General features: G+C 38.4%; 3 protein-coding genes and 1 long non-coding RNA gene across 7 annotated transcripts; 3 read left to right on the top strand and 1 right to left on the bottom strand.

The window, feature by feature from the left end:
* The first annotated feature begins 630 nt into the window (after window positions 1-630).
* On the top strand, window positions 631-32,372 carry LOC144655581 (von Willebrand factor D and EGF domain-containing protein-like). Its single transcript, XM_078515857.1, has 28 exons — window positions 631-817; window positions 3,172-3,225; window positions 3,933-4,186; window positions 4,706-4,798; window positions 7,653-7,976; window positions 8,359-8,432; window positions 8,732-8,795; window positions 9,505-9,720; window positions 10,071-10,270; window positions 10,721-11,171; window positions 11,547-11,806; window positions 12,304-12,418; window positions 12,787-13,044; window positions 13,438-13,552; window positions 13,908-14,321; window positions 21,648-21,758; window positions 21,851-21,961; window positions 22,485-22,679; window positions 23,186-23,299; window positions 23,938-24,051; window positions 24,711-24,824; window positions 25,111-25,224; window positions 28,072-28,185; window positions 28,641-28,754; window positions 29,320-29,420; window positions 29,713-29,771; window positions 31,453-31,610; window positions 32,209-32,372. The coding sequence occupies exons 1-27, from the start codon at window positions 640-642 to the stop codon at window positions 31,478-31,480; spliced, it is 4,359 nt and encodes a 1,452-aa protein (XP_078371983.1). The 5' UTR covers window positions 631-639; the 3' UTR covers window positions 31,481-31,610; window positions 32,209-32,372.
* Window positions 32,373-32,473: 101 nt separating this feature from the next.
* Window positions 32,474-37,496, top strand: LOC144655602 (uncharacterized). Of its 2 annotated transcripts, none has more exons than XR_013571153.1 (3): window positions 32,474-32,762; window positions 34,229-34,938; window positions 37,125-37,496. It is a non-coding gene; the product is annotated as an uncharacterized LOC144655602 (long non-coding RNA). The 2 variants fall into 2 exon arrangements; XR_013571154.1 differs by having other exon boundaries at window positions 32,474-32,751; window positions 34,217-34,938.
* Window positions 37,497-40,913: 3,417 nt separating this feature from the next.
* Window positions 40,914-45,060, top strand: LOC144655574 (fibroblast growth factor 1-like). Of its 3 annotated transcripts, none has more exons than XM_078515826.1 (4): window positions 40,914-41,121; window positions 41,561-41,760; window positions 43,641-43,744; window positions 44,562-45,060. In XM_078515826.1, exons 2-4 carry the CDS (start codon window positions 41,613-41,615, stop codon window positions 45,024-45,026), a joined length of 717 nt encoding a protein of 238 aa, XP_078371952.1. In that variant the 5' UTR covers window positions 40,914-41,121; window positions 41,561-41,612; the 3' UTR covers window positions 45,027-45,060. The 3 variants fall into 3 exon arrangements, with proteins under 3 accessions (XP_078371952.1, XP_078371953.1, XP_078371951.1); XM_078515827.1 differs by lacking the exon at window positions 40,914-41,121 and adding an exon at window positions 41,173-41,470; XM_078515825.1 differs by lacking the exon at window positions 40,914-41,121 and having other exon boundaries at window positions 41,176-41,760.
* A 1,252-nt stretch (window positions 45,061-46,312) lies between these two features.
* LOC144655575 (uncharacterized) lies at window positions 46,313-59,719 on the bottom strand. Its single transcript, XM_078515828.1, has 15 exons — window positions 59,551-59,719; window positions 57,432-57,534; window positions 56,873-57,060; window positions 55,829-55,996; window positions 55,338-55,476; window positions 54,206-54,378; window positions 52,318-52,557; window positions 51,595-51,771; window positions 50,903-51,100; window positions 50,444-50,620; window positions 49,833-50,009; window positions 49,272-49,470; window positions 49,109-49,169; window positions 47,777-47,945; window positions 46,313-46,785 (listed from the first exon to the last, which is right to left on the bottom strand). Exons 1-15 carry the CDS (start codon window positions 59,621-59,623, stop codon window positions 46,673-46,675), a joined length of 2,355 nt encoding a protein of 784 aa, XP_078371954.1. The 5' UTR covers window positions 59,624-59,719; the 3' UTR covers window positions 46,313-46,672.
* Between the last annotated feature and the right edge of the window lie 850 nt (window positions 59,720-60,569).

The raw sequence follows: 60,569 nt of genomic DNA on the forward strand, positions 1-60,569 counted from the left end.
ACGGCTGACAAAAAAAAAAAATGAAGGTGCGAAGTAAAGTAAGTAAGTCATAAGTACTCATAGTAAGTACTCATAGTGGTGTTGTTTCAAACTGTTCCATCAGACGGTTCGGACCCTTGCGTTGCGTATGACAAACTAAATAATCCGTTTCGAAGCACAAGCTATGTGGCCACAGAGGGAGTCGATCCAATGATTTGCGACTCAAGTCTCAAAACTGGATGGTACCGCTTTGTAAACGATGTCGGTGGAAAAATGCCTGAGACTAAAATAACCAAGTATCACTGCGGAACATACCGTAGAATTCCGGTTATAAGCCCTGGGCTTATACAACTTCGTAAGGGTTTTTGGGTGGGCTTATAAGCGGAGGGGCTTATATCCGGGAGGGCTTATAAGCGGAATAAAAAAAACGTTTCGAAACGAGCCTCGGGAGTGTTGATCGAAATACGTTTTTAAGTTAAAAACGCACAAAAAGCAACATTTAGCCCTGTTCAGTACTGTCATCCGGTAGAGGGGGGCTTATATCCGGGGGGGCTTATAATCGGATGTATTTTTTTGTTTCCAGGTTGATGGGCCTATAACCTGGGGGGCTTATAAGCGGGGGGGCTTATAACCGGAATTTTACGGTATGCACCAATTTGGATGAGACCTCCCCATCCTTCAACAGCAGACGGCATTGTCGATAGAACCGCGTGCATCAATTACGACGAACAGAACAATGGCTGTCTAGCCCTTGCTATTAAAGGGAAAAACTGCAATGATTCATTTTATGTCTATCGTCTTGTTCAAACTCTTGGTTGCCCAATGGCTTATTGTGCAGGTACGTATGGATTGTTTCAATTGAAACGTAATTTAATTGTCAGCTTCGACTGTAAATTCGTGCAAACTATTCGTGTATATTAGTTGTTTTGAAAAGTGCCTCTCAAGCCAAGGACGTATATTGAAATATATATTTAAGTTATTTTAGAGATCGTATTACTGTGTTTAAAACATCAGTAGATTTTGACGTCGTTTGCGTATGTTTTGGATGTACTGAGGTCGGTACGTTAGTACGTTGCATTCCTTGGATCATGTGGATGTGTCACATGCATTTCAACCATATCACGCAGCTAAGTGTTTTTAGTGGAGTCACAAAGAAAGTAAAGATGAAAATTAGACATTAATATTAACGCAATATATTTGAGAGTTTCGAGGTCGCATAATGGGGTTGTATTCGCTTTGCTGGGTTTCCGTGCGTATGATGGGTTAGGGGTAAGGGTTAGGGTTAGGAGTTTCATAAGTAACATACTTTGCTATTGACCACGAATTTAGTCCAGTAGGAACGTTTATCCTTAAAAGTGGACATTGACGGTCTCAAGTTTGACAGTTTTATCGTACTTAATTTTACTTGGGCCCTTGTACATGTAGTAACTCACGTATTGTTATAGAACCAAATGAATGTACTACCACTGCCACGATAACCGCGTGTATTTGTTTGTTTTGGTAATGCGCCCAAATGTTAAAATCATGATCCGTGCCATCTGGGTCACAAAAGATGTTTCGGTATCCAGTTACATACGTGCCATATTAACTAACTCGCTGATTACATTTTGTGTCAATGCATGGCACAATTTAAAGCAAAAGAAAGGCAAAATATGGAAATGAAGCGTTTTAAAAGGATTGCTTGACGTTTGCGAGACCAAAGCACCTTATTTTTGTCACGCAATGTTCTCTTTTAATCAGATAAAGCACAGGTCCTTGACGCAAAAAAAAAATAAAATAAATTAAAATACAAACAGCGGCAACAAACATAACACATGGACCACGCATGGTGTGAAAAAGTAAACGTCAAGGTCTCAAAAAAATACGTCAAGGAAATTTTAGTTTCTTTCTTTTTATTTTCAAACCATGCGTAGTCAGTGTGTTTTATTTGTTCCCGCTGTTTGTATTTTATCTCTTGTCAAATTGAAATGGCCAAGGAACAAGAGTGTTTACAGATCCTTGTTGTCCAAAGGAAAGATAACGCTATCCACTAGGCTTTGGTTGTTCAAAGGGTGGAAAACACTATCAGTTTACTATCCACCGCCGGATAAAACGCTATTCAGTGGATAAGTGCTGACGAAACATATTACGCTATCCTGGCACCTGATAGTGATTTATCCGGTGGGAACCATTATACAGTGGAACCCCGATATAACGATCTTCGATATAACGATATTTCCGATATAACGATGAGAATTTAGTGCACCGAACGTAAAATCGTTCCCGATATAACGATATTATCAGTAGTCAGTACCAATTTAAGCAAAACATTGAATTTAACACAATAACCTTACAGTAATCGAGTAATCTCTAATGTTTCTGCCAACAGCTTTGTACAATTATATACGAAAATGATACTGTGTTCTAAGCCCCTTTATCAACTTTATCCTCTTTATCCTCCTTGTCATTCAATAGTTTTCTAAGTTTCAGTATCTTTGATTAAGTTAACCCCGATATAACGATATTTTCGGTTATTTTACGACCATATCGCTATATCGGGAGTTTCGATATAACGATACCTCGATATAACGATATACTTTTACTGCTCCCTTGACATATCGTTATATCGGGGTTCCACTGTACCACCTTCGAACAACTGGGGCCTGATAAATTACTATCCAATGGATAGCGCATTCTGTTTTGTCAACAACTATCCACTGTATAGTGTTTTAACCCGTGGGTAACGTTATCCACCCTTTCAACAACCGGTTCTAGATCGATAAGTTGAACATTTCACATTTCAACAAATTTTACCATGAAATCGAAATCCTTCCAAATTCGATTCCAAATGGCAAAATTACATTTAAAATTACGGTCCTTTAAGAGCTCATACTCATCCTCGTAATGCTGTTGAAGTTGAATTTTTTCTATATTTTACGAGTTTGAAGTTTCCTCGGTGTATAAACTTTGCCTTATTTGTTGTCCTGTTTAAAATAAAATGGGATGTCTTTGTCGGGGAATACGAAATCTGCATTCTGTTTCATTTTCTTGGAAACAATTCTTATTAGAACGTCTAATGACCTGAAATGCGCAGTTAGAATATTAAAGTTGAAGGCATATTTAGCTCAAACAAGGAACGCATCTATCATACTTTTAGTTTTAGCTCTTTTGCAGGCAATAAAATTCATGCTATTTACTTTTTTCCGTGAGCAGGGACGAAACGGCCATGCCCGAGAGGACAGTCTGGTCTGTATCCAAACTGCACAGGTACGTAACAAAACTATGTTGTAGCCGGAACAGATATTAACCGAGTAATATAGCTGTCATATACAAATGCAAGTTGTCTTAATTACAGGTCATTATTTGGGGATATGAAGGGTATAAATGCAAAGCAATACAGAACAGCGCTGCAGTTAAAAAGACAAGGTAGAAATCAGAGCAGTTAACTCTTAAATAACTAAGAGTGCTGGAAATAACCCCTGAACTTCCTTCTGAGCGTTAGCCATGCAAATCAATTTCGACTAAGGATGCAATAGTTTGCGTGTTACCCAGACGGGGTTAAGTCTCCCTTGTTCACTGTTTTCTTCTTCTTGTGCAAGAGGGAGATTTAGCACCATATAAGAGTGAGGTTGATGACACAGAATCTAACAGATGCAATCAAAATTTAAAAAACCTTAGTCTAGCAAAAACAAAACAAAACGGTCGTATACAACAAGGTGTACATAACACTGTTATATATAAGAAAGTGAAACATAGCAGCCGGAGACTCCCAAATAGCCTGTAGTACAAAAATAAATAAAGAAACACGATTTTTTTTCTTATCTAGCGATTGGAGAATACCAAAACAAGTTACAAACGATCCGTAAAAGAGTTTAAATCGTTTACCCGAACCCATCCCAAAACTCAAAACAACTTCTTAACATGGTAATTTTTAACCTTGGACGGCTCATTTTATTCTACTTTTGTTTCCAAAGTTCTCATCAAAAAGGATTTCCCGTACGCTATGGTACCAGTTCCAAGCGTCAACTACGTAAATGACAGCGAACCGCAAGTCACCCTGAAGTGCTCCTTTGATTTTCCAACTTGGGACAACGTATCCTTTGAGATTCAATGGTTTGTGAACGGCAAAGGCGTGACGCCTACGATCATCTGTGACAACCCTAATGAAAGTACCTGTAACCGACGGCACTCTCTTCTAGGAGCACGTGACTACAAGCCTGGTGACACGGTAATTGGATGACTTCTGTCAGAATTTTTACTATTTTAGTTTCATATACTTTGCACATTTCACGATCACTGTTATTCAAGAACCAGCCAAAACAAAACCATCAAGGAGAGTCAGCTTTTGTGCTCAAATATCAACGTATTCAAACAATAGGTACCAACGCATGCATGGTAATCTAACTGTGTGCATTTTTATGACTTGTTACATGAGAAATGGGTTGAAATTCGTTTTCTTTTTTTAACTTGGCTGGTCAATTGAAGATGACTTAACCCTGGATAAAAGATACAAACACATCCACTCTTAAACACGACATATAGCATAGATGGAAACCATGAATAATTTAAAGAAAGTATATGAGGTTACCATGTAGCACTTTTCCTGTATTCCGCTGTGATAACAGAAAGCCCGCTTTAGAATTTAATATACGGATTCACAACAGACCGCGAAAAGTTAAAATTACTACGTTCTTAAACAGGCTTTCAGTCTTTTACTTTTATTTTTATTTTTTTTTTATTATCACAGGTAAGGTGCGACATACGAGCGAAATATAACACTCATCCCGACAACAAATGGACAAACACAGTAGCAAGCCCTTTGTTTTTCGCGGGAATTGAGGTAAGTGGAAGGCAACCGAAAATCAACACCGGTATGTGGCTAATTGAACAGGTCAAACCAATCTGGTGTGCACCTAATAAGGAAAACAACCAGTGTGCACCTGCATCTTTTGGGGGCCCACTGGTGTGGGAGACCAGCTAAACTAAACAGCAAGAGTAAACGTTAATGTGTTTGAAATATGGAACATTTAAAAAAGGCAACCGATGTGTGTTAGTGTCATGATTAATTGCATTTTTTAAGGATAACACTTGTCAATATTCTCAGAAAATCCGTTTCTTTGTTAACATTGTTAAGTAAAAATATTTTTTCCGGCGATTGATTTAACTTTCTGCCATCAACCGAAAAAAAAAACGTAGACATATTTTGCACCGGTTTTCCCTGAAATTGACGTTTCACTCGTTTATTCATTGAGGTCGCCCTACAACATAGGTTATTTTTATATAGATTCTACTCTTATACAATTTTTAACGTTGTCGTGCTTTTTTAAAGTAAATAATAGCATTAGTTGTCCCCTAAAGTTGAAGCTAAAATTTGGTAACAAAAGGAAACCTTATCATGCCTAATAGTTTTTTTTTTATTATTATTATTTTTCCGTGTCTTAATTTGCAAAAAATACTTAGTTGGCCTTGATAATCGGCGATGTGGATTGTTTGCTTGTTTTTTCCCAGAAGAATTGATAGGTAAGTTTTTTTTTTTTTTTCATATCATGTTTTTGCGTCCGATTGTTGTAAGTCATTTGTCTATTTTAGTTTCTTTTCAGTTTTTGTTTAGTTACCGGGGCATGCATTACTTTAACAACCAATTTTATAATTCATTCTTAAACATCAATGGCACGTAAACTAAAAATTATTTCACTAAATGTGCGAGGTTTACGTAATCAGAACAAAAGGAGAGCAATCTTTTGTTATTTAAAACAACAAAAAGCTACGATCTTTTGTTTACAGGAGACTTTTTCACAACCTGATGATGAGAAAGTATGGTCTGCGGAATGGGGCGGCAAAATTTTTTTTTGTCATGGAACTGCACACTCCAAAGGCGTCTGTATTTTATTGAATCCGAATTCAACTTTTAACTTCGATGTTGTTCAAACGGATATTCAAGGAAGAATTATGATTTCAAGACTTAAAGTCTTGGAGGAAACGTTTTTCATCGTAAATATTTACGCACCCACTGATTATCGAGATCAAAATGAATTCCTTAAAAATTTAAGTGAATCTCTCGTGAGAAAAACGGACACCTCCCGGCTAATTATTGCTGGTGATTGGAACTGTACACTTAATAAGGCAGACAAAAGTGGGGGTTTACCCTGGAAAAAAACGAATTACAGAGACGCTGTTGTAAATCTTATGGACGAATTAAACCTTCTCGACATATATCGAAAAATGCATCCAAAGATAAAGTCATTCACTTATGAATCCAAAACTAATAACTTGAAATCGAGAATAGATTTTATCCTTGTCTCTCGCCCAATCTCCGTGGATGCTCAAACGGCTGAGATTCGAACTTCAGTAGCTCCAGACCATAAAGCTACCTTCTTGAGTGTTACCATCAGAGATGAGTTTAAGAGAGGTCCTGGAACGTGGAAATTTAATAATTCCCTTCTTAAAAATGATGAATTTAAGGAACGGATTGCATTCTTTTATCCACAAATACATGTAAAATATTCCGACGTCACCGATAAGCAACTATTGTGGGAATTGATTAAAATGGAAATACGTATGAAAACAATAAATTTTTCTAAACAAAAAAAATCTGAACTCAGAAAAAGAGAAATAACACTTCAAAACGAGCTACAAGAACTTGATTATAAAATTTGTAATACTGATTTCGAAGTCTTAGACCGGAAAGTTTTAACGGAATATGAAACTGCAAAAGAAGAATTAAAAAATATATATGAACAGAGAGGGAAAGAGGCTATGTTTAGATCAAAGGCGAAATGGCTTGAACAGGGGGAAAAACCGACTAAATATTTTTTTAACCTGGAGAAGACGAATTATGAAAAAAAGCTCATACGCGAAGTAAAATTAGAAAATGGCGAGGTGACATCAAATTCAAAACAGGTCGAGAAAGAACTGGAGAGTTTCTATAGCGACATGTATGCATCGAGAATGAGCCATAACAGAGAGCCACAAGGTACCGGAAGACAGAGTTTTGAGTCGTTTGTTGAAGATATTGAAATTCCACAACTTAACGCCGAGGAACAAGATTCGCTAGAGCACGATTTTACCTACGAGGAGTTAAAAGAGGTTGTAATTTCTTTCTCGGACAATAAAACACCAGGTGAAGATGGGTTTACTAAAGAATTTTATGTGGCCTTTTATGATCTTATCTGGAGAGATCTGTTGAACTCTTTCAATGCAGCTTTTGAAAGTGGGTCCCTTTCCATTTCCCAAAGGAGGGGAATAATAACCTTAATACCCAAAACTGACGAAGCCCTTTCTGAACTTTCTAACTGGCGTCCCATATCTCTTCTCAATCTAGATTATAAAATTCTGTCAAAAGCTCTCGCAAAGAGAATAGAGAAGTGTTTACCAAAACTAATTAACTCCGATCAAACCGGTTTTGTCAAGGGAAGGTATATAGGTCAAAACATAAGACTTTTAAGCGATTTAATGGAGCATTTAGATGCGAAAAGGACCGCTGGTCTGCTCCTCTTTATAGACTTTGAAAAAGCTTTTGATAGCCTTGAATGGGATTTTGTTGCTAAAACTTTGAAAGTGTTTAATTTTGGCCCAAATGTTATTAGCTTGTAACTTACTTGTACTGATAACGTACTATATCTCTTTTGCTGCAGGAGTAAAATTTATCACTTAAAACGTTTTGACACTTATTGCTTGTATATTTTATAACTTAGATTCAACCTGCTTCTTTAAGTATCACGGAGTGTGATGTGGGGAACACTCTAAACAAAATAAAACTGCGACCAACACTTCCTATTCGGGGCGGCCAAATCGATATTAAATTCGGAACCAAGGATAGATTTACTGACCTTCTAATGAACGACTGCAAAATACCTATAAAGCCTGGTGACGAGCACAAATGGAAAGATATATCAGTTCAAGCAGTGTGCGACAACACAAACCAAGCGTTTGCTCCATCGGCGTTCACATTTACAGTAACATCAACATACAGTGGATTAGACCGTTTCTGGGGCCTTTACGAACTTCCACCCGTTGTGGTAAGTTGCGTTGTAATTTCGCATAGCCTTTGGTTAGACTTAGCATGAAAATGGTTGGTTTAAGAAACTGCGCTTTTTTCCCACCATGAATGCAGCTTAATTCTATTCTGTCAAATTAATACAGTGATCTCATCTTATTATTGTAAAAAATTACGATGTCCATATTTGGTCTAGAAATCATTGTTATTAATCGGTCACGTCTACATAACATGCGTATGTACTGAGACATTATGCAGTTATTGTTGCTGTAGTAGGTACTAGCCACCTCAACAGGACTCCTCTCATAGTTAACTTACAAAGTGCTGCACCAAAACAGTCACTCTACTGACCTGCAATTTATTTATTTTCATTCATTCATTCGTCAATTTGTTCATCATTACAGATCACCAAGGTAGAGAATTCCGTTGATATGTGCATCGCTACTGGAGATCCGCACTATACCACTTTCGATGGAAAGTATGTACCATCTAAAGGAATTCAATTTGTTTTGTCTTTTGTTGTTGTTCTTGTTCTTGTTGTTGTTGTTGTTCCGTTTTCGCTTGTTGTTGTTGCTGCTGCTACTGCTACTGCTGCTGTTTTCATGTTGAGGAAAGAGTAGCTTTTACATCCGTGAAAATAAAAAATGTTCTTTACACAAGGCTATATATGTCACAAAATAATTATAATCCTCTTCGTGTCTTAAGGATAGTATGAATAACTTGACTAAATGCTAAGCTTACAATTACTAAATTGTCAATTATTGTTCTTTTCCTTAGATATTACGACTTTTACAGACCAGGAGATTTTGTACTTTACCGCAACACAAAGCGCCACTTCGAGGTGAGAACGATGGTATATCGTACAATCTAAACTATTGGACTACGCTAGCTTGAGGAGTACCTGCCCACATTTCTTTAAAATTTCTGTACTTATCTGTCCCTTTTAAAACTGCATTTTGGCTTTCTTGGTTTTTCGATTGCGATGGGGCCTGTAAAGATGCAAGTGATGTTGTCTTTGCCTCCACACCCGAATCATACTGAAATTTCTTGAACTGTAACGTACTTAAAGTAATTCTTGTCTTCCTGAAGATGTTCTAGAGTATCTTAACTTGTACTTGCGCGTGGATCTCTCAGCTTCCTTGTCAAGGAATTTATTATATAGTTGTTTGTTATTGATGTTATTGTTGTGTTTGCTATTGTTGTTGTTCTTTTTCTTCTTCTTCCTCTTGTGGGTCTGCCTCAATTTAATTCAAAAGTGAACGCTTTTGAATCCCCTTTTAACAGCTGCTGCAACAATTCAAAAGCAGTTTTTTGTTTGTTTGTTTTTCACCAACACATTACTGCTGACTTGTACTGAGGAAAGGAAAAACATATTTTTTATTTGGAATCTATTTGCAAAACCAACCCAAAACAAAACAATGCCAGCATGCCATCTTTCCATGCAATAAGTATCAACTTCATTAATTTGTCTTGTAGCATATTGGATAACATCATACATTGAATAGCATTATCTATTTATCTTCATCTATTTCTCTCGATTTTTGATAAAGATTCATACACGACTGTGGCATTGTGGGCGAACTGTTACGTGCAACTGTGGTGTGGCTATCAGGGAGCTGCGTGACGTCATTGTTCTAAGCTCTTGTACTGAAGATCTACAATACAATTACGGAAGTCCGATGAAAGTTTTGATAACCAGTCCTGGTCGCCTGACGAGAGGCACGAGGATTCTGGTTCGACAACTTGGAGGGTACAGTGAATACGTGGTAAGGAAAGGTTAATTGATATATCTGAAGTAATACTTCATATTAAATTATATTAGGTCCATAAATAGTGAAAACTTTGCTCATTTTTCTCTTGTAAAAACATGTGCCTTCAGTATTCTCTACAAATTGATTTGGAACGCAATAGAAGTTGTATCATTTCCAAATTTGAAAGCAGAATTTACGAAGATATGAGGAATTTTGAATGCTGCGTTCAAATTTTTATTAAGTTTCTTTGTAAAATTGGCAAATGCTATTCTTTGTCACCAAAACAAGAACGAAAAATAATATTAATTCCAATAAATTTATAAGAGACACAAAAATACAATGAATTTATGATGTGTTTTTTTAAGGTTCGACTTGCTTCTGGGACAGTGGTCAGAATAAAACGATACTCCTGGGGAAATAACGTTGAAATGGAAGCCCCAAAATTCGACAAAGGTCAAACGGAGGGTATGTGTGGAAACTTCGACGGAGTAAAGGATAACGACTTTGAACTTGGTGGAGATAAGCAGCCTCATGGAAACGCTGACTTGTTCGGGGAAAGCTGGAGGTAAGACGTGTAATAAGCTCTACAAGAAGCAGTCAAACGGTAGGGATAGGGCTTCACCTTATTATAGGGAATTGACGCTTCATATGTTTATTCACACTTTCAAAATCGTTCAAAGTAAAGAAAATAAGAAGAATAATAAGCTTTAAAATAAGCAGTTAACCCGAACGAAGGCGTGATGTTTCATTTCTAAATGTAAAAACATTTTAATTACTTTTGTACCTAACCCTGATACTTGACACTTTTGGGTGGGAGAAATGAGACAATTCACCATTGGAAATTCACAGTTTATCATAATAATTTATTTTATTTCCTACAGGCCTGTTTTGCTTTTTTTGGTATTGTCTGTTTTGGTTTTAATTTCTTCGACTTTCACTTCAGATCTTTTTTAACACTTTCAATTGTGTTTAAAGTTGCATTCATGACTTGGTAATTGTGATATCTTTTTCATAGAGTTGATGCGTCAAAAAGTCTGTTCAGGACAGTACCGGCCTGCACTGATAAGTCTTGTGAAGACACCGAGTTGGAACTTAATATGGATCGTTGTAAATGTAACAAGCATGGCGGGGCAATGCAAGTAAAATGCAACCTCGAAATAATGAATTTTAATGGCATGCCAGGTGCAACATTCAAAGACCGGACTACAGACGCTCAGAATGCTAATAGGAACAAAAGAGAGATTATATACAGCGATGACATCATCTACCTATACGACAATGAAAAAACAGAACACAACATGTATTCCAAACGCGGTAAACGTGCCGTGCAGACCCAAATGTCCTTAGAAAACGCAACTGAATATTGCCGAAAGAGTATCCTGGACACTGCTGCAGCCAAAGTTTGTCTTGAGGTTACCGGAGTTAATGCAACAAGTGCCATTCAAGCTTGTGCCGAAGATTTAAAAGTAAGTACAACCCTGCATTGAAAGACTACAAAAAATCACTTAAGTAACACCCAAAGACGTCTCATCAAGTTAGCTATTGCCATTATGGTACCTCTAGCTAGGTTCATACTCGGTCAATGTTTCTATCAACTGGCCATGGTCAGTCAGTCAGTAAGCAAGTAAGTAAGTAAACGATTTATTAATAGCGTTTCCATTATAGTGGCTCTTTATTTGTTACTATCTACTATAAATTGTCTAATTGAAACAATCTAATTAAAATATAATAAACTACTGCATGCATAAAACTATTACTGATTAAAATTAACTTACAAAAATGCGTAACAATTTCTTTTTTTCTCAAAATGAAATTTATGCTTACACTTTTCATCCTTTTAGTTGACGGGTGACCTGAACTGGGTAGAATCAGCATTTGAAAGTCTTAAATCAAGCTGCGAATTCCAGGCCGTGAAAAATTTCTCTGCTTATGACAAAGACGAGGAGGGGAATTTGGTTCCTCCCGCGAAGATTGCTCAGAACTTGTGCCCGGGTGATTGCAACGGTAACGGTAACTGCACCAATGGGACTTGTGTTTGCAATGAGGAGTATATCTCAGCTGACTGTTCAATGAGATTTGATGAAGTTCCTCGACTATTTAGGTACGAAATCCTTGTTTGCTTATCAACTGTTTATTCTGCAGTATCAATCGTTCAGTGCTTGGCCTCTGGTAAAGGTCCGTAACCATTTTTCTGCTAAAAATTGTTCCAAACAAAGGTGAGGCTAAAGGTGTTTCATTCTTAATTCTGAACAGAGGTCAGCATATTTCTCCACTTCACGCTTGATATATACGTCACTGATTTTACTTTTTGAAAAGTTAAGCATTAAATTTATGCATCAATTTTGACTTTTTCGTTATTTTTTGACACTTCTTTTCCCTCTTTCTCTCTTCCTCAAAGTTAAACACCCTTTGAATTGTCCCTTTGACTCTTCCGTCGTCTTCAAGACGGCACTGTGCTCCTTAAAGTGCTACTATGATGAATTTCGTGTCTTTCCTATCTAAGCGGTTTTCATCACCACCAACAACTGCTATGGTTCCTTCTTAGTACTGTGAAACTTACCCATCAACAATTTTTATCAATTTTAAATTCTGTTTTAGGATATTAGACAAAGGACTTTGCGACATCCGAGTCAGACCCTGCATGAGAACTATTGTCTTTGGAGAATACTTTCTGGATTCAGAGAATTTGACATGCCATATAAATGAGTTTTCAGTAAGTAGAATTATTGTATTTATTTTTTAGTTTTCTTGATTTGCTGTATATATAGATCCGACTCTGCAAAGAGGGTGTGGACGAGGTTAAACTCAAGCTGAGAATGAGTCCAAATTTTAACTATAAGCTGAGACTGATATAGCTGAGAAATAGTTGTCATTTAAAATGGTTATTGAGCAATCGCCAAAGACTAAATTGATAACTGAGATTTCAGAACCCTTATTCAGTGATATGCTATGACCATAGTGGTCTGCACATCAAAAATTATCTCACCGATGAATCCGGCATTTCCAATCTTACCCCTGACTTGGGATGGTTGTGTATGGTAAAATAACCTATTATCCATTTTTTCTTTGTTTTTCTAACAGGTTGTACCAGGAGAGTGGGTTCCCTCCAACGAAACAAAACATTTAAATGCTACTCAAACCGACCTATTTGCCATCGAGTGTCATCTTCCGACGCCCCCGCTGAATCTGGGTAATTATGACGTGGAAGGCACTCCAGCAGCCGGATACGTGATAGCTGTATCCAATAACAAGGTTCATCACAGCCAAGAATCCCTTAAGTTAATCACATTTGATTCCGTGTGCCAAGAATGCAACATTTCGCATGGCTGTTCCCTCAAGGTAAAATGGTTGCCTTGGTGATTATTTGTAAAACGTGCCGATACTTTTGAAAAATACGTCCTCACCAATGCAACTTTCACGGGTACTAGCGTCTCAACTAAAAGCTCGAAAAATGACAGGGCCATATTTCTTGAGAACACATTTTTACCATTTTATGGAGCAAATGAACTTATACAGTTATAATTTCACAAAAAACGTCGCGGAATTTTAAGTGTTCAACGTTCACGACCAACAATAATTTGTTTAATTGACAAATCATTACTACTTAAAAACACAATAAGTAATAAAGCTTTTTTAAAAGAAGTAAATGGTTATCTCAGTTTTTGTAGCACATCTTCGCCTATCCTTTGCTACAAGCCGCTAATATTCGTTCTTTTTGTCATGCAATGATAGAGAGATGCATGTTTGATCAGAGGCCACTGTTTCGCTGAGGAAGCACCGAACCCCAAAGACTGGTGTCAGCAGTGCAACACATCAGTTGACCAGATAACCTGGACCGAGCGAATGAGTGAGTACTTGCTGCAATCTTAGATCAACTTCTTTACTAGTATTTTGACTGCACTAATAGTTATTATCAAATTGTACCACATCATTGAAAGTACCTTAATCTTTTTTCGCCACCTACGTATAAAGTTACCATCACAGTGAGATGTTAATATATCTCGCTTAAAATTATACCAATCTCCGTTTACTTTTGCGTACAGGAAGTGGCAGATTTTTCAGCCTTTTTTATATTTGTAAAATTTGGCATTTGCGGCGGTACACAAGTGGCGTGTTGATTGTCATTAAAACACTTTATTTAATAAAATTTGAAACCGTTAGAGGCTAAAATCATTGATGGAAAATTTCTCTTTTCATTTTAGTTAATTTCCCTCCCAACATAACTACGCCAAACAAAAGATATTGCCTCAATGGGGAAGATTTGCAGCTTCAACTAGAAGGTGAAGACCCGGAAAGCAGGCCTTTCGTGATATCTTTGATGGCTGGAAGTCCTTCAAAAGCAAAAGTGACCGAAAGAGGCGTTCTTTTGTGGAAACCTGAGACGAATAATTCCGAGAAGTTTTATTTCAAAGCTACCGACGAGTGCAATGCTTCATCGACATTTGAAATGACAATAGAAATCGTAGCGTGTCCCTGTACCGATAAAGGAACATGTAGGCCTGATCCCAACCACCCTAGAGGATCAGGCATGTACGTTTGTGAATGCCAGCCTGGCTACGAGGGACAGAGGTGCGAAAAGGAGATCGATGAATGTTTATCTTCTCCTTGCGTTCACGGTGAGTTTGAAACATTTTGGCAGTCAAAATGTACATACTCTTAATTTGTATGAAGTATAAAGAGACTAGTAATACGTGACTCGCAGGGCTTCGCGAAGCTCTGGGTTGGGTAGGGGGGGGGGGAGGTGTTATAAATAAGGAGTGGATTATTTGAAGTTGAACATTTATTGAATTGTACATATTCAATTTTCCACAGTAGGCGGAAAGATATATTTGTTAGAAATTTCAACGAGCATGGCCGCGAAACCCTCGTTCCCAGGGTCTACTCCGCTTTGAAGATGGTGGCTTTTTCTGGTTCGTAAAGAGGTATAAAGCGTTGGGAAGCGCAGGCTATTTTCAAAATCATCGACAAATTATTGGATAGTCGCATTTTGGACATTTATTTGATGGCATTAAAAAAAAGAAGAAGTGTCAGGAGAAATTAATCAATGTTTAGGGAGATTATCATAAAATAGGACCTTTGCACTTCTAGAGTTACATTCTTCGGGAAACTGTGCAAATATGAGTTTTGTAGGCAAACAGTGATTTCTATGCTTAGGTAAATTACTTTTGTACTTAAAGTAAATAATCACGCGTGTAAGTTGTCGCTGTTTAAACTCGAGTCTTATTCACGAGAAAAATATAAAGAGAAGTTAATTTCAATTTTCGTTTTGTCCATTACCGAAAACAATTCGAATTTAGACAGCTTTCAAGGTTGAATATACATTCGACAGATGTATCTTTTATTTTAGCTTTTGTTCATAATTGAGTTTGGTTAGTTTATGATTTCAAATATACCGACTCTATTCAATCTTGTTTTTAGTTTAAAATGCTTCTAATTAAATTTTATTTAGCTGTACCGTTTAGTCTACAAACTCGTCAGTTGAACTTATTCACTTTGCTTTTGTGTTGTAAGCTGACTTTGCTCAGCCTTCTTTCAATTGTACTTTGTATGATGCAATTAGGTTTAGCATTAGTATATATAGAACGCTGTTATCATTGTAAAGTCGATTTACATCTCGTGGAGTTACATAGAAGATTTACGCCGAGACGAAGAATAAACCTGTGAAGTCCAAGTTCTTGTGTCCTGTTTCCAGTGTAGCAGATCCCTCGGTACTTTGGAACCCGTGACAAGTTCCTCTCTCGCAGCAAGCGTGGTTGCTCTGAGCTATCCCCAGTTCAGTTCGTTCAGTCCAATTCGCCGACAGTTTCAGCCGAAGAAAGGCCTCTCATCGCCCGTTCACCCGTTGAAGAGTTTTGAGCAACAAAACCCATTGTCCCAGTAGTGGACAAAACCCGTTGTCACAGTGTTAGGAGAATCAGTGTAGCTGCATCTGGAATATCTAAGGACAAGCAAGAACGAAGAATCCCCAACAAGTTCAATGGTTGGAACACACGAGATGTAAATCCCTTGGAGCGCCGAGTAAACAAAGACAGAGTCGCCCAAGTACGTGAGTAAGCGAAGTTTTATTTCTAATTTATGAAGTCCGTCAAGAAAGTCATTTCGAAGAAATTACATAGATACAATTTACGAAGTAGACCTAAGCAATTATACGTATATAAACGACCCGGAGTTCCTAAGGTCAACACAAGCGTTCAGTGCGATATATCCGAAGAAGAGAATTGTGAACTTTCAGAGGAACTGCCGTTCGCTTTAAGCTACGGTGACCTCTTAAGTTCAACGCCCGAAGTCTATCGCAGTGAATCACAGCCTGAGAGCTCCCGCCAGAGATCCACAGCATTTTCCAGTCCAGGTCCATCCGACAGAACCGATCGAGAAGCATTAGATATCAGCCTGGACCCGCCCAACGAAGGACAGTTCATTGTTCAACCAAATACTCCAGTTCAGCGATTCTCTTGCGTTCCGCGTGAAGGCAGCGCGAGCAGTTCATTAGAAGATTTTTCGCCGATCGACTCTAGAAGACTCCGAAGCAGGCCGCCCGTCGCCTTAGAAGTCGAGGAGATCCGCGAACACAACGAAGAAGAACGCCCAGAAACAAGCTTCGTTGACTCAAGAAACCCGATTATTAATTCACAACAGACTGTTCACCAGCAAGTGGCAGCACACGCAAATTACAGAAAACCAAAACAAAACAAAAAAAGAGCTCGTATCGATTCTGTTTCTAGTGAAGAAGCCGGATACACAGAAACGGACAGCGAGCGAGAATTTTCCGAAGACAGGGGAGATAAATACAAGCAAGAAGACGGTTCTGAATTCCGTGAAGACCACTCCCGTTATCCAGAAGAAAGAAACCGAGAAGAAAATCAGAATCAAGATATAGAAGTAAATATGGATCCACATCTAATCCAAACCTTGACCGAAACCTTGCAAAGGATTGGACAGCAACAACAGACATCTATAGTCGTCCCAGAAACCATAAAGATTCAATCGTTCCGTGGCCAAGAAGGAGACGATGTAGTAGAATGGTTCGACGTTTTCGAAAATCGTTTGAAACGAAGACGCATCGCACTCAAGAGCGAGGGTGCGCTTACAGAATTGGTACTACACTTGGCTGGACCTGCTAAAGATTTCTACCGCAACCTAAACGCAGAAGAGAAGACTACCTTTGAGCAGGTAAAACAAATCATGATAGAACACTATTCTAGCATGGACCTTGGGTATGGCCAGCGTGAATATCTATTGAATCGCCGTCAAGCACCTAACGAAACACTGGATCATTATCTGAATGACATCTGTTCCAAATTTAACAGACTCGACCTGACGAATAAAGAGAAGATGTCTTATTTCCTACAAGGACTGCGCCCTGAGATTCGCCAACTAGTTTATATGAACAAACCGACCACATTTGCAGAAGCTGAGAAGGCCGCCCGATTTGCAGAGTCCATTTCGCGAGTTTCTCAACCTACGACCTCTGGTACTATGACTGACCAACTTCTCGCTAAACTATTAACCCAGAAGGCGACCAAGGATGAAGACGATATTTTGACTAGACTTGACACCCTGATCAATGGATCAAAAATAAAGCCAGAAGGAGAACAGCAGACACAATCGCTCTTGTCGAAGCTTGGTGAACTGGTAAAAAGGGCTGAAAACACAGCTACAAGGCAAACCCAAGATACGGCCATAGCAGCCTACTCCGCAGAAAATCAAGAGTCCCGTATACTTCGCAAAGAGATGAAAGAACTTCAAGAAAGCCTTCTTAGCCTAAAGCAAGATCTCGATCAACGGGTTATTGGGAATTCAACAGATGTAAGCATATCCAGAGTTCCAACAAACCGGCCACCAGCAGTCGCCGCTCTAAGTGATTCCTTCAGCAAAACTATCGGCAACGAGAAGGGAATGCAAGATGCCATATATCAGTTTAAAGATATAGTAGAGAAACTAGGCCGTGAAATGGACGCCAGAATGGATGCCCTTACCGCAGCAGAGCCATATGGTAATTCACGAGATGGAAACACAACTAGCATAGCCGCGTTTTCTGAAACTAACAAAAGTGAGATACCAGAGCTTACTAAAGAAATTCGCCGTATGGAGAACACTTTCAGAAGCGAACTCGAAAGTATGTACCGACGAGTAGACAACCGAATAAGAAACCACAGAAACCAAATCAGTCGCCCAGAGCTCGCAGGCAGCAGAGAACGCCACAGACAGTCTAAACCGGTGTGTTATAAGTGTGGACGCGTTGGCCATATTCAGTACAACTGTTACTATTATTACCGGCCAGAAGACCAATACCAGAATAAAGGAGAGAGACAAGACTACCGTGCAGATTATAATCCAGAGGGAAATCCGCAGCAGGAACTTCAATGCTCAGCAAGTTTACTCGCACTAGACGCGCAGTACGCCCGTCACGTTCAAGACTACCATCACAAGCCAGAGAGCCCGAGATCAGAAGCGGAAACGTCCCGCCAGCCAGTGCGCACTTGCAGCCTAACTTTTGAAGGAGAAGAAAACTCCTCAGATCAGGTGATTGCCGCCCTCCCTAAGCAAGAAAACACGAACAGCCAAGAAGCAGATGTAAATATCCCAAGTTCAAATCAGAAAGTGAAGCTGACATTAACCAATGAGCAGCAAAGTCAACTTATGCCGAAGCAAGGACAGTCACACAAAAGAACTCGCCGAGAAACGAACTCATCAGTTCAGCCAAGCAATGTCCTTTTGTTACGTGGAAAAGATGTTAACCTTAAATCCAGTGACCTAACCACAGCAGGCAAAATAGCAGGTCAAGCCGTTCAATTACTCGTGGACACTGGAGCATGTGTATCAGCCATTGACCAACAGTTTTTCACAAAGATTTATGGTCAGTTCCCGCCTAAGTTGAGTGATGGTTCCTTATCGTCAGTGCAGACATTCAATGGAGATACCGTACCACTACTGGGCAAGATTACCGTTCCTTTACAGTTGAATGGACATGAGTATTCCTGTGAGTTTCATGTTATTCAGAGCCTCGCCTACGACGCAATCCTTGGTCGTGATTTTCTACAAAAGAACGGAGCCCTGATTAATCTGGTAGACAGTACTCTATCCTTCTCAGCAGCTGGACATCCCAGAAAACATTCTGATACAACGACAGTACCAGTTATGGGAACCTTCCTTGCCCAACAAAAGAAGTTAAAAGAAAAGACGACCGTAGCCACTCAAGTTGTTCCTGCACCTTCCCAGAAGAGTATCCAGCCTAACTGCAAATTGGCCCATCGAAGTCAAAAGAACAAAGAGATAGGATTTCAGCAGCCACTCCTACTTTTGATGCTTGTTGTACTGTACCTACTCACAGCTTCATGCACACCGTGCACGAAAGTCAATGTCAAGCCCGTTGTTCAGAAAATTCCAAAGTTCTTCGTCCAAAAAGCCCCAGATAATAAAATTCAAGATGGTCGCTTATTCTGTACCCCCGTTAGTCAAGTGTACCGTAGAGGCAAGGAAATGGATTCGAAAATTGATCTACATAAAAGAAAGCTGCAGAGAATAAAATTATTGACGACAGCTGAACCGGAGAGCCCGTTAACCGTTGACCAGGAATTACCCGAAGATGGAAAGAAAGACGTCTTTTATGTCATTAGAGCACAACTTGGAAATGATGACTGACGGTACCACAGTATTGAGTCATACAGACAAGGAACTTTAAAGGAAAATGTTGACATTTTAAGTAATGAAGGTGTTTAAGTAGCATCAAGAAAACAGTGTCTTAGCGAAGTAAACGTAACGTAAAGAAGTTGATACTCTGAGATTTAAAAGTTAAGGGAAAGTGTGATGATACATGATTAGGAATTTTTTAGAGCGTTTAAAGGCTAGTATCACAGTCATAGTAAATTTGAGTTCTAGGTGCCTTTTGCTTTTGCTCGACCAGGAGGTCTCGATTTAAAGGTGGGAGGAATGTCAGGAGAAATTAATCAATGTTTAGGGAGATTATCATAAAATAGGACCTTTGCACTTCTAGAGTTACATTCTTCGGGAAACTGTGCAAATATGAGTTTTGTAGGCAAACAGTGATTTCTATGCTTAGGTAAATTACTTTTGTACTTAAAGTAAATAATCACGCGTGTAAGTTGTCGCTGTTTAAACTCGAGTCTTATTCACGAGAAAAATATAAAGAGAAGTTAATTTCAATTTTCGTTTTGTCCATTACCGAAAACAATTCGAATTTAGACAGCTTTCAAGGTTGAATATACATTCGACAGATGTATCTTTTATTTTAGCTTTTGTTCATAATTGAGTTTGGTTAGTTTATGATTTCAAATATACCGACTCTATTCAATCTTGTTTTTAGTTTAAAATGCTTCTAATTAAATTTTATTTAGCTGTACCGTTTAGTCTACAAACTCGTCAGTTGAACTTATTCACTTTGCTTTTGTGTTGTAATCTGACTTTGCTCAGCCTTCTTTCAATTGTACTTTGTATGATGCAATTAGGTTTAGCATTAGTATATATAGAACGCTGTTATCATTGTAAAGTCGATTTACATCTCGTGGAGTTACATAGAAGATTTACGCCGAGACGAAGAATAAACCTGTGAAGTCCAAGTTCTTGTGTCCTGTTTCCAGTGTAGCAGATCCCTCGGTACTTTGGAACCCGTGACAAGTTCCTCTCTCGCAGCAAGCGTGGTTGCTCTGAGCTATCCCCAGTTCAGTTCGTTCAGTCCAATTCGCCGACAGTTTCAGCCGAAGAAAGGCCTCTCATCGCCCGTTCACCCGTTGAAGAGTTTTGAGCAACAAATTCCGTGTCACAGACGCAAAACCCGTTGTCACAGAAGAACGAACGGCAGGAGGATTCGAAGCCTCCGCCCGCGCGCCCCTGATGGCGATGAAAGATTTATAGACTGAATAGGCGTTGAGGGAGTATTATGTGGAGATCAATGTTATTTTAATCCGAAAAGAAAAACGATAAAAACGAAAGGCTCAGAATTCGAACTCACAAAAAAAAAAGAAAAAAAAAAAACCCTAGCCGGATTCGAACCCCCGACCTCAGTTCCGAAGATCTGATTTCAAGTTCGACGCCTTACCATTAGGCCACCAGCGCGCGGCGGCCGTGTGACGTCATTTCCGCCACACACCAAGCTCACAAATATATATATATATATATATATATATATATATATATATATAGAAATATATATGACCGTAAACTCCACACGAGATTTCATCCCGCCTGATCCTTTTGAGGGACAAAATTATACACCCCGCTACGCTCGGCCTTCGGCCTCGCTTCGCGAGGAATAAGCTTTAGACTACAGGTTAGCTGTGACAGAGACTTGATACAGATTAAAGCAGCGTAAAATAGTACACCTCCGTAGTGGCAATTGAATTCATTTCAAGGACTGTATTTCACAACTGTTGTAATAGACTTGCCACAAGTCGACCTCACGAGTTTTCACAGTAAATAAGCGAGCGAAGCGAGCCTTTTAGGCCGCAAAGCGGCCGTGCGAGCGACGAAGTCGCGAGATCGAGTGACGAAGGACTTTATTGAAAGTCTACTGTTGTCACTGATCGCATATTCTTCCATTTCAGTAATTTTATCTCCCTTAAAAACTAAGTAGGAAAATATATCATGCATCTTCGGATTCGTTAGCTGTAGGCTAACTTAGCTATATAAAATTAAGAAAAGCAAATTCGTGTGTGTAAGTTATTTGATGCTTTTTACTCTTTTCAGTATACGGATATTGCAAGATACCTCCATACTTCCATTCTATCTACAATGTTTATCATTTTTTCGCTTATAAGGACGTCACCACTCAGCTCTGTCTAACTTAGTATCTTTAAGTTGATGTCGGTTACAGTCTTCCTAAAATATCAGGGAATTCTTAGCATAGGATAGTGTATTCGTAAAATTAATAAACAAATTTAAAAAAATCAAAATTAATAAACTCCCGTGTTTGTTGCTTCCACCAGGAAATTGCAGCGATGCAGTAAATAACTATACCTGCCAGTGTGAGCCTGGTTACACGGGCTATAACTGCAGCCTTGAAATAGACGAGTGCCAATCATCTCCATGTATACACGGTAATTATGGTAATCTTCATTACCATTTTGATATTTACACTAAAAACATTACGTGGAAATAACATTTCTTTTTCTCATCACGTTTAATCCAGGTACTTGCTCTGACAAGGTTAATGGCTTTAGCTGCACGTGTCAGTCAGGTTTCACTGGTGTTCGCTGTGAAACTAACATAAATGATTGCCCACCTTCAATCTGTGGAAATGGTAAGGACTACAGGCTAGAGAGACAAGTTAAAGGGCAGTTAGATCTTTTGCTCAATTCGTGCGTTCCTAGTACCTGTTAGTTAATAATTATTTTCAATCCTAGATATAGATCCGGTCTGAATATACCCAGGCAGCCAAATACATCATAATCAGTGAATATTGTATATAACTTATTTGAATTAGAACGCTCGTGTTAATCGAAACTCCCTTCGTTTTAAGTTATGTACGTAAAATCACACATGGAAATGAAAAGTCCTCGGTTTTCGATAATTTTAAAAGCTATTCAATTTCAACCACATTTAAGATAAAAAAAAAACTCTATTGGAGTGCTAATTTTGTAAGACTGGCCAGTATTAGGCAAAATGTATCAATACACAAAAGAAAAGTGGACAGTGTCCTCAAATAGCACAGCAGTGCTAAATACACTGACACTTAAATAAAGTTATTTTGTTTTCTCCCATTAAAGGCATTGTGACATTAGGGGACATTTTAACCAATTCTATAATTATTTTCTTTATCTCAGGAACATGCATAGATCTCATAAACAACTATACTTGTCAGTGTAACGTTGGGTTTGCTGGCACACATTGTGACGTGATCGTCAGAAATTGCAGCAGTGATTCCTGCTTTCCTGGAGTCCGCTGTATCCAGAAAACACACACGATTGCATGTGACCCGTGTCCAACGGGATACACTGGCGACGGAAAGAATTGCAAAAGTATGTTCATAAGCCCCTTCTACAATTTAATGGATCTCGAATGGATCGGTTTGGCTAAGCTTATTTCAAGCGGATAAGTGTGGAGGAATGAAAATCTCTCTTCAAATGGAGCTCATTTATAATTTTTAGACGAGTTATTCAACACTCAGGTGGAGTTTTAAGCTATTTCGGTATTTTGTAAAGGGACAACATAGCTACAAAACTGAAACAAAAGGAAACAATATTCGAAAATAATTTACATTAAGACAACTTTTTGCAGAACGGTTTTAACATCTCGCAGAAAATGCGGGATAGATTATACTAAGTAGTGATATTCTTGCAATAAATAACTATGCAAGCCCTGTTTGGCGGTCATAATTTGTCGACTCATTTCAAATTGTAAAGTCCATGCATTATTTTTGTTAAAAAAAGGATAATGATAACTACGATGGTGTTGATGATCCAATAATTGATATTACCACCAACAAATAATAACAAAAATGTGTCTTTTATTATTTACTCTCCAGATATTGATGACTGTGTCAATGTTACTTGCAAAAACGGTGGTTCCTGTATAGATGGAATAAATAACTTCACGTGTTCATGTCAAAAAGGATATACCGGGGACTGGTGTGAGACAGGTAATCAATATTCGTGCTATTCCTAAGCTAAGATGTTCTTAAACTTACTTTAAAGTAATAACTACTTAAAAAGTAACATGTTCAACGTTGACATATTTTGCCGTCCCGATTACTGTATAAGTATTTGAGGAAGCTTCTTGTAAAAGATTTGTGGCATTGTAAACCCAAATTAACTCTTGGAGGCACCAATGACGTACAGGGAAGAGATGGAGAAGGGGTAATGGGTTTTTCTGTGACCATTTTGTAATGTCCAACACAAAATATGATGTCAAGAGAAGTCAACGAATTCGCCGTCAATTTACCGTAAGAATGTACAACACTGAAAATTAGAAGATTTTTAATTGGCGTAGAACCTTATGTGGCCACATGATTTCCAAAGCAACATTGGGAATAAGCAGATGTCACATGAAAACCTCATGAATGATAGATAAAAAGATGAACAGCATCAGATAACTTAAGGATACCGCCCAAATTAGGGGAGGGTTTTTACAAACATGATTGTTTCCAGGATTACAATTTTAAAAACGTACTAAGTAGAAGAGCTATACAGTAATCGTATGGTCAGCTATGTATATAAATTTTAGGCCTTTTATATTGCAATAGCTAGGGAAAAAATAAATTTAATTTTTACTCAAAAGATATCGACGAGTGTGCCAATGTCACGTGTCACAACAACGGAACTTGTTCAGATGAAGTGAATAGTTATTCGTGTGTCTGTCAGGAAGGATTCACGGGCCAACATTGTGAAACTGGTAAGTGAAAAGGGAGTTTGTAATATCTTTGTTAACACCCCCGATGACAACTACGAAACATCAATAAAACATGAACTAAACTGGTATGGCAATGAAAAGAAACTGGTTAGAAAGTGCAATTCTCCTTCCTAGAAAAACGCACTGATGTTATAGATAAGAAGCTATAGAAACTCACTACTTGATGGTCACGTGTGCATGAAAGAATAAAAAAGCATACATGATGTTCTAGTAATCCTCTTGCAGACAATTTTTCTTTTATTGGAGTTAAAAAAAAACATAATCGTCTCGTTTTGCTTTCTCTGAATTCTTTCCAAGTATTTCCATTGTTCCACGAGTACTGCGTCGAATCAAGTGGCCTATACCACTAGAGCTTTTCCTGGTTTCTGCAGCGTTTTCAGGACTAGAAGTATTCTCAACTCCCTCCTGAATGAGAAACACCTTAATGGAAAGGGCTTAAATAGTAGTATCTTGTCCAAGAACACAACGTTATGACCCCGCGGCCACTGAGGGCTCGAACCCGCAGGGCTCAATCCGCATCGATTCCAGCACGCAAACCAGTGGGCCAAGACCTATCTCAACATTACTGCACTTTACAATTAAAAATAATACAACTTAATAAATAACACATTCCTACCTAAGTTCCCTTTATACATTTTCAGATATAGACGATTGTGCCAAGAAACCCTGTAAAAATAACGGCACGTGTAAAGATGGTGTCAATTCATTCACGTGCACATGCCAAACTGGATTTACTGGAAATAACTGCGAAACGGGTAAGTCAAGGCTGTGTGGGAGACGAAAATATCGTAAGATTTTGATCGTGTTTTAAAACCCTGCAACAATCACAGTCTTTTTAAGTGTTTATTGCTTAAAAAAATACTATATGATGAAAATTGTTTACAATTTTTGCACGACAAGAGAAGCGTGTACCACTGAAGTCGCATGTACCGCCCTTATACGTTTTTCTAGAAAACATATGGCCAATTTGTAGTAAAGCAAAACATTATTTTAAATATTACACAATAGAGAAATGATCAATGTTTGCCATGGAAATTTCAGACATTGACGATTGTGCAAATCAACCGTGTAGAAACAGTGGTACGTGCAAGGACGGTGTCGATAGCTACTCATGCATCTGCCAAACTGGATTTACAGGAAATAACTGCGAAGAAAGTGAGTAGTTTGCAACTGCATACAGGAAACACCATAAGCACTAGAAACGAAAACTGTTACATAAGAGCACTGAAACTGTTCACAAGCGTCTTTGGCTGCGGATGGAAATGGATTGCAACTTGAAAAATTAAAGCTTTACTTTTCAAGTTGTCCCGCACGTCTTCAAAAAATCGGTATTTATAGCCGTACGTACCTTGATTTTTATCCGCAAATAAAGTTATATCTTCCTTTATGCGTTCACAGAGAATATTTTTCAAAGGTTAAGTTGACTACCACTTATTTCAGAACAGTTTAGACCAAAAATCTGCGAAATTCCCTTTGACGTAGCTCCTTTAAGATGGGTCGCCTACATCTCCCCACTCCCTCCCCAACCACGAACGTGTATAAATGTGTACCGGCGAATTTACTGCTTGGGGTAACCCTGCGATTGACTAGCATCCCATCCAGGGGGGAGTAGCAATAATCCTAGTCGCTTAATGCTACCGAAACCGGGATAAGCTCCGGCTGTATGGACCACTTGGCTCGGACACAGACTTTACCTTTTTAGGCGAGGACGTAGTCTCGAGCCTAATGTTATCATGTTAGTATAAAGCGATTTTGGATTCTTCGTGTTAAGATGTGATGATTCGAACCGAAGAGGACTGGTAACTAAGACCATGGTTTGAGATTTGTTGGCGTCCGCCATCTTGGAGTGTTCGGTCGAACCCTTGACTCGAATAGTAGCTGATATTTTTTTCGCTCACTTACAAACTTTTTGTGATATCAAAGTACACAAAAACGTTATCGACACACCTATAAGTCGAGGGACTAAACTATTTGTGATTTGAACTACTGCCTGGCGACATTGTAACCTGAGCTTTAACTGAAGACGAGAAGTGCAGAAGACGTACTGGGACAACTGCAGCTGAGGTGAGCTATCTAAAGTTTATTTTGCTTGTACTTTATTGAATACCGTAGTGTTGGAATAACACAATTGTCAAAGTATTTATTGAATCGAAATAACGATTTTAAAAGTGAAATATCTGCCAGATGTTATTTAATTTGCTAAAATTTATTGATCAGAAAGCTTATTCGCGATCCCTTCTGTCGACAGAACGTTTTCACTCTTACTTCTAGGTCAGATTTCAACATTGATTTTAATAGTGGTGTACAAAGCAGCAGTAAATCTATATTAACAAATGATTGTAAAATATGGATACAAACAAACTTATTTCAGGCTTTACCACTGATAACAGAACTACAATTGATCATTTATTTAATACAAATCTAAATAAATCAAGAGTCCAAACTGGTGTTCTAGAGACACACCTCAGTGACCTTAAAGCTGTGTGGTTAACAACCAAAAAAGAGTATATACATTTATTTTTTTAGGCTATGATAACTAGTAAATGATTAAAGAAAGATATAATGTACATGTAGAAAGATGTGTTTCAGAAAAAAGAAAAATTTAAGTGAATTAAGTAACTACTTATGTTGCATTAAATTGTTGAAGTTAATCAGTCTTGGTGTCTAAACAAATATGTGTTAAACAATTATTAATTTTTTCAACTTTTGATTCTTTCTTTCATTATGTTAACAGAACAGAAATAAAAACAACAACAGAAAACATCCAAGATACAGTTTTCAAAGAATCCACTGATTGCTGTGCTTTGTCCTAATTGCTTCAATATGTTTAATCTGCACTTTGTCAAGAAGCACCATGAATGTGTGAATGTAGCTATTGCATTGGAACTGGTTATTGGCCTCTATTCTGCCTCTATGCAATATGTACATAATAAAAAGCCCAATCCTCACTATGAATGGCAGATTATTTTAAGCAAAACACAGCGAAAACCATGTAGCAATAACACCAAAGTTAAAAAACGGTGTAAAACATCTCTGGATTTACTACTGAAAGACCCTCAATACAAATTCATCACTGGCAAACCACTGTATCAACTCTACTTCCTAGTCTCCACTTGTACTGTATCAAAATTTTGGACTTATTGGACTTGCTTGCATCACAGATTGTACGGATAGTGCAAACAACTATCAGCCCCATTTAAATTTAACAAGAGTCAATCAAGATATTATATCAACTTTTCTTCCTGAAAACTTGTACTTCCTTGCACCATAGGTAATATAGGAAAATGGTTAGGAAACCCGGCAAACATCAAAGGAGCAAACAAAGAGGCCAAGATTTATGTTGGAAGGTGCACGACCCTGCACATCTTTTGTTTTGCGCTCATACACTATGCATGAATTACGTAATCGCTATGATTCTATTGGTTAGTTGCATGAACACACGTAACCACCTATTGTATTTTCTCAGGTTTTGTGCAGGGTCAACCCCCAAAATAGCGAACAAAAACATACAACAAAGAACTTTGCCGGGGTTCCTAACCACTTCCCTCTATTAACTATGCTTGCACTGTGTTTTACCTGTAAATGATTTAAGTGTTTGGACCTACTGGACAAAGGGTACGTTACAGATTGTACAGTCAGTGCAACTGTCAGCTATATTTAAACAAGAGGCAATCTAGAACATTATTGCAAGACAATATTTTTATGCCAAACTCGTGGAAGTTTCCTTGCTGTCTAGTACAATAACAAAATATGTTGCATTCCATTGTCAAAAGTCGTGATAAAAGACATCATATTAGAATTGTACAAATTAAATTGCCAATTTTGTGATCAAAGCAGCTTCAAACAAAGCCCAAAAGGCCTATTCTCAGTTCTTTGTCTGGAATTTTTAACATACTGACTTGCTTAACTGGAACGTCCTCGCCTTAGTATGCATTGCATACCGGTTATTGTAGTTATTGTGCAACAGAAAACATCTTACGGCTTACTCTCCCTGTTTTCCAGATGTTGACGACTGTGAGTCGAACGCTTGTGCCAACGGTGCGACATGTGTGGATGGTATCAATCAATATTCTTGCACATGCACAGAAGAATTTACCGGGAAATTTTGTGAAAATGGTAAGGATGAGAAAGAGAGATGATGTATATGTTTTAACATTTAATAATCCCAGGCAGGGCGGGTGTTGATAACACTGGATTATTATAATCTAAAAAGTGCAACCAGAATTGTCTCACGTGTATTTGAACGAAATGTTTAGGAAGTAATCGAAAGGAACACGTTTATATTATTAAGTTCGCTTTTACCACCGGGTGCTTGTGTTGTTAACACTGGATTATCACCATATGAAAAGAGCAACAACAAGAGAAAGTAATCGGAAGGTGCATATTCATAAACGTCACTTTTACTACACGATGTTGCACCAAAACAGTTACTCTCGCAAAGATTTATTGTAAATACAACTAACCTAACAATATTATATGAGCAGGTATTCTGGGACAGCCGGCAAGCATCCTATCCAATGCAATATTGCACCATCTCTAAACCCCATCATTACAACACTTTGCTATTTCAGGATTGTCGACTACCGCCCCAACAGAAGTTTCAACGGAAGCTTTCTCCTCCACACACAAAGAACAAGTCAGCACAAAACCCACAACTGAAGCACTTACCGATGAACGCAATTCAGGTGTTGTTATTTTTTTAAAAAATTGGAATTAACAATTATTGAATTTCACTTTCTATCGTGTAGTCCCTGTCTTGCCCAATCAGGCAGCATTGGTTAGTTTAAATTTACAATTAAGTTTCGATTGCCTTTATAAGCTTCTTCCTCGTTGCTGTTTCGCTAACCTTATTTGGATGTCACTGCCTCGTGTTTTTCACGCTTACTAATGCGTTTTCTACAAAGTTTCATTTTTTATTTTATCGCAGTGGATTTACAGGCGAGCATATTAAAAAAAAATATTTCCATACCGCTTCTTTTTATGCAATGAAGAAATATTTTGTTCGTTTGTTAATTATAGTTTTCTGAATTTAGGGACAAAAATGCTTAAGGTCTCTAGGGAAAAACTTAACTTAAAAAAGTTAGTGTAAGACCTACACTCATTGAATTAGACACTGCATTACAATTTAATTGTTTTCAAGAGTGATTTTTTTTATTGGTGGTGTAAAATGTCTTTCTTCTGCTAATTTAAGCAGCTTTTGATTTTTGAGAAATCGATGTAAACAATTGTGCTTCTTTCTGTTTGATACAGAATTTACTTTTGAAATTCGCGTCTACAAAGAATGGGACGAAAGTTTACGAGACACAACCAGTGATGCCTTCAAGAAATTCTCAACCCTAGTAAGGGAAGAGGTAAGTTACCAGGATTATATTTAACTTGCAACAAGTAACATAAAGTATATTTGCTTCGATGACTTTTCCCTTTGTTATCATCAACAGTTTGTCTCACACCAGCTTTCTCTTCTCACTCAAAAGTACCATTATCCTATGATGTATTGAGAGAGGGCTTCATGGTTTTCTAGTATATGTATCATTGTATAATGTGTATCTCGTGTGCAACGTCTTTATCGTTGCATTTTCCTTACATTTCCTCTTCTTTATATTATTGCTTTCATATGACTCCAAAAATTAATGTGCTCTTCAGATATTAAAGGCGTATTCTGGAATTCCTGGATTAAAAGAAGTCACAATCATCTCAATGCGGTAAGACATTTCATCTTTGTTATTTCTTTGGTTCGTTCAATCTATCGGTAATCGAGGTTTAGTCATCTTTTAGCATGTTGGTCGGTTGGCTGGCTGGTTGGTTGGTTGGTTGGTCGTTATTGTGTTGGTTGGTTTTTTGGCTGGCTTGCTGGCTAGCTGGTTGGTTGGTAAATTGGCTGGCTGCTATCTGGCTATCTAGCTGGCTGGCTGACTGGCTGGTTGGTCGGTCGGTCGGTCGGTCGGTAGGTCGGTTTATTATATGACTAGCTCCGTGAGCGGTCAAGATGAAACGAATCCCGTGCTCTGATTGGCTACCCGAGAGGTCAAGATGGAGCCATCTTGACCGCTCGGGATCGCCCGCTGTGTTCCCGCAAGCGAAAAAACTTTTCAGTTCCGTCGACGCTACTACAAAATTTTTTTCCGTGGTAAACTTGAGCTATGAAACCATTTACCGAAACAACACAAATATTTTCTGCTTGTTTCTAGCGAAAGAGAGTCCAATTACAAAGAAATAGGTCTTGAAGCGAACGAGAACAAACTAATTAAACAGCAAGTGTTAACGAGTTTCGTGAATTTTATTTGCCACAACAACCAGCTAAAATTAAAACGCAAAGCGATTTGAAGACATGATATCGGTTTTGTTCGGCGGAAAAGGGAGAGAAGTCAGTGACATACCTGAAGAATAAACAATTCGGCAAACTTGTCGTTTGTGTAAATCTTGATTGAAATCTTGATGGAGAAAGCGGTCGGCACGGCGAACCATTTAGGCACTGTAAGCTTTTAAAACATCTTCTCACCGAAGCCTCTAACGCTCACGTCGAATAAGGTCGTGTCGAACATTTTAATCAATGTAGGAAAGTTCAAGCTCTTCCCGTAAATTTATAAGTCCCAAACGCTTTCAACAATCACAATTTCAATATTCAGCTCGTGTCACCGTGTCGGCAGGTTTGCACCACTAAAGCGCCAGAAGCGAGCAAATACTCTGCAAAACGTCCAATAATCAAAAGCTGGCGGCCAGATAGAATGGACATTCTTGTTTTAAGGCTTCAAACTCAACGTCGATTTGCAATTTTAGTATCCTTTTAAGGGTTAAAAAGAGGTGAATTTCGCTGTTGTCGCGTCGTTTTACTTCGTCTCGATTCATTCAAGAATTTGACAGTCAGTCATTAAACTTTTAAAACAATGAAATGATTTTAGCGTGCGCCATTGAATGTGCATGCAACTGGCTTCCTTTTCAGTACTCGAAAAAAGTCATATAATAAATCCTTTATTGACCAAGCTTGTTCGGTCAAGAAGGCAGGATATTTCCCTCGTTCTTTTTTTTGCGTGTTTATGGACCTCGACTTCGTCTCGGTCCATAAACACGCAAAAAAAGAACTTGGCCAATATCCTGCCATCTTGACCTCACGCTTGGCCAATAACCCATATGTATTAGTTGGTTGGTTGGCTGGCTGGTGTGTTGGCTCGTTGGGTGCTTGGTTAGCTGGCTGGCTGGCTGCTTGCCTGCTTGGTTGGTTCATTTGCTAATGAATTTTTGAGTTAATTACAAGTGAATTTAATCACAAGTTGATTATAAGTAAGCGCTCTTTTATTATCTTTTATTATTATTATTATACCGCTTTAGTGTTTTTGAAAATCACAAAACCAAACTTTTTCCAAAAATTCTTTTCACATTATATAGACCTGGAAGCACTGTGGTAGACTTTTAGCTGATATTTGAAACAAAGCCTACTTCTGAAGAAGCATTGGCTCCATTGAAAAAAGTGACAGCAGGTGGTAAACTTGGTAGTTTGAAGGTAGACCCCAGCTCTTTGAAGCCAAAAACCATCGCCAAAAAAGGTAAAATATCACAATGAAACGGTTAGTTTCCAAAATTTTTAATATAGAGAATTACATCCAAATGTATTTTATTCTTGTCATAATTAGAGGTAACGACCCAATAGTTGCTATGTAACCAAATCTACATGCATAAAGTGGTGTCACATTAGGTTTTTGGTTTTTCCAAGCTGGTTACTATTTTCCCATGTGTTTTGTGTTAGTCCGTGCTCTTCCTCCACCCTACGCACTACACTAGAGGTGATTAAAAGCAGTTGAAAATAGAGCCTAGGTTAAGCGGAAAACTCGACCAACAACCTAAGGTAACCAGATTATTATCTCTAGCGAGCGAAAGGGAAAATGTTAAACGCGATTCAGTTTATGACTGAACGCAAAATAACTGTCCTTCGTATAGGTCCGTTATAGTCATTTTACTATCCTCCCTTCTTTCGTTTGGTTCATTGGATATTCTTAGATACACTTAATGATGTTCCACAGAACTAAAACAACTTTTTAGACAAGATGTCGCCTATTTTGATCTTCCAAGCTAAATTTTTGGCAAGCTCAGTCATAGCTTTATACATGTATATAACTCACTGCTGTTATTTATTTTTCTCGACAGAAGACAATGAAAAAGAAGAACCCAGCTCCAATCTTCCATTAATCGTAGGCGTTTCTGTCGGCGCTGTGGTATTCCTTGCTGTTGTAGCAATTTGTGTTGTTCACTGTAAGCGCTCAGTGCAACGTAGCAGCCATTCTCGTGTTGGTGACGGAATGCCTGCCGAAGGGGGCTATTCGAAAGCTGAGAATTATGAGTTGAAGCAGCCAAAGCCAGACGAAAGCGATTTCTCGTTAGGAGAGAAGGGTCGATTGAACGAAGGAATGGATTAGGCGAGCTTTAAAACGATGCCCCAGAGATGGTTAGAGCACTTTTTCAACAAGCAGATATAAATAGTTTTAGCTCTTACGTCTTTTCTAGCATTAACCTTGACTTTTCCAAAAAGACCAAGCAGTACTTAGAAACGCTTTTCAATGCACACAAAATCAAAGTCACGTTGGTATCAGGTGCAGCCAAAAGTCAAACTTTTCTTTTTACTTGTTGTCACATGATTGATAGCTGTCAATATTATTCCAGGTATAGTCTAGTTAAAGTAAGAACATTAAGGTGGCCCGCGGGTATTTATGAGGCTGACAGTTCCCTTTTTTAAGCGCGTTTTAAAACGGGAAAACGTGAAGCGAATGCTTAGATTTTTGAGAATCTAAAAGAATAAGGCTTAAATTATATAAAGTGATAAAATGTATGGAGATCAATCGCCATTTGTTTAAGTTATGAGCGATTTTCGGAAGCCTTCGTTTTTAATAAAATGCGATTATTTTTAAAATGCCACGGTGATTTTTTTTGTAATTACCCCAAAACGCTGCCAAACAGTTGAAGTTCACTCACAACAACTTACAGGAAAATCCACTCCGTAGATTTCCTGAACGAGCGACATCTTTATTTTACCTTCAAAAACTGTTGTGTTATGCGTCTGTCTTGGCCGTCGCGTAAATATGATACTTATAACAACCCAGTACCAGCTAGTTTTGAGGCTGATGCCACCTTACCATATGGTTTGGAGAATTTCGGTCGCAAAGTCAGGAACATTTGCTTTCCAAGTTCTAACCGCTTTGTAAACCTCGCATTTCGAATGAAATTATTCTGTTGTTGTTCGAAGAGAGGTGATACTTCCAAATTCCACACGAACTTCTGCCGTTAGGGAATACAAGTGTATGAACGGTAATTGTCATTTTAGTAGTAACTATTTCAGGCTGTGTTATTTCAAAGTGGAAGAAGATCATGCGGAATTTGAAAGTAACACCTCTCTTCAAAAACAACAGTATAATTCATTCGAAATGCGGGGTTTGCAAAGCGACTAGAACTTGGAAAGCAGATGTACCTGACTTTCCGACCGAAATTCTCCAAACCGTATGAAAGTAATACGCTGAAACTCGGCACAAACTTTTGCAATATCCTGTTCTAGCTGCAGCTTTAAAAAAATGCCAAACAAATCGACAAATTTTTCGCAATTTGAAATAACGTCATTTGTGTGATATTTTCAAAAATTCGGCTGAAAACCATCCATCTTTATTGACTGCTAACATTTGATGTCTATACACGATCTTTTTAACTTTTACACACAAGATTAAGGTGGCATCAGCCTCAAAAACTGGCTGGTACTGGGTTATTATAAGTATCACATTTATGCGACGGTCAAGTCAGACGCATAACACAACAGTTTTTGAAGGCAAAATAAAGATGTCGCTCGTTCAGGAAATCTACGGAGTGGATTTTCCTGTAAGTTGTTGTGAGTAAACTTCAACTGTTTGGCAGCGTTTTGGGGTAATTACAAAAAAATTCACCGTGGCATTTTAAAAATAATCGCATTTTATTAAAAACGAAGGCTTCCGAAAATCGCTCATAACTTAAACAAATCGCGTTTGATCGCTATAAAACTTATCATTTTAAATAATTTAAGAATTTTTCTTTCAGATTCTCAAAAATCTAAGCATTCGCTTCACGTTTTCCCGTCTTAAAACGCGCCTAAAAAAGGGAACTGTCAGCCTCATAAATACCCGCGGGCCACCTTAAGGGGGTATTATAGGTGAATTACGACTTGACACCAAAGTAGACTAGGTAGTCCGTTTGAGCTGTTTTTTCTACCCGTTTTACTTCCCACACTTATTTGCTTATTTCTAAAATTTCCCCTACAAATCCCCCTTTTTACGCTGATATCACTGTAACAATTCACGCGATAATCAACAATAGAATTATTGTCCTTTTCGATCAGTTCTTTGAACCTAGTAGTTAGGCTCTTGACTTTGAAGTGGTAGTTTAAAGAAAAGTCTGATGCTGATCAAGAATCGATATAAGGATGAGGGCAAACAAGAAGTAGCCCGTCAACAAATGATCCATTTTGATATACACACTCTTTATAGGCATTGTAGCATATTAAAAACAATTAGGGCCGGGATAGAGTGAAAATTAATGTCAAACGAATACGGAGTATTACTGCTGTTAAGCAGTTTTATTAGTATAGTTTGTTCCTTTCATTGTTGATACTCAACCGGTTTTGAGCATGTGTTAGGTCAAGTTGTATGCTTTTAGCAAAATGATTTTGCTCATATAAACATGCATGTACAGGGACATCCGCATTTTATTTTTTAGTGACGTGCCCTTATTTTTATCGTTTTAGCTTGTTATTTTCAAGATTCTAGTCGTTTGTGCGATTATCAATGTCCCCGCTTCTTGGCTTTCTTTAAATGCTACGCCATGTAAACTGACTCTTTAGTTAACGTTTCTTTTTACCTCATGGTATCATGAGGTATAGTGGGGGTTTGGATGTCACTCCATTCCCGTTAAACAATTAATGTTATGCATTAAATCCGCATTAAAAGTGAATTAAACATGTTTACCCCTGTCTCCCCTGCTAGGTTTTGATTTGTCCACAAAGTCGGGCCATTGTCTCTTGTTGATATATGTGGGGGAGAGGGTTGGAACAAAGGAGGCAGAAGCCTACGTGTAGCCGTACCCACCCCCCCGAGGAAAAGCGGGAGGGAAGGAACGTCTACGTTCCTTCCCTCCCGCTTTTCCTCGGGGGGGGGGTGGGTACGGCTACACGTAGGCTAAGGAGGCAGTACATGTTTACAACAGGAGCTGAAATGGCGTCTGTCGTGTGGAGTCCGACGCTAAAATTTTGTTCCTTTCGCTACACCTTTGTTCAAAATACACTTTTGAAGACCTCACAAACGATCAGAAAATGTGCTCAAGAATGCTCAAGTGAACAAATGGGTTTTAAAGTCTTAAAAGTGGCGATGTATTTATCACGGCCATCAAGATGTGTTTGGACGACGAGGTATCGATCAGGCGGAGCAAGAATGCACTACAGTCTGCACTACACGAACTATTCGGAATGAACGCTTCATGGTCTGGGCCAAAAAAGTAAGCCACCCACCTTCTACTATATTGGATTTTGAAGTTTGTAAAAAACTCACAGGACGTATGATTTTTAAATTAAATGCGCTTTTGATATTTCGTAATTCGCTCGGAAGCTGTTCGAAAAATGTCACAAACAGATTTGGTGTCGTGGATTTCATCGATCAGAAGAGGGCTATTTGGAGGTTTTTTAGTTTCTCAAATTTATGAAATTAATGTCCTACACTTCAATTTTTTCCTGGATTGTCCGGCGGTTTTTTCTCGGGCAGCTATAAATAAACAAATAATTCCCAGACAGATGCGTAAATCTCTTCACTTAAAAAAGTCAATATTCCCGAACTTAAGATTGAAATATGAAAGAAACTTGAATTAAACTTTGCTTAGAATTTAATTTCATTCAAGAAGAAGCAAGAAATGCATTCCAAAGCTTCCAGATATCGAAAATTTCGAAGGCATACAAATTTGCATGCGTAATTAAGTTAGGTCTGGGTTATAAAACAACACGAAAATGGATTTAGTGTCGTGGATTTCAATTCATCGATCAGAAGAGGGCTATTTGGAGGTTTTTTTCGTTTCTCAAATTTATAAAATTAATTTCTTACACTTCAATTTTCTCCTGGATTGTCCGGCAGTTTTTTCTCGGGCAACCGGGCCTTTAATTTTCCTAAAAACTTGTTGCCCGAATGCAACTTGCTGCGCCTCAGACGACCAAACAATTCAACGTGACATTTGACACGTCACGCATTGCGCGTGATAAATTATATTCTCGGAACGGGATAAAAGCGAAAGTGATAACAAAGCATTTCTGTGTTCGTTATAATAAAAAAAAGTTCCATATTTGGCCACAAACTTGCCGGAACAGGCTTTTACCTTTAAAAACCTCAAATGTTTTGGGTGTTATGTGTCGAGAGTGGATTTAACTGCAGTGTGGCAAATCTTTGTAAAAGTTTCCTCTTTGTCTCCTTATTTATTTTCCGAGTGCTCTCATCAACAATTTTTAAAAACCTCAAATGTTTTGGGTGTTATGTGTCGAAAGTGGATTTAACTGCAGTGTGGCAAATCTTTGTAAAAGTTTCCTCTTTGTCTCCTTATTTATTTTCCGAGTGCTCTCATCAACAATTTTTAAAAACCTCAAATGTTTTGGGTGTTATGTGTCGAGAGTGGATTTAACTGCAGTGTGGCAAATCTTTGAAAAAGTTTCCTCTTTGTCTCCTTATTTATTTTCCGAGTGCTCTCATCAACAATTTTTAAAAACCTCAAATGTTTTGGGTGTTATGTGTCGAGAGTGGATTTAACTGCAGTGTGGCAAATCTTTGTAAAAGTTTCCTCTTGGTTTCCTAATTTATTTTCCGAGTTTAGTGGCTCGTAGCCACTTTGATTTACTGTGCGGTGCCGTGCCTCTCTAGCCAAAGAACTAAAAGAGGTGGTCAAACATTAACCGCACGGTTACAAAACTGTTTAAGTTTCTTGTTCTTACTTGGAAAAGAGGCAAAGGTTCATAGAATAATAAACAGATACCATGAGGTGGCTCGAAGGAAACTTCGACATGCAGTTATTTGTATGAGAGTGTCAATATGCCTCCGTTACAAAACGGCCATGGCTAGCGGATATCATACTTGTGTCCAACTATACTGAAAAAAAAAGTATAACAGTAACAAAAAAGGTAAAACACTTACCCTAGAAATTGCAATCAAAAACTTGACAATCTGCACCGCAAATCAGACGCATAAAATATGACTTTTAATAAATGAATGTAAGTCTTAACGATTAGTAAGTGACCACATTAAAAGTATTTTATTGTATGGTGGACCATTATGGTAGAAGTTATCGTTCTATATATCACTATAGCTTTATGACAACCACCGGAGTAACTTTGAAAAATTATATTGAAATGTTTTTATCTTTGTTTTTTGCTTTACAATCTACTCGTAACAATTCGGCCCTACTGTAGAAATTGCCTATACGTTTTTTTTTTTGTTTTATCAATAAACTTCTTATTATAAGCTGTAGACATTAACGTTTTGTGTACTTCATACATCTGTCTTGATTTTGAAAAAAAAAAAATGGACTGGTCTCCGGGATCAGTCAAGCTATTGGCGTCCGAGATAAAGTGAGGATTCGTCAAGGACACCTGGGGCAGGAAGCCCAGCAGGCCATGGCCTAACTATACCCTAGGGAGCCCTAGGTCAGCTGTTGAATTAAAGGCTGGTTGGAGGCTTGAAATATGACCAAGACTGCCTCTCGCTTTTCATTATCGGCAGCTTAGCTCAGAAGCCTTGCTACTAGTTTAGCAGTGACCTGACATGGGTAGGCTTTCTAGAAGTGCCCTAGTTTTCTTTCAAATCCCGCTGGGGGAGGGGAGGGTAAGGCCAAGGGAGTTGGTGGCCTTTGGCTGTTCCCTGGCAGTTTTATTAAATTAGGACATTCTTGCAATGGAAGGAATTCCCAAGATGGAGTATTCATTATATCATCCAATCTAGCAGTCTTCTATTTGATTACTGTATTTTTGAGGTGGGGGTGTAGATAAGCCCCAACAAGCATTTATTGTTTATTCGCCCGATAAGCAAGATTTTATTAGTGTACCAAACAGATTCGTAAAGTGCAATCATATCCCTGCATCCCATCGTTTTACGTCTCGGAGCCCTAATAGTATTTTGCTACAGAGCCAGGAGCCTTTTGGCGGGGTGTGGTATAACTCTGGAGTCCTAATTAAATCGCTTTCGGACCCTGAGACCTTGGCCGTTTAGAAAGAGCCAACGGACAGTTTTTGGTTGTCGTATGGATGCGTGTTGTTAGATCGGGACTCGATCCGAGAGTCAACCAAATTTTCGTCACGACAGGTAGTATAAAATTCGGTCATTTGTTTTCATATTTAGGTTATATTGATGATACCGGAGATGTAATATTTGCAGACGGTGTCACGATAACTGTTATCTAAACTGCTACACGTGCCACACAGAATTTATCTCCCTGTCGGATCAATATCACTATAAACATCGGATCAATATCACTTTTAACATCTTCATCCAACATGTTGGATACTCTTTCATCGACTCCTTAAAATATAATAACAAACCTCGGGAGATCAATAAAATTTCGTCTCGTGACTGTCAGAGCTATTGGATTGACCCGACAAAAAGATCATGTTTATCCGCATATTTAGCAGGTAAGATTTACATGACTAGTGTACTTCAAACAAAGCGTACGAGATTTAATGCGCATACTAATGAAATCCGGCTTAAGCTTACTGTCAACGAGATCTGCTTAAAATAATGTCTCACTCCTTGTTGTGAAATAATCTTTTCGACCTCTTTAGCCGGGGTCGTCGCGCGTGTAGTTGAGACGGTAGATTCAATCTGTCTTTATAACATAGCTAGCAGAGCCGCGCAATCAAATTCAGTATACGTAAGCGTGCTCAAAATCCCGATGGAGCACGCTGATGACGTAATCGACGAGCGAAAATCTCACTGAGTAAAGCTCATACGCTGCGGGTGTTTTGCTAAAGCGATGACATATTATCTTCGGAATATTAAAAGTGAATCCTTTCAATATTTTCCCAAGGATACGAGCTACAAGGTAAGCTATTTCTTATTACGAGACGGAGAGCGAAAGAGAATAAATAAATTCGATTTTGCCGTCAAAGTTGTTTGTGTGCTTTCCTTCATTGTCTTCATTCAAACAACAACAACTAACGTGCGAGTCTCGAAGGACAAAAATCATTTTTTTCACTGCCCTAACGTGAAAGAATGGGCCAAACATGAATGACAACAGCTCGATGGCACTAAAAACTAGCTGCCTGACGAAAGTTTTCGCGTTTTAAGCATTACACCAAAGCGTCTAAGGCTCTGTTGTGATTTTGCCGCTCGGGAAAAATTAACTTCATCGGGCGCTTCATTCAACTACCGTTTTCAAAAATGTTTATTTACATCAATTACAAATAAAATCGGTCCACAAAAATACTTAAAACTAAGCATGGAACCGAATTCTTTTACTCTTTTAACCCTTGGAATCTGTTCGGCTGTTCGAGGTTGTTTTGTTTTAATTTTCTCTTACGCGGGAGTAAACATTTTAATTTTAATTCAGCGAAAACTTGTCTCAGAATCAACAGCAGTATTTGCTGTTTTTGTCATGCATTTGTTTTTCTTCGCTCTGCCACCGTATAAACTTAGTCAATTTATCAGCCATTTGACACAAACTGCTCCAATCGTGTAAACTTGTACATGTGTAATTTATTGCTCGACCGCTAAGTTGATGTTCTCACACTGCACACATTTTTTTCCCGCGGCCGGTTTTGATGCACAATTCCACCGGCAATGTTATAAAACAATTGGTTCATGCTTTTAGCTGTGCTCCATCGAGTTATGGAGCACTTGGGAAGTTTGGAGAGCACTCAAGAAGCTAGAGTTGCCCTCGGCTATCGCCTCGGGCAACTCTTCCGCTTCTTTCGTGCTCTCCAAACTTCCCGCGTGCTCCATAACTCGATGGAGCACGCTAAAGCATGAACCAATTGTTAAGTAGAATGTTATTGTAGGGAGTTTTTGTAACTTAGATAGTTTACACAGTTTAAATTAACCTAAACGTGAGGTAATATTGACATCGCAGCCAAGGAAAAGTTCTCAACTCCATAGGAAAAATGGAATTGTTTGGAAATAATTATTTCGTACTGATTTGGTCAGCCAGCAAAACATCCGTCACGCCACGTGTATTAAATTTGTTCATGTTTTGTCGCTTCAGTTATTTTTAGATAATTTAAAATTTCTTTTTTTCGGCGCCTACCGCCATTCATGTTGCTTTCCACAGCATGAATTGATTAAGGCGATTGCCATTATTCTGGACGAAGGCTTCTCGATCGCTTACTTATTTTCCGGGGAGAGCCCATTTTCGGAATTATTCGGTAAGGCCAGGATGCGCTTAATTGTAGCGAATGATTATTTCGGAATGGTTATTTTGAGGTAAATTATTTTTCTCTCTTTTGTCTTTCCTTTTTTACTTGAAGATTGAATGGGTCTATAAAAGAGCTTAACATCCAATCATTTGACTTGGTCTGAGTTGAGTTTATTTAATTTCACTTTATTTCATTTCGGTCCTTTTCAATTTCGTTTTTGTTGTAGTTGTTTTTCCTTTGCTGGTCCCCCTTTTCTTTATTTTTTTACCCTTTATTTTTTATTTTTATATGATTTTTTTTGGTGGGGAGGGGGGAGATTTAAAAAGCAGATTTCCCTCGTCGCGTTAATATCTTACGTACGTAAAACATGCGTTATAAAACACACGTAGGCAGCCTCCACTAAAAATAAATACTGTACATCGTTCTAATTTCTTTACGCGTGATGACGCTACGTTAAATGTGCGTAAATAGCGTATCTTGAATTTTAGCGAGTTAACGTTTCCGATGACCCAGTACGTGCCTTTACGTAAGTCCTTATTATGGTCTGGCGTGGAGTACTGAATTAAACAAAATTTTAAGTATTTGTTTTTTTAAACATCAGTATCATTATTACTTTTGAATATTCTCCGCGGAGACCATCTACAGCCTCTTGCCTTTATGCAATACTTTTACACAAGGTTTGATGAGCCAAGATCGCTATCATTTCTTACGTATTTGAGCTTCTACTTACTCAGTCTTAGTCTTTCGTTTTTGGTCGTTTAGGGCAAAACGAAACGATTTTTTGTATTGAAAGCGTTTGGCTCGCTTCGTGTTAATTCAAATGTTGAAATGTTTACATTTGGACAGGTTACGTAGATACTGTTTTCGGTGAGCAGGTGATTTATTTTCAATAATGATTACCAAGAGTTTTAACGGTGACAATGGAACAAATTTAAACAAATGCGGCTTACCACGCTGCGTAATAACAATGAAATCTTCGCTTTCAAGTAGATACCCCGCTCGCCTGCAGTTCCATTGGCTACTGCGGTGAGAAGCGAAAACAATTTTGCATGCATCAAATTATCATTATTTAATCTTTTGGTTTATGGTGGACTCCTTCACGAATTTTCTTCGCAGGTCATAACGACAGCCGAGTAAAGGTTATATTTAAATTATCAACTCAGTTTTTATGATGGCTGGGCCCAAATCGACGCTGACTTTCTCGTCCCTCCAAAAGTACACAAGAAAGCGCCAACTGTTCGCGAAAAACGGATTTTACCTCGCGATTAATTCAACTGGCGAAGTGACGGGAACAAGCGACGAAAGCTGTTTATACGGTAAGGAAAATTTACTCTTAGGTTACAAAATATTTTTCGATATGACTGCGCTGAGATTTAGATTATTTTAGGTAACGAATATTTTCTTCTGAGTATGAATTAACTCGCACAATATGAACAATTCTATATTAAGCCACAGTCCGCAATAAATCAAATATTACGCGCTCTTGAAGGTGACCCAAAAATTTCCATATTATAAATAGCTATCTGGAGAAGTTAGTGTTAATAATTATCGCTTTCTCTATGAATAAAGAAAAGAATTTTACTTGCTGGCTTTAGAACGAAGCGTGTGATATTTAATTGCTTTTTTGAGGTCCAATCCCGAATTTATTTTATACAGCCATTATGGTTAAATCAAACTGCTCGTTTTAAAGTATGAAGGCAGTTACATAAAATACAGGGCAATGAAACACTGCGAACCTATATTGATTCTGTGATATTTTTGACTGAAATCAATATAAAACGAATAAAAACTAGATGAATTCGCGTCGACGTCACCTACAACCGAAAGTGATAATTAATTCGCACTTAAATCTCTTTCCTCCGAATTTATTGTATGTATGTTTTGCATAAAAGTCTAGTCGTATTATTTTACCATTTGAATAAAGAAAATTCCGTATTATATTCCTTTTAGTTAAAACATACGCTTTAAAATAATGTTTTATTTATTTACAATAAAAACTTGAAATGACACCAAATATTTAAAACCCGTTCTTAATTATTTTCCCCTGAAACAAGAAGTGTATTTAAAAAGACAGTAAGCGGTATGAAATTTTATTTTGGTTGACTAACCAGTGCTGTTATTTTAAGACATGCTGTCTGTTTAACACAACCTTTAAGAAGTGCAACTTTGCAGAATGGGATTTGTTTTGATTAAATCATCGTGAAATTCGGCGTAATAAGTGAGGCTTTTAAATCAAATCTGGACACAATATGAATTCCCCAGCACTTTTGCATATTTGTTCGAGCGTTTAAAACTTTTTGCAAGCAGAAATTAACCGGCAACTAAACTATTTCACGGTATTCTGTCAGTGAAGCCAAATTCTCCATTCTTTATTGATTTTAATGGCTTACCAAACAAACAAGTCACTATAGCAACGCAAATCAGAAAGTGTACAGACAGGTTAATGGAAATGCACTTCAGCTTGACAATTAAATTGTATAACTACAAAGTTTTAGCAGTTAAAGTCATCAAGAAAGTGGAATATAAAATTACTAAGGAATTCGACTAAAAACTTTGTCAAATTACAGAATTGAAAGTTCTCTTAAAGCATTTACCCAGTGTACTGGAAACCCTGTAATCGTAACAGTGTAACATCGAACATACTATTTCATCCCTTTATCTGGTTTAACAAAAGTTAGGGGCCGATGACATGGAGAACTTCATCCCGGGATGAAACTTTCTTCATGTAGTCGCAAACGTCTTTTCAAGACGATTTCTCCTGGAAGGCCAGCTGATATCTCAACCCGGATAACCGGGCTGAAATTTGCCATGTAATAGGCCAGTTAACGTTGAAAGACATAGTTCCCCCTTTTTTGGCGATATGGTAAATATTTATATTTATTATAACCAACGGCAAAATTAAAAGTTTAAAAAGGTAAAATATTCATCTAATGATGGAATTTAAGTTAAATAACGAGCAAATCGACGATCGTGGACGGCGACTCGCTAAAAACACCCTTACGAGTCAGCAGAGAGTCTTTTTTTTCTTTCCGCATCCAAAATGACGGAGAAAGAGGCTCTGCTCGCAGGGAACATTGCATTTGAATGTAACCTTATTACCAAAAATGGTATGGCCTAGCTAGCCGCTACATGTTTATGTAAAAGTTACAGGCCACTATATTTCAATTCAAACTGTTTACTCCTGTTTACTCCTTAGCTGTTTTGCAGTTTCTCTCCATTGGACCAGATCTTATTGCCATTTGGGGCCTTAAAGCTAAAAAGTATCTGGCGGTAGACAACAAAGGAAAAATCTTCGCTACGGTAAGTTTTTTTAAATGACTTTGGGCAAGGCGGTAAATTAATTGATTGATCGATCGATCGATCGATCGATCGATCGATCGATCGATCGATCGATAGATAGATAGATAGATCGATCGACCGACCGACCGACCGACCGACCGAACGAACGACGGATTGAGTGAGTGAGTGAGCGAGTGAGTGAGTGAGTGAGTAAGTGAGTGAGTGACGTTGTGAGTGATGTTCTTGTTGTTGATGACGATGATGATATTCATGACGATGATGATGGTGATGATGATGTTGTTATTGTTGTTGTTAATGTTAAGTTATTGTTGTTGGTGATGTTGTTCTTATTGATGTTTTCGTTATGATGATGATGATGTTGTTGTTGTTATTATTGTTCTTGTTGTTGTTGTTGTGGGTGGTGTGCATATGGTATTGGTAGAGATAATGGCTGAAAACTGAAAGTCTTAATTTACACAGGGTTCAAACACAAAATACCTCACTGTGTGGTTTCATTACTATGGGTGACGTCATTTAACGTGAACAACAGCTATTATGTACAAAATTCGACATACCTTGATCCATAAACACCATCGTCTTTAGATATGACACGATGACAAAGTGTCAACTGGAATAAGCAGATGGCTTTTAGCCAATCAAAATTGAAGTAGCATCGACATTGTAAAATAAATATTTTTGCTAGTTTCTTTCCAGTTTGCTTAGTAATGTTATGTCACTGATTGAGGGGTCCGTTTATTATTAGCGGTCTTCTTGCTTGGAAGTGGTAAATAGGATGAACGCCATGAATTAACTTTTTATTTTGGTTTTGTTTTCAAAGGAAGCTGAAAAGAAGGAATGCGTATTTCGTGAGTTTTTCGGAAAGAACTTTTACAACATTTTTCGCACGTGCCATTCAGACACCGATGGCAAAGGGTGGTACCTGTCAGTGGACGAAAATGGCAAAGTGAGCGCCGAGAAAGTATCTTACAGTGATGAACCAAGACTTCACTTCATCGTCAAAACACTGAAGGACCACGACGAGGACGGTTGTGAAAAAAGTGAAACCACTTCTAACACACTAAACAACAACAATAACAAGAGAGGTGATAAGAAAACAAAGAAAGACTTCGGACTTCCTTCGTCCGAAGTCGTGTGGATCATGCAACATCCATACCAGTATGATAGTTGTATGTCTGACATTATGTCCAGCACACCCAGTCCTCCTAGCTCCTCTTGTATTTCTGGCAGTTCGGCATCCACCGGGGAGTGGACTGGATCGGGTGATAATTCGACGTCGGTATAAGCACCGATATGGTATAAACCATCGTCGAAGCACACAATGAAAACTAATGTATGAGGCGAATAGAAAATGACCCAAATACCAATTGTTAACATGATGGTGAGGCACCACAAATTCTTCACACCTTAACTAGAAGATACTGAACAGGAAGATTCATCAAGGGTTTTCAAGGCTGTTCCTGTTGTGTCTCAGATCAAAGAAACTCATTTGCTAACATCAACTTTACTTTACGTGAGGTCAGATTTTTACTTCCAAAGATAGTCCTGGAGAATGAATGATAGCAAACAACAGATCAAGAGCAGATCCACATTAATTAATGGACTCCTCATCCATTCATATCAGATAGTCGATAGGAACGTTAACGAAAAACGCAATCGAACTAATGGTAGTCAGTAACAGTATAACAGAAAACAGAACAAGAAGACTTGCAAACAACAAAAATATAATATATGATAATTTTTACTTCTTTTAGTATTTTTTTGGTATTTATAATATCATTACTTAACAACTATTATTTGTGCCAACCTCGTTTAACAGAGGACACTTTAATGCTACATGGATGACATTTACAATGAAACTGAACTCAAGCAACAAGTCTTATCTCAAACCATTCTCAGTTGAAAATCTAAGTTTTAATATATATCATCAGATATCTTTCTACCTTGTATATACCTTGTAATATTAAATCTGTTAAATATAAAATAATTTTTTTAGTACGATAATAAATACAAAGTGTAGTAAAAGTTAAGTATACATAGTTCAAGAACTAAGCTATTTGTTTGAGTATGTATAATACACTACGTGTTCTCATTAAAACGACACTGCCTTAGAAGGCCAATGATGTAATTCTCCTCCAACAATTAACCTGATTCGCAAGAAGAAAAATTCTTAAAGTTATCTTGATTTAAACGACCCATGAATATTTTTGTTGTTTTAATTGTTTATTGTCTCAACATAGCATATTTCGTAAAGTAGGGATTCTCAAGATAATTTTAATTTAATTTTTTTTTTTTTATTTTAATTTTTGGATTTAGGTTTTTAAAATTTAAAAAAACTCGGGGGATAGAAAAAGTTTTTTTTTTAGTTAAATCTTAAAATTTCCCTTTTTTTTATTATTAAGAGTTTGTACGTCATGTCGGGTAATTGGACGGTACGTGTTATTTATGTTTTTGCTTCCTAAAGCGGTAAATTGTGCTGGAGGTGTTGATTTATAAGTAACAGTCCCCCCCCCCCCCCCCCCCCATCGTTCAGTTCTGTCTGCTATCTAGCCTCTTCCAGGCGTTCCGATAGAATGGCAAGTGGAAAAAAGACAAGTGTTCTCCCCCTCGTATCCTTTCTTTTTTTTGCCATCTTCGTTCATCTCGTCGCTCCCCAACTAATCGAAAGCCTGTTGCATGCGATCTGTATCGTAACCAGCATATTGCACTCTGCATAGTCCTATAACCATTGTGGATAACCGAAATGTCCCTTGAATGATACCAAACTATGATGTTTACTTTACGAACTCATTTTTCAACTGGATTAACCAGTTTTTAGCCTTAATGGAAACGTTAATAACGTATTTAAACAAGTAAGGAGCATCGCTTTTCCCAGCTCAAGAATAAAACGATGAATTTTAATTGGTTCCTGTATCCAGTTGGCCTACGTGTTCAGCATGCCTTGCATCGACGTGGACATTTTGATCGAACCCAGGCGCTTGTCTTACAGCTTCCTTGCTTGGCCCACATTTTGCACATCACGTGACTATCAGAACACCTATGGACTTTGTAAAGAAATAAGTGTCGTTTATTATTCTGAAGTAAGATGTGACGGTAGTTTTTTGTGTACTGAGTCGTGATTGAATTTTGATATCCACTGGCAGGACATTCCATATATCTACGATCCAATTATAAAAGATTACTTAAAAATATCACTAATGCTAAAACGCACCATTCGCGAGAACTGCCCCTCCATATTGTGCATTGAATATGTAAAAGATTTAAACTTGACAAAAGAAGAACAAATCAAAAACGTGCTAACCTTTGATGCAATAAATAAAAAAAAACCATAAACCCAGGGAATCTATTTTGTACTCAAAAGGCAAAAGAGCTAACTCTTCTCTATAGGTTAAACTGGATTTCTTTATGAATCAAGTTGGACGTCTTTGAGTTCTCCTCCTGGCCTGTGGAATGTGTCACCTCTCAGTCAGGTTACCCAACAATATTTTGTCAGGTTTTCTTAACTGTTCGCCGGTACACACTTGTAATATAGGATGAAAAAATACACTGTCAAGTCGACGTCACGCGAGTCCCTCCAACATATATAGCACAATGACCTGGTCAGCACTCGAAACCAGGCCGCGTAATTAAGTGTCCAACAATTAGCCAACAGGGGGGGGGGGGGTGGATAGGTTGGATATCAACCCCCCATTTTTCAATTAAAACAAAATTCGAAATGTCACTATTTGAAATAGAAAATAAATAAAGAAGAAAAATTAGCTCTCGCTCATGTCTGGTTGTTGTTACTCCACGTTTGGCCGTCTGCCGCCACTTAGGGTAGGGTAGGGTTCGGGTTAGGCCCTAATAGTCTGCCATCCACCCCCCCCCCCTCCCCCCTTTGAAATCCTGGATCCGCCCCGCAACTGTTAGACTAAAGCATACACAGGTGAAGTCAAAACTCATTTATCAACTTTGCAAAAGTCCTGATGCAAATAAGTAAATGATTTGCCTTATCAAACGCTGGCAAAGACAATTTCTCTTCGTTTTAGCACAAACCTCTCTTTAGTGTACAATCCTTCACAAGACACTTTCGCAGACCAACGGGTTTTGCTTTCCCAGCACACACCGTGTCATTTAGCGGTTTGTTGTCGCTCTTTGAACAAAATACTCCTCTTATCTGGTGCCCAGAACCACACGTCTTAGAACATTTACTCCACGAGCTCACCTGAGAAGATAAATAAAAGAGATTAAACTGAGAATGAACGCTCTATTCACGTCCAGCTGTTTCTTATCCTGTCGCCGTTACCGTGTTACTGTTAATTTCGTCGTTGTCTTTGCTGTTGAATATTAAATATTGAATATTGAATTTAAATTTTGCAGATTAAATCAATCGTTTTAAATTCCCTTTGCTGTAAGGGCTTTTACTACGGTTGATTTGATTGGCTAATGGTACCATGTAAACGCTGAACGACGGTCTTCTGGTGGTCTGGAACGGGTATATGTAGTGTTGGGGCCTCTTTACATGAGAGTTTTCGTCCCGGGATGACTTTCGTCCCGGGATGAACTCATTTCGGTGTCTGGTCATTTTCTTGTTGCTATCTACATGATGATACATGATTTCGTCCAGGGATGAACTCATCCCGACACGATTTAATTCCGGGAAGAAGCACCGGGATGAAATGTCATCCCGGGATGAAACGTGACGAAAAACGTCATGTAAACAGTCTTTCCGGGATGAAATATAAAGTAATGTAAGCACGGGCGAGATGAATTCAACTCGGGCGGTACGACTTACGTCCCAGCATCCCGGAATAAACACGCTCATGTAAAATGATTTTTTTTTTTCATCTCGGGATGAAACTCATCTCGGATTTCATGTAAAGAGGCCCTTTGTCATCCTGTCAAACAGCTAGGTTTTCAAATCCCATTTAAATAATTATTTAGAACTATAAATTAACGTCAATAGCTTATTTGTTCGGTTGAGTGAATAAGCAGAGGTTTCTTATCGCACAATCAATGTGTTCTTTCCTGCTCTGAGTAATTTTTTTCCTTGAGCTCGCGGATTAGAGCGATTTTCACTTGAGTGTCGAAAGTTAATTGTGTTTGCTTTGGTTTTGCATTACTACGCTTAGTAATTGGCTTAAAAATGTTGCGCCACTTTCTCAGCCAATCAGGAGTAAAACCAAAACCAATCGTGACTCGCTCGCGCACGTTTTCCCGCGCTTTGTGCCAGCTACATGTATTTGCTTCGAGTTTTGATTGGTTTAATGGATTGTTTGTGTCCTTTGTGATTGGCCAAAGTAATTACTTTGGTTTTGGTTTTACGACACTCAATTGAAAACTGCTCGGGAGCGATTAGACTAAATTTAATTGATATTATATACTGACCTTCCATACAGGTGATGATGGTATTCGAGTCTTTCTTCTTGGACAAGGCTTAGTATTACACCTGTATGGGCATAAAATTAACTGTTCTTAGTCCACTTATTATTATTTGCCACCGCTTAGAAATTTTTTCTTCTTATGTAGATAAAATTGATATTTTTCTTACTTCTTCTTTGTAAGTGGTGCTTTTTGTTTGCACAATTTCCAGGAAGTAGAAATCATATCCTTCCCAGCACACATCTTTGTCCGCCGTTGGATTCCTCCTCCGCAGGTCCTACTACAGTCTGCCCAGTCGCCTACGTGCCATTTAAAATGAGAGGGGCATGGTTCCACATTGCAGTCTTTCCATGCTGCCGGTGGAGCATCTATGCGAGATAAACGTTTAATTGCAACCTTTATTTTTCAACAAATGCGCGCGTTGCCCATATATGGTCAGGATGTTATTGCCATCTGTTTTACATACATAACAAATATCCTGCGATATATGCAGGTTTTCAAAAGCGCTGCATAACCGCATTTTCTTAGTTGCAAAAAGGTGTTTCTTTGACAAACTGTTAAATAATAAAACAGTAATTCTACCTAATCTGGGGGTAAATCATCTAATTTTAGCCAACTCGGCGGCTACCGCCTCGTCGGCTAAATATCAGGCGATATTCCGAGCGATTTCGCAGAATTATTGTTAAATATCTGTAGCAAATGTTTCATCGATTACTTGTCATTTCAGTACCTTCGCACAGAGAGTCGTCCACCTTTCTTTTATCCTCTCCAGCGCAATAGGTCTTCCTATTTCTTTGGCCTCCGCCACATGATACCGAACACTCGTCCCAGTCTTTTGCGTGCCACTTGTAGTCTTCTTTCCTTTCCGCCTTTATTTTCACTTCACTTCGCTTGTAGTTCTTCAATTCTGAAAAATGGTTAGGATTTTATTATATTTTTATTTGCCTTTGCTTGCTCTCGTTTGCCTTTGTTAGGTTTTTTGGAGATTGTGTAAGCCGCTGCGCTCTAAAGATGATGAATCTGCCCCTAACGTTTTAACAACCAGTTTCAGTGAAACCTCCATCAAGCGAACCTCGGTGTAACGATTTATATTCTTCGCCCCAGAAAAAGTAGACTCTAGGGAAAAAATGATAGAACGAAACCTCGATATAGCAAACATATTTGCCATTGCCTTGACCATTCGTTACATCGAGGTTCCGCTGCAGAAACTTTAAAACTGCCAACTACTGACATTGAATCTGTTTGTAAATATATAAAGTACATCGTATGCCCTTGGACAAACAATCCAAGTTTCCTTATAGTTCAAAATTAAGGCAGCCAAGAAAATGAACTATAACGTACCTTTCTTGCAAATATAGCTCCTTTCCATGTCACATCGATCTGTACCCCAACCTTTCCTGTTTACCATCAAAGCACAGTCCAATCCAAATCGAGGCTCTCCTGGATTCCATGCGTTGTAAACGACTTCAGTCTCATCAGGCCAGATGAAGTTACCTTTACTTGGGCTATACTTTGCACCTAGAATAAGCAAAATTTTCTAATTAAGGTAAAAAAATAACTATACTTTTTTTGGTACCTGTTAACTGATTATTTTAATTTATCTGGGCCCCTATGATTAGCAGTGAAGTATGCTTCTGAATGGGCAACCATGACTGAATACATGTATTTGCTTCGAGTTAGATTGGTTCCCTCGATAATCTGTGTCCTTTATATTGGCCAGAGTGGTATTACTTTGATTTTGGATTAACAACACTCAATCGAAAATTGTTCTACAGTAGTTAAACAACCAAGCACGCATACCAAGCCAGTAAAACATATTGTTGAGGTTATTTTTCTCAAGTTCTCCTCGCAAAAAGTTTTCTTCCTTCGTGCTCCTCAACGTTAAAATTCCTGCTCCATTATTGAGGCATGAAATAGTTGCATCCTGTAAACCTTTCTTGTCTAAGTTCACTTGATAACAAGCGTTGTTGAATAAAAGCCAGTCCTGTGGACAGGATTCTAAAAGAAATACGATAAAAAATGTATTATATTTTTACAAATTTAGTTGTTATGCAGTGATTTTTTGATCATGCGCTAAGCTTTCGTGTGCCTGATTAGGCGTTCCGGTAATTAAATACACGCCGAATACACGCTTACCGTCCCGCAGTGCCACCGACCGACCCACTCAAGCTCACTGAAAGACTCAATGAAATGACTGCGGATTTGATCCACTAGCTTGATGGATTATAGCAGATGGACAAAAAAAGTAGTGTTTGATGATGATGATGATGATGATGATGATGATGATTGGTTGCTGGTTTCGCAGGTATATTGTTCCTAAACCGTCAACTTCTTAATTAATTGGGCTTTCCTGGGGCCTATGGCCCATTGAATAGATAAACAGACGATTTGTCTGATGTAGGGAATAAACATAATGTATTTATCGTCACACAATTAGAAACTGTAAAAGCGTTTAAGATCAAATGCCCTCATAATAATTGACCATACTTTACCGCACTTTCTTCCATAGCATTTGCGAGATTTCACTGGAAGTTTTGTCTTGCTACAATATTTTGAAGAAACTTGTTCTCCGCCGCTCTTTGCACAGTACACGTCTCTTGTCTGATAACCTGAGCCACAAGGAGTTGAGCAATCCTTCCAGTTCCCCGTGTGCCACATATGTGGGTAGTCTACACATATAAAACAAGGAATGTGAGTTATCGTTCATAGATTTATGGCAGCATGTAGAGGGGGGAGGCGTTAGCCATTTTCAAACGGCGTGGCTCAAATTCATTAACGCCAATTTCAAAATATTTTATTGACGATTTTCCAGACAATTTGACAATTGGCTATTGACAGTTGTCAATTTTATTGCGTGGGAAGTAGTTTTAGGAAAGGTGAGTGTTTATTCGTTTGTCTCACGACAGAATCGTTTTTAGGTGTTGATCGCGACGTGTCGACTGCTATTGTGATACTGCTAGTCGAGGTCAACACCTCAAAGCGATACCATCGTTAGACAAACGAATTTATAAACCTTCATCTTTTCTATAATAATCACATCTTATATTAAGTTTCTTTTTATTTGCGAATTACTTTCCTAGGAAACCTACCCTGATAATCACCATAACAATAACTACAATACCGCATCTCTTAAATTGTCCAATAATTGACATCAGCAGGCTAACAAAACTTAAAATCAAAGTAGAACCCTGTCATGATAACACGGCATATATTACCTGGGCATCCATACATAGTATTCATCATCAGGATATCACTGGGAGTTGGATATCGTCTTTGGCCAATCAGATTTTGATACTTCGGATCCTTGGTCTTGATAGTCATTAGATAATGCTTTCTTTCTGAATCAAGTTTTGCAAAGTAGTCTTTCCCGTAATGCATAATACTCATGTAGTCGTATTTGACCTTCAATGTATCGACGGAGCCCTGGTTGTATTTCTTGAACTGATCCGATTTACCTGTGTGAATATTTAATAAATAAACCCTTACAGGCGGCTGGCATACTGGAAAATAAGGCCCGTGACTGAAAGATTGTCCGAAAAATGAACAGTTGGCCGAGAACTGAGCAAAGCTTCGAGCATAACTGTGAAATTTTGAGGACAATCATTCAGCTAAGGGCATTATTCTCCAATATGCCAGCAAGCCAGGAAAGGGACTTATTTTATAAAACTCCGATTAATATCTTCAACGCGCTTTACCGCCGGTCAGAAGGGGAAAAACTTAGAGTGCAAGTTGATTGGTTAACGTTATTTTTAAACACCATATCCGTAGGTTGCGAAGATTCGTCCGAAATCTTGTAAAGCGCTGCACAATTACAGTTTCTCTATGTGCAAAATGTGTTTCGTTGACAATTTGTTAAATAATGAAACAATTATCCTGCTCAATCTTGCGGAATATCGTCTGATTTTAGCCAACTCGGCCTACGGCCTTGTCGGTTAAGTATCAGGCGATATTCCGCGCGATTTCGCAGGATAATTGTTAAATGCCCGTCGTCAGATTTTGTACCACGTGATGCGTTTTGTCCATTGAGCGCGCTCGAAAATTAATCAGCGGGCTATAACGGCGGACACTTTCCATCATGTCAAAAACAGTATAAGGGGTGAGCAGGTGACCGGGATGTATTATGGTAATAGGCTGTAGCCTAATGGTTAGATTCGTCAGATGGTCCAGATGTTCTGAACATTTTGTTGACGTATGAAATGGGTTCCGGCCGGTACTCAGAACAAAATAATTTTTCAATAATTTTTCAGTTAGTCCAACACCTACCAATTACGCACTTCAATATAGACTGTACTTAAAAGAAGAGAATGTAACTACATTAAAAGAAGTTTATGGCAATGCAGAAATTAACACATTTCTAAAATACGGGCCATATGTGTTGAGAAACTTAGCTTAATTCTAGGAAAATCAATCAAGCAATGTTGAGAATTGACCATCCCACACACCAAGATTAGGACATATGTGTTTGTTAAAATTGCTTGGGTGAGGGGCCGGGGTTTAAAGATGAACAAGGACCAACCATTCTTTTACAAGGAGTGTTGTGCAAACAAATTATTGTTTTATGAGTAAAAGTCGCTTAAAAAAGTATCCCAACTACTTTTGACCAGCAGTGTTGCTTGAGGACGTGATCCACACTTAAACTGCAATTGCCGCTTGAATGTTTTTGTTTTTAATTAATGGTCACAAAAAAATAACACACAATTGGAAGTTATCCTTCAAACACGCAGCTTGGGTTGTGCTGTTGGCTGATAGCAATTATTCTTGGATCTCGTATCCGGCTGTTTTAACACGAGTTATGGTGGATTTCCACTGACGCGTATTTTTTTTACGTTCGTGAAAATATTTAGAGACATTTTATGAAAAGATTAACGAAGAGAAGATCTTCGTGTTCATAACTGCGAAGATCGTCTCTCCATTTATTCATCATCCGCAGTTCATATATATGATTTTATGTATTCATAATTTCAATGCATGAACGACTTGCGTAAACGTGTACGCAAGCCGGTTCGAACATTGTATCTAATTTTTTTTTTTTTCACGCACGTAAACGCACGTAAAAAATTACGCGTCAGTGGAAATCCACCATTAGTCATAAATTGTTGTTACCTGGCAATATATTTTCCCAGAGTATCTGTATGTATTTGTCCCTGTCTGGCCGAGACTGTGTGTGCCATAAACCAAGCGAGTGTCCCACCTCATGAATAACGCTGCCAGGGGGACAGTGATCTCCCAGCTTGATTGGTTGATAGCCACCGATTCGACCAATCGAAGAGGCGCATCTGAAATGTACTCACATTTAAAGAGGTTTTGTCACGGATTATAACAGATTTAATTTTTTTGTAATACTGTTGTAATTCTTTCGTGCCTAAAACAGGTCTATTATTATTATTAAGTCTGTTATTATTATTATTTTAGAACAGCCAAGCGATTAAGATATATAGTTGTGTCGTAGGAAACCTAAAAATAATGGTCCATTTCTTATTAACAATTTCCACATAAGAACACTAAAACTGATAACAAGCGTCTTTGGATGCGGATGCCCAGGATGAAAATGGTTTATATATTGATAAGTTGATACTAAACGAGGAGTCAAGAATGGTCCCTCAAAATATCGCAGTGCTCGCAATGCTCGCAAAATTTTAGTGGGTGCTCGTTTGCTCGTGCTCGCACATTTTTACAAGTGCTCGCATGCTCGGTTTTTAGTAGAGGTAGGTTTTTGAAAAGTTCTCGTTGCTCGTAAGGCTAATTTTTGTCAATGCTCGTGCTCGCAAAGAAAAACGCTGTGCTCGCATGCTCGCAAATGCTCGCAAAGACCATTTGATACCCCTTAAACGTTTCAAGTTGTTTCCGTGCGTCTTCAAACATAGCCGTGATTTTACTTCTCCCGCAAATCTTAGTTATAGTTTCCTTTAGGTGTTCAAAGACTAAATGTTTTTCGTGTTTGCCTAGCAACTAATTTTAAAATAGTGACCACAAATCCGCGAAATCCACGGCACGTGACGTAGATCCTTTAAAACTAAACGAAATATCGCTGTAAGTTGTCTGATTGACCGACAAGATTGGATAAATAAGAAATGTCAAAAAACTTGTGAACATAATTTTTAGAAAATTAAATTTATTTTGATGTATTTTAAATAAATGAGACTTTACTATAAATTATTCAACGATCATTGGATCGGATCACCCCTGGCCTGTGAGAAGTTATTTTCAAATCTCCATGTTATACTGTTTCTTTTACCTGCGACTTGACGGGTTCTTCTCTCTATATAACTCGACCCAGTCTCTATGGCCCTTTTTCGTGGGGACGAACTTTATACACGTCTTTTCAAACCAGTGACGCATACCGTGATAAAACTTATCAGCTAACTGGTGCCCGACTGAAACCAAATTAAAGCAAGAAAAAACTTTTGAGGGAAGTAATAATTATAATAGTTTACATGATTTAGATTTGCACTCATTTGTCTTAGAGGCTGTAGGGAAAGAAAAAGACCTCAACGAGATATTAAGAACACTGAAATTGACGTTGATACTGCAAAAGGTGCCATTTAAGAGTTACCCACGAAATTAAGTACCAATATGGTATTTCCTGAGAGGTCTCCTAAGGTGATTGACGGCAGCAAAAAGCGTTAACCGCTGGTTGAGGTTTGAACTTCATAGTTAGCATGTTATTGAAGTGTTGAAAGCCGAAATAAAAAGCACGTTATCTAAGGTGTCAGTGGCTTAACTTACCAAGTTCAGACGGAATGTAATACGGCACAGTCCTTTCAGGCCATAAAAAATCCGCTTTAGCCCAGACTCCAGCATCTGCCACGTCCAAATGGAAAGGTATTGTCATGGCTTTCTGCACCTTAGTAAGAAGGATGTCGCCCTCAAAGTCTTCCAAGGAAGGGATGGTCCCTATTGGGGACAGAATAAATCGATTGCTGGGTTAGTTTCGATGGCTGAATCGACGTGTTGTTTGGACAAATTTTATTAGCTTAAATGACAGGCATTATCCCTTGGGATACCTTTTCCAGCAAGAATAATGTGTGGCAATTGTTGTCATGATTGCTGAAATAAAGATATCCTCCGTGACACTAAACATTGTTGCAAAATAGGCTCCAACACGAGGTATTGTTTTTTTAGCCTTTACCATATTTGTAAAGTTGCTGTATATCATCCCTGCCACATGAGAAAATAACTACTATCCGAATATTTTTGTCTGGGATTCTAGCTATATTTATTGTTTGGTAATTATTATTACTGTAGACAGTCAACTCTCTCTAAGACGGACACCGTCGGGACCGGCCCCAACTGTCCGTCTTATAGAGACGATAAAGCTTAACGGCTATGCACAACAAATACACGTCTGTTTTAGTCGCTTACGTTAGCAAAACCTATAAAGTGGAACAAAAATAATATCAGAGATTCGACTTGTTTGTTAATAAGAAACGGTGATACTGTAGGTAGAAAACTAAATCTACAAGTTTAAGCAGAGAATTAATACGTTTTAGCGATGGTTTTTGGTAAATTTGGTACTCTAAAGGCGCTGACCTGCTATGCTATATGTCGATAACAAGTTTTGAAGTATTATTCACGAAAAAATTACTTTTAGTGCCTGTCCGTTAGCGGTTTCAAAGTGTCCGTTGTCCGTCTTAGAGAGGTGTCCGTCTTACAGAGAGTTTTCTTACAGTAAAATGACTGAAAAACGGCAGGGACCATAACCAGGTGTCCGTCTTATGGAGGTGTCCGTCTTATAGAGGTGTCCGTTAAGAGAGAGTTGACTGTAATTACCTGTTATGTTATAAACGCTGATAGCTTCATGGCCTCCTTCTCCTTCAAAGCATTCTTGCGATTCCCCGTGGTCCTTGTATCTCGCTTGAAGGTTAGTACCCGCTAAGCATTCGCCGCCATTACGAACCGCGAAATGCTTCAGTCCGTTGTCGTTTGTGACTGTTGCACATTTTATGACGGAGTTTACTCTGCGAAACAGTGTAATTTTTAATGATTGACTCTTCAGCTACGACACTGAGGGAAATTAGTTGAAAATAATTCAGCATTTGTTTGTAATGAATCTACTACTGTGCTCATGCAAAAGGTCTCCCAGGACATTACGGTACGTAACCGATGAACTGAATACAATCGCATGCTTCAAAATAATTTACTCAAACTACAGAAAACAGGGCCACTCATTTGCATGTCATTGAATGAGAATAGCATCTATTGTGTTATGCCTCGTTATATAAAGCCGACACAAATGAATGAGGTGGACCAAAGTGGCCCTGAATTCTATAATTGCTCCAAAAATGAAAAAAAAAGTGATAACTTTGGCAGTTTATGTGATGTACTTTACCTATCCCAGTACAATCCCTCGAGACCATTGTGATGCCCCTCTAGGCTTTCCGCTGTCGTTGTATCATTATCCGGCAAATGCCAACAGCCCAGGCTATCGTAACCTTGAACGAATAAAAAACTTATTTACTCAAAAGACTGTATCAGGACGAGGTGACTCACACCGTGAAAGTTTATCCCTGTTTTCTTTTCATAAATTCTATAGCACCGTATGTAGCCCCTAGTGTCTTTGGCTTGCCTCAACAGTTTACCGAGAAGGGACCGAAACTAAAACTATTCGAAATAACTTGGGTTATAAACTGAATGCGAATTCCATACGGAAGGTAACGGAGGGAGGTTTTGTTATTTCTTTTTTATTGCTTGTTGTTGTTGATGATGATGTTGTTGTTACTGATGATGATGATGTTTCTTGTTTTGTTATTTTTGTCCCTTATTGCAGTAAAAGCGCGATACCCGTGGGATGGAAAACGTAGTAACGTGCCGTACTGAACTAGCGTAAAATGCAGTTAAAAAATTCGCCATTAGTTTTGGCTTTTTATCTAAGGCCCTGCCCACACTAACCCAGTTAAAGTCGAAAACGCATTTTTTTCCCTCCGGATAGGCCAACCGTCCACACTGAAACGGCTTTTTCGCTCACCGAAAATGGAACTTTTCAAAAACGCTCTTCAAATAGGGTAAATTTAAAAACGTCGGCTGGGTGGTGTAGTGTGGACGGTGAAATCATGCGAAAACGGGACTTTTTGAAAACGCTGATGTCAAATAGTCGTGTGATCTCTGTCAACACAAAAGGTTTAATTAACTTAACAATAGCTCTGTGCATGCGTTGTAACTCTGCGTGTGATTGAGCGTATCATTTTCAAATTTACCTGGGTTAAAGTGGACTGGGCCTAATTGGTTGAATTGGTGACGCAAGTTTTCTTAAACCAATCATAAAGTGAAACAAAGTGAAACAGCAGAAGAAACAACGTCCGCTTTCGCAATCTAAGATCCTACGCGTTCGTTGTATCTTAAACACTTTTACTGAAAAAGTTGTGTATTTAATTTGGTTAACTGATGCTATTGGGACAGGCATCCAAAAAATACCATCGCTAATAACCATCCAATTCAGGTGTGCAAAATTATAAGGAAATTTAGTATTTTCTGAAGTATTGGAATTTTGGATTTGATTCTTTTTCTTGCGATTGAGTTCCTTTAAGGCTGGTTCTCATATGATCGCCCCGATCGTCTCTGTCGCTTCTGTCGTTTGCAAAGTCTGAGGTGATTGGAGCAAGCAAACTTTTTGAAGCGACAGAGACGATCGGGACGATCATATGAGAACCAGGCTTTAACTATCCAGATTTCTTTGGTCTTTTTTTACAGTTGTTATATAAATCAAGCTTGTAAATGAAAGTGCTCTTTACTGTGGCAAAAGGTTAAGTCTGCGTCGAGCCTGGTGGCCGATAAAAGCCGGAGTTTATCCCGGTTTCTGTAGCATGAAGCGACTAGGAGTATTTCTACTGCCCCCTGGATGGGATGATAGTCCATCGCAGGGTTACCCCCCAGCAATAGTTCGCTGGTACCCATTTATACACCTGGGTGGAGAGAGGCACTATGAGAGTTAACTGCATTGCCCAAGAACGCAACACAGTGACCCCCGGCGAGGGCTCGAACCCAGAGCGCTCGATCCGGAGTCCAGACCGCCAACCATTAGGCTACTGCGCTTCCCATTAACTGTGGCAATATCCTCATTTAACAATCTTGAAGTTTTAAATGCCATAATCGACAAAATTAAATTTAGCTTTACAGCCATTTTCAAGCGGACAGGTGACCAAATTTGAAAACAATAGCATATCAACTACAAAGAAGTTGCACTTTTTGATACACCTCCGCAATCTCATAACAGATCACAGGAAATGCACAACAATCCTCAAGGAGAATTGATATATAAATCATGTTAAAAGGGATAATCAGAAGTCAAAAATCTAACGTTCGAGAACAGATGGCATCTATTAAACGTGACGTTCGAAAATCAAGCATTGTTTCATTGTTGGTCCCAAATACCGTATGAAAATATGCAATTTTCCTGCAAACACAATTATGAAAGAACAATATGTGAAATGTCGACAATATTTTTATCTTACCTAAATTGCTACCAGTCTCACCAGCCACCACCAGAAAGCGCTGGAGCAATGTCACACTGAGAAGAAAAAACATGGAAGCTACTGCGGCTAACACGAGGTTTGATGGTATGAAAAGATGCTAAAAAAACACTCGTGTCTTTGTATTTGATTCTCGCGCTCACGGGATAAGGCCGTTGATATTCCGTAAAATGATAAATTACTAATGTCCATTTTTATAAAACAAAAGGCACCCTGCTGGTTTGACCTGTAGGTTTATTTGATTTGCAACCTGCTGCTCTTAAGCCTTTGCCTTCAACAGTGCATGGCAAATTTATATACAGCTATTTAAATAACGTTGTCAGATCAAAGATTAAAACAAGACCGAATGGTGGTCTGGGTATTCACTTTCATATTGGCCTATAGGAAATGTACAAGTTTGTATTTTTGCACGTGGAAAATTCATGAATTTGTTTTCATCTCAGGAGGCTTTTTCTGTAGCTTTCTTTAGCAGATTTGAGTTTTGAAATAGTCTTTTAAATTTAGTGTGGCTAAAAGTACCTTGTTTCCACATGTCAGAGAAAGAAAACGCTCAAATTCTTGTTTGTCATGCCCTTATATCTAATTAGTATTCAGCACGAGAAGTTGCTCTCTTCTTCGACCCATACTACCATTCGGTCTTGTCTTTAAGCTTTGGTAAGACTAAGTTAATTGGAATAGCTGTAGATTTTTTGATGATTATGGTGCGTTATTACAAGTATCATAACAAAGAGGGCCAATTCTCTAAATGCTGATGGGCTGAGACAGAGACAGAGAGCATTTTTCCGTAATTTTGGCAATTACTCCGGGCAAAATTACTTGATCCTGATTGGAAGCCGCTCGTAGAGGAGAGCTTCATAACCTGAGTGCAAACAGGTGAATAGAATTAAGCTTACGTTTATATTAAGAGTTCCCTTGTTCAATTGTTAATAGGCTTTTTATTATTTTAACGACTTTCATACCTTTCATTGCATACAACTGCCAGCCTTATTCTCTTCCAAACG

The sequence above is a fragment of the Oculina patagonica genome, chromosome 5 (genome assembly GCF_052425735.1).
Source record: "Oculina patagonica isolate OP01 chromosome 5, crgOcupat, whole genome shotgun sequence".
Lineage (NCBI taxonomy): Eukaryota > Metazoa > Cnidaria > Anthozoa > Scleractinia > Oculinidae > Oculina > Oculina patagonica.

Bases quoted from the DNA above. Each gene is read 5' to 3' on its own strand.
- LOC144655581 (XM_078515857.1), top strand. From the start codon at position 640: ATGAGACCTCCCCATCCTTCAACAGCAGACGGCATTGTCGATAGAACC. The intron at 28,186-28,640 runs GTAAGGATGAGA...TTGCTATTTCAG, and splicing joins CGGGAAATTTTGTGAAAATG to GATTGTCGACTACCGCCCCA. The intron at 28,755-29,319 runs GTGTTGTTATTT...TGTTTGATACAG, and splicing joins TACCGATGAACGCAATTCAG to AATTTACTTTTGAAATTCGC.
- LOC144655575 (XM_078515828.1), bottom strand. From the start codon at position 59,623: ATGTTTTTTCTTCTCAGTGTGACATTGCTCCAGCGCTTTCTGGTGGTG. The intron at 57,061-57,431 runs GTAAAGTACATC...ACTGTTTCGCAG, and splicing joins GAGGGATTGTACTGGGATAG to AGTAAACTCCGTCATAAAAT. The intron at 49,170-49,271 runs GTAAGAAAAATA...ATGCCCATACAG, and splicing joins GCACCACTTACAAAGAAGAA to GTGTAATACTAAGCCTTGTC.
- LOC144655574 (XM_078515826.1), top strand. From the start codon at position 41,613: ATGATGGCTGGGCCCAAATCGACGCTGACTTTCTCGTCCCTCCAAAAG. The intron at 41,761-43,640 runs GTAAGGAAAATT...TTTACTCCTTAG, and splicing joins CGACGAAAGCTGTTTATACG to CTGTTTTGCAGTTTCTCTCC. The intron at 43,745-44,561 runs GTAAGTTTTTTT...TTGTTTTCAAAG, and splicing joins AAGGAAAAATCTTCGCTACG to GAAGCTGAAAAGAAGGAATG.